This window comes from Triturus cristatus, chromosome 2_2 (genome assembly GCF_964204655.1).
Source record: "Triturus cristatus chromosome 2_2, aTriCri1.1, whole genome shotgun sequence".
Classification (NCBI taxonomy): domain Eukaryota; kingdom Metazoa; phylum Chordata; class Amphibia; order Caudata; family Salamandridae; genus Triturus; species Triturus cristatus.
The window spans coordinates 889,564,435-889,636,523 of NC_140582.1; positions in this window are offsets into that span (position 1 = coordinate 889,564,435).

Sequence of the window (72,089 nt, forward strand, 5' to 3'; positions counted from 1 at the left end):
GCCAGGTCCTCCCTGGATGTAATGAGGCACAGGGTCAAGACTGATTTGCATATGGTTGGGTCTAAACTGGGGTGGAATGGTGAGCCAAAAAACGATGGATTAAACCAGATCTCTTGACTGGGGCGAATGTTTGATTTGATCTGCATTCCATCCATCATGTGTGTGTCTTTTGCCATCATAATACTGATGGCGGAGCTGAGGCTGACTCCGCTGTCATTATGGTATTATGTTGGCTTCCGACACTCCTTGAGGCCGTCAGAAGGGCAGCGAAATCCCCCTGCAGGTTTCCCTCTGACTGCCATCATCATAATACGGCAGTCGGGTGGAATCAACGATGTCGGGTGGAAAGCCTCCAATGGCTGGTCGGAGGCCTTCCGTCCGACATCGTAATCAGGCCCTATATCCCCAAAGGTATTCCACATTCCAAAAATTGTGCAGTACTGGTTAGATGTTATCGCGCACTACAGTTATACAAGGGTCGCGAGTTTTCCCCCTGTCAGTACTGAGTAACTCAAAATGAGGGCCCATGGATTTCAGCAGTTTAAGAATTCAGGTATTAATTGAGGGACGTGAGTACCCACCTCAAGTAATAATTACAGTCGTTGTTAGGGTGAACCATCAAAGACACTAAATTAATCGGAGATCAACCTCCTGTTAGCTATGGCACAGAATCGACAAGCTTAACTTGGAGATAATATGTAAAGTATTTATTCAGTACCAAAACAGTAATAAAGTAAGAACACAACACAATAACATTCCCAAACAATTTTTTTTAAATCAGCAAATTTTAATATTTAAACAGACACCAAATAACATAAATCCAATAATGGGAACCACAGTTATGAGTTTTTAAAGTTGAAGGTTGGAAATAGCTCCAAAAAGTGTTAAGCGCCAACTCCAGTCATCTGGTAGCGCTTGAGCAGTGCCTAGACGCGAGTTAAGGACAATTGCTATGGAGCACAGGTCAGATACAGTTATCAGTGTTTGGACAAAATATTGAGTTGCGAAAATCGGGAGACAGAAATATCGGAAATAAAATATTGTGATACAAATGTATTGTGATGCAAGAATCAAATTGTTAAGAATACAGTTTCTTTAGATAAGTAATATTGTTTTTAGGAACATAATTGTTTTGATTTAATTTTCAGTAATTTAGTTGGAAAAAATATTGTTTTTTTAGTTACTTAATGTGTTTTAGTTAATTTATAATTTTTTGAAGTGGTTCTTTTGTTTGTATAATTGTTATTAATTTTTATTAAACATGGTTTGCAATTTTAAATGATTTGGAATTGTTATAATAATTGTTATAATAATTTGCAGTATTGTTACATGTTGTTGAGTTTGTAGGGGATAGGGTGTGAACAAAATTAAGTAACAATTGGTTAACAATTCATTATTGCTTTAGAATTAATTATTGAATTGATTATTAATTATGTAAATTGGGTAATACTTATATATTTTAGTTATATTTTGATTGTGGGTTGTTAGGTTTGTAGGGGTGTATGGTGGGTAGTTGAGTAATAAGTAATTAGTAATCAATTAAGAAGTGCTAATTTTTTGAATTGATTATTATTTATGTAAATTGCATAATTGTTATATATTTTAGTTGTGTATTACTGGGGTTGTAAGGGTGGGAGGTTAATTAAGTAATAATTACCTAACATATTTTTTAATTGACAATAATTATTTAATTGATTATTAATTTAAAAATTGTGTGATAGATTTGTATTTATTAAATAAACATATGTATATATTTTTTATTTAATGAATAACTTTTTCTAAATTAATTGGTTATTCAAATATGTAATGTGTTTGAAGTTAAGTTCCTTTTTTTCTAATGTTGCTTAGACTGGAGTGGGAATAATAAATGTAACCCCCATTAAAAATATAACGCTTTCCCTACTCTTGCTTAGACTTGAGTGGGAATAGTAAATGTAACCACTCCGAAGACGCTTTCCCCACTATTGCGTGGACTGGAGTGTGAATAGTAAATGTAACCCCTCAGACGTCCAACACTTTCCCTGCTGTTGCACTGTTCGAAGTGGGAATAGTAAATGGGACCATCTCTGAAGTCCTACACTTTCCCTATCTTTGGGATGATGCACCCCTCCCAAAGCCAACGGTGGCTTCCATGGACTCCCTCCCCCGGGCCAAAACATACATATTAAGATGAGGGGGCATGCAACTCCCTTACCCAACCTTTAATAGGCCCTGTGTAACCCATACACTGGGGCCAAATTCCATTAAAAAAAGGAAGGGCCAGCACAGCCCCATCCCTGAGCCTTATTGAGCCCTGGGGTCCCCATCCTCCGAGGAGGCATGTCCTTAAATAGGGGAGGCGGACCCCTCCCCAAGCCAATTGTGGCCCTGGGGACCCCAGCCTCATCTGTAAATAATAGGTTAGTGCCCCATGCTCACCTGGGGCACCAACCAGTCACCACGTTGGGGCCCAAGAGGGAACCTCAGGGCATTGCTCCCTCCCGAAGGGACCAGCTTTCTTTGCATACTTCCTTCAGGCGGGAGCAAATATATGTTTCAGAAACAGAAGTCTGCTCCCACCCAATCAGAGCATGTTTAAATCTCCCACTGTCCACACTGCTGCAGGCAAGGAAGGCATGTTTGCTACCTTCTGGCGGGAGATTAAAATATTGTTCTGCCAAGCCGGAGTAAACATGTTTCCCTGAATGCGCTGGTGGTGGCAGGAAAATTCCTCTGTCCTTGAGCTGGGCTCCCAGGGACAGAGTACTTGAGCCGGCTGGAGAATGAGGTACCCAGGGCCTTTAAAGGCTCAAAGAGGGGGGGTGTGTAGCCTCTTTTAAGTTATTTTAGAGCCCAGGGGTTTGAGGTCTCAAGAGCCCTTTTAGGTTAAAGAAGGGAGGCCCATTGGACCCTCTCCCATTCTTTTTATGCATTTCAGCCCCGGAGGATGTGGCCCTTGGGGCCTAACCATGACTCACAGAGGGGGACATCCCTGGGGTTGAAAGACTCTTAACAATTCAGATCAGTAGGTACCTAAAGGAACTAAAAGCATAAAGCGCCACTCAAGGTTATCTGGTCATGTGAGATCGGATGAAAGTTACAAGTTCAGACTGCCCATGATGGAGTGCAGGTCAGATGTAGTGTGAAGAGCAGGCAGGGTGTTGCAGACAGGTGGTGCTGTAGTGCGAAAGATTCTGTCAGGTGTCATAGACAGTAGTTTTTGGAGCTTCACATTGGCGGTCACCGAGATAAGTTGATGATGTAGTGCCGAGTGGAGATCTCGCGCTGCCAGGCATCATTGGTTCACCTTCACTCCACATTGAAGGTGTGCACAGGCTGCACGATCTTGGTGCGACCTGGCATGTTCTCATTCGAGAAGAGCCTAAACTTCATGATTCCTGTTGTTGTTTCTAGAAGAGCTCAACTGAGTCCATGCCAGGGGTATAAGATCTGAGGAGCACCACTTGGGTTCATAAACTCACTTCAGCAGAGGCCAGCAGGGCTAAGGGCAGGTTCAGTTGAAGGTCCAGTTGCATGGTCAGGCAGCAGGTCAGCAGGGTAGTTCCAGGGAGCCTCCAGAGCTTGTTATGTCACAGTACCTCAAATAAAGACATCAGTCAATTGATCCTTGTAGAAACTCCAGCCTGGGATGAAGGGTGCAGGTCCAGTCTTCTTTCACAGATTGCAGGGCAGCAGACAAAAGAGTAGCAGAGAAGGAAGTCAACAGAGCAGCAGTCCTTCTTCTGTAGCATCCACAGGTACAATAGTATACTGAAGAGTGGGTCTTACTGTCCTATTTTGTATACCTGGTGCCTTCTTTAAAGTAGGAGATGTTTCTAAAGAGTCCACTTTAAAGTCCTTGAAGTTTCTTTCCTCCCCTTCCCTGCCTCCAAGTTGACTGCATTAACAATTCCGTTGTGACAAGTCCTTTGTGTGAAGGCTGACCACAGCCTATTCACAGTTGCAAGTGGAGCTGCACCCAGCTCTGCCCCTCATCCATGCACTCCTAATTCCTCTATTGTGGGACAGTCTGGGAGTAATATCCAAAGTCTGATTGCTAACTACACCCATTCATGTGACACATGAGAGGCTTCAGGGACAAAATAGTTTAGAGAAGGAAAATGCCAACTTTATAAAAGTGCAATTTAAAACAATGTAACTTAAAATCAGACTTTGCCACTAAAGAGGATTTTTATTAACTTTTCCCAGACACTGAACATGAAAGGCTTACCTGTTCTCAATCAAATGTTAGCACTTATTAAATATATTAAGGCATCCCAAAGTTATCCTAAGTGAGAGGGAGGCCTTGCAGTAGTGATAAACGGATTTCAGAGTAAAACTTAAAAGTAAATGTCCAACTTTTTATACACTGCACCCTGCCCTATGGGCTGTTAAGGGCCTACCCTAGAGGTAACCTATATGTGTTAAAAAGAAAGATTTATACCTGGCACATTTTTTTTGACAGGTTGAACTAGCAGTTTAAAACTGCACACACTGGCTGCAATGGCAGGCCTGAGACATGTTTAAAAGCCTACTTAAGTGGTTGACACAATCAGTGCTGCAGGCCCACCAGTAGCATTTAGTCTATGGGCCCTGGGTACATGTAGCACCATTTTACTAGGAACTTGAAAGTAAAATCAATGTGCCAGTTTGGTGTAAACCAGTTATACCACATTTAGAGGAGAGAGCACAAGCTCTTTAGCACTGATTAGCAATGATTAAGTGCCCAGGCTCCTAAAAGGCAATAAAAACGGGTTCAGGAAACAGGAGGTTGAAGACAAAATGTTTGGGGATGACCCGGAAGAAGGGCCAAATCCAGCAATGGGTATGTTGAAAATTGACATCAATATGTGTGGATTGACAAAAATAGGTAATTATTGTGAAATGCAAATGTTGTGGAAGAACTACCATGCAGTGAGTAACAAGAAATCATATAGAATTTCAAAACTGCAATAAACAATAAAAAGACGACTTAAATACGAAGAGATTAAATTGAAAAACAACCTACGTTTCGAAGAAAAAACAGGATTATTTGTATGGTAGTGCTAACATTCATAGAACAATTTGATAAGTGACTCATGAGGAATATAATGGTTAAACCACACAAGTACTGGAATTCTAGTAATAGAATCAAGTGTAGACCTTAGCTGTGATGAAGAGGGGTCAGTGAGAAGTGAATCTGAAACAGCAACTTGATTGCCCACAAAAGGGAGTATTTTTGGATAATTTTCATCTGCTACAACATACACAGAAACCACAGCAGCCGGTAGGATGAGGACTAAAAACTGACATTAGGAGCAATAATAGAGAAAGACCATATGGGGCTGCAAAAGCTGCAGTTTCTAAAGAAGACATAGACCAACACAACCTACACAGAAAGAAGAAGTGTGAAAGAAGGAAACTACTTATATGAACTGAATAATGGGACTCTACGTTTCTCACTGATTCTAAGCTATGCCTCATAGTTTTGGGATTATCATTTTGCCCAGAATAAGAATTAATTTTGTTAGGATGAAAAATTAATGTAGTTCAATGATTTTGCAAGTAGAAAGTGCTGATCGCCCATAAACTGTTCAGGAATGGGAGAAATAATAAAACAACAGGGGTTTGTCTGAAAACCTCTGAGTATTATTGAAGTTCTTTGTACACTACATGATTTAAGAGATATTATGAAAGATGAAGGCCAAATATAACCTGAATAATATGCAATAGATTTCACAAGGGCTAGTACTAAGTGTGGTTTTGGGTATGAGTTGTTTCAAATGTAAGCGCACATATATTTCTTTAATTCAACATAATTCCAATGACACTTTAGAAGAGCTAATTCTTCTTGGTCAGTAAGTAAGGGCCCGATTCACAGAACTAATTTAAGACAAAATCCTAAACTTACTACCATTTTCGTATTCACAGAAGGCACTTACTTATTTTGATATTCACAGAAGACACTTACTCACTTCGGTGTTCACAGAAGTTAGGAGTCCTAACTTTAGGACTCCTAAATGCCTTCTGTGAATACCGAAAGTCTTAAAATTAAGATTTTTCTAAGTTTAGGAGTCCTAAAGTTAGGACTCCTAACTTTACTAATACTAAACTGAGAAAAATCCTAATTTTAAGGCTTTCGGTATTCACAGAAGGCATTTAGGAGTCCTAAAGTTAGGAGTCCTAACTTTACTACTACTAAATTGAGAAAAATCCTAATTTTAGGATTCTAGGTATTCACAGAAGGCATTTAGGAGTCCTAAAGTTAGGACTCCTAACTTCTGTGAATACCGAAATGAGTAAGTGCCTTCTGTGAATACCAAAATAAGTAAGTGCCTTCTGTGAATACCAAAATGGTAGTAAGTTTAGGATTTTGTCTTAAGTTAGTTCTGTGAATCGGGCCCTAAGAGCTTAGATGACATATCTGTAATCATATTTATCATTGTCACATTGGAAGGCATGAAACAATCTGCAGGCCAATTAATCGATTACCATCAAACCTTCAGATAAATACAGGAATGCGATGGTAATGTCTAAAGAAATGTACATATATAAATAATCACCAAACACGAATGTATGTTGACAGCAAGTTAAAATTATGATTTATTGAATGATTAGACAAACACTGTAATTGATTCATTCTTCTTATACCTGAAAAACACCATCCACTCAGTCCTACTCTTTGTACGCAGATGACGTAGTTCTGCTCAGTTATACTCTTGTCGGTCTTCAACGTCTACTGATGGAAATGCAGAAATACGCCACAGAAAACAACCTAAAAATAAACCTGAGCAAGACAAGGACAAAGTCAATAAATAACAAAAAGAACCCACAGAGGAACTGGTTCCTCAGCGGCATTAAAATTGACCCAGCTTGTGAGTACAAGTACTTAGGAGTTACATTCGACAACTAAGGGTCGTTTTGGCGCCAGAAAGAGGAAATAAGATGGAAAGGTCTACTGACCGCCATGACGATGAAAAACCTTGCAAATCAACTGATGGGACCAACTTCGACCCCGCTACTGAAGGTAGTTCAGGCCAAACTGCTCCCCTCGATCACTTACGGTAGTGAGGCAATGCGGGGAAGAGACGCTAAAGAGCTGGATAGCACACAGGTTAAAGCTTATAGAACTATGATCTGCCTCCCACTTTATACATCACCTGCTCAAATAAGGCTGGAGTTTGGCCTGCAAGAACAAGTCTTAGCAAGGTATGGCGCATATATCATCTGTTGGCACAAGATAACAAGTGCCACTACAAACACGCTAAACTATCTGCTGTGGCACGACATACAACACAGGGAGTTCTCTCAGGCAAGAAACCACCTCCAGTCAGCCTTGGAATCCACCAAACTCTCTATACATCACCTGCTCAAATAAGGCTGGAGTTTGGCCTGCAAGAACAAGTCTTAGCAAGGTATGGCGCATATATCATCTGTTGGCACAAGATAACAAGTGCCACTACAAACACGCTAAACTGTCTGCTGTGGCACAACATAGAACATAGGGAGTTCTCTCAGGCAAGAAACCGCCTCCAGTCAGCCTTGGAATCCACCAAACTCTCTGATCTTTGGGATGCACAATTCGGCCACCCTAACTTCAAAAAATTAAGTCTGAAAAAACATAAAATCAATCTCCTTATTGGAGGACAGGGCCAGCTTCTCAAAAAGAACTCACGCCTGGATGACCCTCAACTCCTACAAATCACTCATCCCACAACCATACTTTAACCAGGGCTATCCCAGAGCCATAAAAATGAACTTTCTAAGGTACAGACTGGGGATTCTTCCATGCACCCAGCCTCTACCACCATGGCTGAGGACAAATGGACAAAATACTTGCAAGCTGTGTAACATCAACAATGGCGACATCCTTCATGTAATCTGCCTATGCGATGAACTGCACCAAGCACAGCAACAGTTCCTTAAAGAACCATTTAAACAAAAAGGCATCCGCACCAGAAGGCAAGCGGTGCTGGCCTGCTTAAACCCAACAAATATCCAACTAAACTGCAGATTGGAAAAATTTCTGATGGTGGCTGAACGAAAAATGCCAAAAATATAGAAAAAATGCATTACAAAGCCCACCGCCTCAAGCTGACCAGCAGACGGGTGAAAGGACTTAGCGGAACCTTATTAAGGATACTTACCAGCAGCAGAGGGACAAATCTTGCAACAAGCAGAGTCAATTCGGAAGATGCGACAAATGGACAAGCTGGGCTTGAGTAAGAATCTGAGAGACGCACATTCCAGCATCCAGCAAAGCAATGACTTTCTCTAATTAGCACAACTGAATTATGATTTTAAACTGTAATGAATTTTCTCTCTTTGGCTTTTTATCTGTTTTAAACATGAATGTTTTAGGAATTTTGTTTTAGGTATATTAAACTTGAAACTTAAACTTGTTATCCAGCTTGACCTATTGCATCCTCTAATGAACGACTATTGGAGGCTACATCTATTTATATAGATCATTACCGCTGCTCGCTTTTAGCGTAGACAGTAGATATTTCATTAGGAAAATTAATTATATGAACTAGAAGAAGGCTTATATTATTATGACTCTACAGTGGTCTCTACTCAAGTGACATATATGAGTACAGCTTGATGACAAAAAAGAGGTGCAGTGATGTGCATGTGTTTACCCCAAGCTACACAAATGTAGTTGTGGTCTGGTGGTCTGGTCATTTGACTGCAAGAATAAGATAGATAAGATTGTACAATGGTTAAGCTACTTTAATGATCTCTTTGTAATTTGGAGAGACGATACAATTTTCACAGGAATGTTTGTATGTTTGGTAGCAATCACATAATTTTCAGTAATTTTACATCAAAAGAACAAAGCAGAATTACTGAAATTTCTTTGAATACTCTAGTGTAATTAAAACGTCAACCACGCCTAGTTTTGTGTGACTAGGGAAGTGGGTGAGGAAAGGATATGATCTTGGATTAGTTCATAAGGGGGAGACTTTCAATTGAAAAAAATCTTGTCAAAGTTATCCTATTGACAGACATTTTCTACAGTATCATCACATTAACAGTGATTTAGATCAATTCTATAGATTGATCATGTCACCAGCCAATCTAATGAAGGAAATAGGATATTGTCATTAAGGAGTTTAAAACTCCAATGAATTATTCATCTACAAATTAAATCCTAGGGTAGTGTGAATTTAGATATACAATTACCTGTTTCTTATTGCTGTCTCAATTTGGATGAGAAATGTGTAGCATTCTTATTATTGTACCAATGTTTTCACACTTCAGATTTTGATTGCTGTTTCTGTTTGCTATATTAACATAATATATCCACATATGTGCCTGGTTATACAATGTTCCTTGCTTTGATGTGTATTATTTATATCATCTATTTTATTGCAGGAAGATTTCTATTATAACAGGGATTTTGATAAACCTATAATTGAATTAGAATAATGCATTTATGGAGGAAATGAAACACAGGTATTTGCCCATTTGATAAGAATAGTGACCCAGTTCTCTGCTGCAATATGATTTGCCTACTTTTGCTAAACTAATTTGCTGATTTTGACAGACATGTGAATAACAATGATTAGAACTTTCAGTACTGACAAAATGAGGACAATGTTTTGAACTGACAATGGATTGCCAAGGTACGTTTTCTATTTCTATTGATGAGGTCTTTGAGAAACATGAGCATTTTGCATTTACACTGTTTGCAATAAAGTCAACGAGAGACCTGTCTCTTTAATGTATTGTATATCTGAATTGAGAGGAGTAGAGAGGAGTTGGGTACAGTGGAATAGCCTTCAGTGGAGTGGTGTACAGGGGCGTGGCGTAGAGTGGAGTATGGCATAGAGCATTGATGTACAGTGGCATACAGTGGAGTGGTGTACATTGGAATATGATACAGTGGAGTGGTGTACATTGTAATAGCTTTGAGAATAGTGTCGCACACTGGAGTTCTGTACAGTGGACTAGTGTACAATGGAGTAGGATATATTGTAGTGTCCCACAGTGATGTGGTATAGAATAGAGTGGCTCAGAATGGAGAGGCATAGAGTAGAATAGCGTAGAGTCTAATGATGTAGAGTAGAGTGGCCTAAAGTAAAGTGTCATTTAGTGGAGTGACTTGCACTGCAATAGCATAAAGTGGAGTGGTGTATAGTGGAGTGGCCTATAGAGGAGCGGCATAACAGGTAATAGCGTAGAGTGGAGTGGTGTACAGTAGAGCTGTTTACAGTGGAATGAAGGTGAATGGAGAGGGGTGGAGTGGAGTGGCACACAATGGAGTGGTGTAGCCTGGAGTGGCAAAGCCTGGAGTGCATGGAGTGAATTGACATAGAGTGGAGTAGAGTGCTGTGTTGTAAAGTGGAGTGGGGTAAAATGTAGTTACATACAGTCTAATAGTGTAGCTTGGAGCACTTAGAGTGGAAAAGCATAGAGTCTAGTGTTGCAGAGTGAAGTGCTATATGGTAGAGCAACTTACAGTCGAGAAGGGTAGAGTGGAGTGGTGTAGAGTGGAGGACTGTTCAGTGTAGTGGTATGCAGTAGAGTGCCATAGGGTGGAGTGGCATACAGTGGAGCAGCGTTGAGTAGAGTGCTGCCTTTCATTTTTCCACATCCTGTTTATATTCTTATAAGAGTATACCACTTAGTTATAGAGTTATACCTCTATAACTATCTTGACCATTGGGGGGATGCTTCTATGACCTATATTGTCCACAACAACCTAGATAAACTACAGTAGCACTTAGTTACTTACCTACGAACTTAAATAGTCACTTCACTCCATAGTTGTCTTACCTGAATATGAATGAAGCAATAACAGAGAAGGCGTCACAACTTGACAAGCAAGGTCCCACTTCCACCAATGTGAGCTCCAACTGTAGGATTCATCAGTAGGTTTATCCATTGCAGGAAACTAAATGGAAATAAATAAACTGAGTTAGTTGGTTATACGATATCAAAATTTTACAAAGAATTGAGACCACACTACTACTTGATGACGCAATAAGAATACCTGACAGTGATAAATTAACAAAAAATAGCTTTAGTAGTTACATGAGCAATGGGGAGCTACTAGTAACAGTAATGGGCAAGCCTAGGTTACGCGTTTACACTTACGTAACACAAGGCCTGCATGTTGATGCTCACCACTGATGTTTTTCGTTCAATATCTAAGATATGGATCACTTTTATGCACGGATGGATAAATGGGGCCAGTGTGGGCTATTGGTTAGAAGATCCTGCAGTGAGTTGGTGTTGTTTTCATCACATCTGCCCCACCAAGTATATGAACCATTGATGGTGTAGATGATGGCACACCTCATAAAATCACACAACCTGGGGGAAGAGGCTTAGGGGTTTGATGAATGGATGGGAAAGGGGATTTGGGGAAAGGTTTGACTAGGATAAACACCACATAAGGACAACATTCATCTGGACAATGAGCAGTACATCTTTTGTAATCAGTCTGTTGTGGGAGGAAATGAAGGAATGTGTATGACACATTACAGTTAAATGCATTGCAAACGGTCCTTATGCCCCGAGACCCAAGGTATCAGATATCTAAATGTTATGTCTTCTAGGTTGGGAGTGAATCCACCCACCCACCCAGTTCTCCAAATATTATGGGTGAAAGAAAAATGATACTGTATTGCAATATTAGGTGGTGCATCTATATTTTCCTTGGTAATGTTCATCACTTTTGGCTTCCTGTCCACACTGTTCCAGTAGGTAAGCAGGAGTGTTGAGCTCAGATTTCACCTTTCATTCATTATGCAGGAGACTAGAAGGACTGTGGATTGTGAAACAGAAACTGTATTTAAGAGGCAAGGAGAAGGACAGAAGGAAGGTAAGGTTCATGAGGAGGGTATCAAGAAGAATTAGAGGCACAGCAGAAAATCAAGAGTGGGCTCACCGTTTCACGTTTGTCACCAGTGCAACACATAAACACACACAGAGCAGCATTTCACAAATCAACACCCCTCTGTGCATTCCATATTGTCCCATGGCTCCCACCCTGAGTTCTTCCATCCTCCTCCTGAATTCAAGTAACTCCGTCCCAGACCACTCATGGCCTGAGCAAGAGAGACGTGAAGTGCACTGCTGTTGAAGAACAAGTAGACCAACAGAATTGCAGTATTTTGTTTATTTATTAAAGTGACTGTTCTGGTCTCTGACACTAGGTGAGCGGGACGAGGGTCCCATGATGAAGCAAGCCATGGGTAGTACCTGTAGAACCTAAAATATATCCAATAAGGGCATAGTGATTTTCACCGATTTGCCTAAGTGAACAATCCCACACCTGAGTGAGACAATGGCAATGCAACATTCTGTCTTGTGGATAGTAAAAGGGTCCAAAAAATAAGGTAACCCTCCTCAAGTATTGTTGTTGAGGGTCTCTGAAGAACCAGAACAAATGAGAGAACCCTGCAAGCAAATCACCTCCAGGAAAAAATGATCACCTGTCATTTAGGACCCAAACATTGCAAGTCATCTTAAGCAAGTTCCCAAGTTACTTTTCAACACCCTCCCTCGCTGTCTGCCACCACATGAATCATCGATCGTCACTCACTCACCCTTGCAATAGTTGTAGTTATCTCTTCCAATCCAAACTCAGGTAGGATACGAAGTTGGTATTCATCTTTGGCACAGGCAACACATTGGAATTTGGTATTGGCACTGTTGTAAATCAACCATCTCCTGGGGCAGCCCAGCTAGTGCTGAGTGATGCAAAAAAAGAATAGGCATGCTGGGGGGGCACATATTGTCTCCAGTGTCATGAAGGAATTGTAGAGGCTTCTTCAATGCACATTACTCCATCTGCAATCTGGCAATCTATGTGACAAAAAAATGGTATGGTAGAATAAATAATAATGTTCCACTAGCTGCTTCTTTGTTTTCAAAGACAGAATAAAGAAGTTCAATGAGAAATAATTATAAAGTTCTATGGGGGCACTGGCATACTCAGTCCGGGAAGTAGAGTTTGTCCTCAAACTCAGGTGGTTCATCCAAAACTTGATCCGCTAACACACTTGATTCTGACCAATCATCCTCCTACTCTGCTGTAATTGTGTGGTATGAGATGTTGGTTAATTTTGATTATAGACAATTTCTCCATGCTTTTAGGCAAGAGACTGGTCCTTTTCACTGTAAGAACCACACCAGCTGCAGTGACTTTGCGCTCAGCATACAGATAAGCCAAATACTTTATTGCCAGTCTGCTGAGCTCTGCCCTTTTGTGCTCCTTATATCAATATATTAATGGGTTTTGATCCACATAGACCTCTTTTGGAGCATCCACATACTCCTAGAACATCCTGTGGATGGTCATTGGTGCTGCCACTTGCTCAACCTGTTTTGTCATCACCTCTGCACTGGATTTAAGCCCTGCCAATTGAAACCAGTACAGTGCAGAAGTTGGGTCTGGCCCTTTTATTGCTGTTCTTGCTGGTGTTCTGGTTGATGGTGTTGTTGGCTACTGTAAGACAAGACTGCCCTCTCTGGAAGTTGAAGTCAGCATCCCAGAGCTTCAGGTGGCATTCTAAGTTCCAGCTGTTCTTCTTCTAGGTCTCTGGCTTGCTCAACAATCCGCCTCTTGTATTTTGAACCATCCCCTTCAGAAAAAGGAAAGTGAGCAGAGGTTTTCGTACAGTGGCTCAAGTAGTGTGACACAAATTTACTGTTTGTAATAAATGATGTCCTGCTGCAGCCTTGTATTACAAGCTAAGCGATAAATTAAGCTCTCTACCCAGGCTAGCGCTTCTGTGTTTTCATTCACACCTGAGGCGGTGAACCTTTACAGGCACCTCCTTAACCTGGTCCTGTGGCAGATGCAACAGCGGGATAGCTTGGCCCATCATACTATCCTCCTTGCTAACTTCCATCGTGAAAACCTTAAATGGGAGCAGCTTCTGTGTCAGGCATTTGACTAGGCCCCATTTGTCCATATCCTCAGTCATAGCTTTCTCAACTGCATCCCTGCCTCTTTGAATGACATATTCATTGAGCTGTTTGTACTACTCAAACAGATTTTGCAACATGTAGTAGGTCGAGTTCCAATGCGTTGGCACCTTCTGTATCAAGGCTTTAACTGGTACTCTATTAGCAAGCTGAATAATCCACAATTGCTTCCAGGATTTAAAAGAATGATTGAAATGAGTGCAGATTCTTCTGCAGGTGGTCAGTATGCATAGTTGCTTACTATGTCTTCTTTTATTAGAAAGTCTTGTACCACCAGGTTGATGCAATGGCCCAAACACAGGACCCTGAAATAGTCTCCGTCTGACATGGCCTTGACTATGTTACTGCCATTGTCTGTGGCAACAAATCCAGTTCTGAGACCTTTGGATCAGATCCACTCATACATCTTGCTGTTAAACTTCTCCTAGATATTTACAGCTGTATGTGATTTCTCGATGGCAAACAAGGCCACTGTCGCATGCCACCGAACACTCCTAAAGCTTTCTTTAGGGCCAAGACCTGTAGATAGTTTTTGCTTTACTCCCACAAAGGAGTTCCAGTGTGCAGTGATGCACAAGTATTCAGTAACCTGACAATGGATCCACATGACTGTCATCAGGTGGATATTATGGACAACACTTTTTTGAAAAGCTTGTCCAACCAACTGCAGCACATTATGATGCAATGCTGGAAGAGCAGCTCTGGCAAAACAGGTTCTACTTGGAACTTTCCATTTCGGGCCGACGGCTGCCATAAGCTCTAAGATGGGAGGAGGTCCAGCGCTAACATTTTTCTCAGCAACTCATTGCATAAACGTGCAGTTGAGTTGTTGTGCTTATAGGGCCCCTCCTGCCTTAAACATGCCATTATAGTTGCCTGGATTTTCTTCATTTCTGGGGCCACTGACACAGATGACTTTCTGAGAAGTAGGTGGAGTCAAAGTGCATCTTGGTGAAGCAGTCACTGTATGCCGTGTTGTCTCCATCTAACTCTGAGTCTTGTGCCATTGTGAAGTCACTGAGGTGGGTGATTCTGCTGGTCCACTGCTGGCGACAGGGCTCCTTTGTGTGCAGATGTCAGCCTCTTCTTCCTCATCATCACCTCCTACCATGATTGGACTTGTAGCTGATGTTCCCCAGCTATCCTCACCACCACAAACACGTTCAGGATATTTTTATAGGGGCTCCTTCCACTTGATTGTGTGGTGTTTTTTGATTAGGGACTGTTGGCCTTCAGTACCATAATATTTACCAAGTTTACCTCTACAAGCGTTTGTGTGGCAAATGCTGCGTACTGTAATGTGCTCACCCTCTCTTCTAACTATAAATAAAAGTCCCAAACTGGGGACAACCACTTCTTTGCTCTGCCACTGCCAATGCCTGGATAAGAACTGGAGGTAGATGGGTGTGTTGTTCATTGCCTCTCTGCTTCTCCTAAAGTAGAGGTTGGTGCATATCTCAGCTGGGGCTTGGCAAATATGGGATGTGGCGGTGCCACATCCTTTGGCGCTGATTGAATAGCAATGCCAGACTCCTCTGGGTCACTTACCACAATGACTCCCTCGTCGTCGTCATCCACTTCAATAAGTCTAAGTCTTTCAGGAACTTATTTTCCCTTGCCTCTCCTGTTGTCTCTTTGACTCTGCCAGGTTCCTCATTATGATCAGAAGTGATTCTTGGAGAAGATGGTGGAAGAGTGCCCTTCCTTTTCCTTGCTGGGAGCTCATGACTGTAAAAGAAGAGGTTCTCGCTCGTAAGTAAGCTTATATACTTAAACTATAGTATTACAGTTTGTGGCTGCTGTCCACTTCACTCTGTTCCCTGAAATTATTCTGTACCACTTTGTGCAAATCGTCAAAGTCACTACTCATCAGCGTCGCCATAATTGCAGTGACTGTCTCACTGATAGTCCTGGGCTTAGGTTGGGGTGATGCTGTTGATGCAGAGTGCTGCTCTAAGCTTGCTCCCCAGAGGCCAGTTCAGCCGGCACACAAGGTGATGGTCTAAAAAAGGTTTGATTTGACATGACACTCACAAGAGGCATCTTTCTTTGGGGCTATCTTAAAGCTTTCAGTTGGCAGTGGTACTAAGCTGTACAAGTGGAAGAGATTGGAGGACTGACATGTAACTGCACAGGCCTTCTGTTTGGCACTACTGAGGATGATGTCTCTTCTCTTGAGCACCTAAAAGCAAACAAGCAAGAAAAAAATTTAGTGCCTCTTTACGATGTCAAGAGGATGTTACCGTTGCAGTCTTAGGACCGACCGACCTCTGGTCGGTGGTCCTGACACTACTATTACAATGAGACCACACATGGTTCGGTCGCATACTCCCATTTCGCTATGGGAGCTTGTGCTGTGGCCGGAAACTGGCCGCAGCACAAGCTCCGGTAGAGAAATGGGAGTTTCTGTTAATCCCTGTACCGCGTGGCAGGGATTAACTTTGGCCCCCAACCGGAGGCCGCAGGGAGAATGGGGCCCTGCTATGGGCCCCCAATGTCACCTTGCGAAAGGCTTTCCATGTCAGTAAACCCGACATGGAAAGCCTGTAGGAAACCAACATCAATAGAGGAAATGTCGTCTTTAAGAAATTATGTGCCAGTTCTGAGTGGCTCCTTGAGCCTGATGGAAGCCAGCCAGAATGACCTGCCGGATTCACTTCCGACTGCCGTCATTGTAATATAGCCGTCAAAAGAGAAACCAATGATATCGGTCAGAAAGCCTCCTACCACAGATCGGATGCTTACTGACCAACACCATACTAGGGCCCTATGTGTAAAACGTGGCACCATTTGCAGTTTGAATTAGTACAGACAAAGGCAATATTAGTGTGGTTGTTTTTTTATTTACTTAGGTAACCACTTTAAAGTCAAATCACACCACCATACGTACCAGAATTCTCCATAAGAATAACACAATATACAGAATGATAGAGCTCTTTCCTTTATGTTCATATATTCTAAAGGACACACCCGTGGCACTCAGGAAATGGAATGGGTAAATGGAATAGTAATCTTTTAAAAAATGCAGGCTAATGTGCTCTTTTGGCATACAATGTGGCTCAGATGGAATGGAATAATCATCATCATTACACAACGGAATTATGCTAATATGTCTACTCTAAAGTGCATTGCAGCCAGGTGTCCAGGAGGAAATGGAACTATATACATTAAAAACTGAATGTTGCTGCCTGCCTATGGTGGATGGATGAATGGATGATGGATTGACAGAAACAAATAATTTAAAATAAAAAGAATTGGATTTTTTTTTACAAAACAATTGGCAAAAATTAAAATAAAATAAAAACATATTTTAAAAATGTGGAATTACAATTAAAAAATTGAAATAAAAACAATTAAAATAAAAAATGAATTAAATCATTTTAATAAATACAAATTTTAAATAAGTGAAATCCTCCTCAAGCATATTATTAAACTGATATTTCATCCACCCTTGCAAGTCTATGGCAAAGGCACACTGGCAGGATTAGGGGTGGGCGGAATTTGCGAAATTAACTTTCGCAAATTATCGCGAAAATGCTAAAAATCTCCGCAAACACGCCGGAAATATCGCGAAGACGCAGAATTTTTTTCCCGCCTGTTCGTGGTATTTTTTGCGTGATCGTGGGTTGCCAACTTACCCATGCGGTTGCTTACGGGCGCGGCCATCTTGTTTTCACTTGTCCCGCCCTCTCGCGATGCTTACTTCCTGTTCCGGGTCGCGCAATGCATGTTCGCGCCCGTTCGCGGTAGATATTTCCTGTTAGTGACCGCTTTTACTTGATCGCGTTGCTTTTTGCTTGCTCGGGGAGAAAATATCGCGCAAACTTGCGCACGTGGTCGCTCTTTCTTATTTATTATTTCTCTTACTATTTTCCAGCTTCTATATTTTTGGTTTTTGTCTCCTTTTTTTTTGTTTTTTAGCTACTTTTTCTCTTTCTATTGCCTGTTATTATTTATTTCCTTTACTTCTTTAATTGTATTACCTTTCCTACCCCAGAACCACGTCTAAGGGTAGGGCTGGTCGCCGTCGCAGCCAGAGCCGTGACCGCCTTCCTTGCGGAAGGCGGCGCCCACAAGGGGTGCAGGCACGGGCCTTATTTGGGGAGGTGGAGTTGGCTGCACTCATTTTCTTTGTGCAGCGCCACCTCCCCTCAACCCTGGCAGCAGGTGGCAGGCCTGGGTCTGGGTACGGCCTCCGGGGGCAGCGGTGGGGGAAGGTGCGCCGGGCAGTGTCGTGCTTCTCTGGGGTCCGGCGCACCCAGGCACAGCTGATGTACCGGTGGTCCGACATCCTGGACCGTGAGCAGGACCTGCTGGACCTGCTAGGAGTGGAGGTCCCGGGGCTTGGTGAGTACCTATTTAATTATTACTACTTTGTGTCTGTTCTTCTGCTCTGTGTTATATATTGCGAATATCTTTTTTTTCTTCCAACCAGCTAGAATGTTGCTGCTTACATTCCAGGTTAATTACGTTTAAAAGTCTTCTGTGATTTTTTATGACACAGGTGCTCTTCTGAGCTACTACTAATCTTACTTGTTTGCAACTTTGCATTTGCGCTCACTTAGCGTGATTCTGTACGAGTTTATTTTAGAGAAATTAAGTTAAGCAATGCTACAGTGACTCTAGTCCACTCCTTACTTTGTCCTGTCACTAATAGATAGGGGCGGATTGATACTTAGGTTTAGGTACTGTGTAAGTATGAGTTTCTAATTTGTTAGTGGTATGCGTGATGCCCCCTCAGTTACGTGACGTGCTGCTAGTACGGCAGTGTTTATTAGAACCTTTTCTAGTTTGTTCAATGAGTGGTGGTAATTGGCTTAGCACTAGCAGAACATCAGCATCAATCAATCAACCCAAAATTTGGTGTATACAAAAAATGTAGTCCTGTGTCCTCCATTTGACCATATGCATTGTTGAGGAATAAAAGAAGTGGAAATGCATACTTAATGTACAATTGGCATGCCTGGAATAGGTGGGCTAGGTTGGGTGGTACGTCATACTTAGCCTTAGTTGTAACTTAGTATTCTGGAATCAGGATGGAAGACTGGATTACTGTTGATAAATAGTAACTTAAGTAGTCGATCCGCGAATCCCCCAATACTACTTGTTGACCAGATGAGATCGGTCAATTTAGTTATTGCAATTGTTGTTTACATAAGTGTTTTTTGACCGTTGTTGAAAAATATTGTATTTGTTTGACACCATCCATCAATGTTTGTCTCTTTCTTATATCTTTCCTGTTCAGCACCCAGGGGCAGACAGACAGGGAGTGGGGGTTCGGCGGGACAACAGTCCGAACAGCACCAGGAGGACACCAATGAGGGCTCCTCTGCTGGCCCCAGTAAGTCTTCTTGTTTTTAATAATATTTCTTATTCCATAACTTTTACTGCACCATATTTTTCACAAACTATTGTTTCAGTTTCCAAATGCTATTTTTTTACCAACAATTATCCTTCGATCTGTACGGTTTCAAAAATCTTATCCCTGCCTCTGCTATGAGGACTCTCAGTACTACTACTACTAATACTATCAGTCTGTCTGTACTGTAGTAGCTAGTCTTGCCCATTTGGCCAGTGCCACTCTTTATGTGAAAGGTTGTAATATAAAACTCATATTCACCAGTAGCTCTAGCCATTGAGTTCAATCCTTTGGGTCGTCGTCTTGTACTACTTCTAGTCTTATTGATCTTGAGGCTTTGAAAATTCACAGCAACAAAAGCCCAACCAGATTTATTACTATTTTGATATGATAGCCTATAGGACATACTACTACTGTTGTAGGGATCTTGCACATACACAGACCTTTGCACAAGAAAATAGGATGTTGGTGATGGTAGGTTGGACCTTCCTCACACACCTCAACCAGAAATTCAGCACCCACCACATTTCCACTGCTCGACTATAGTACTGTCCTGTCATAAATATTAGGTCTCTGAACCCTCCCCCCAAGATACCCAACAAGTAGACAACCCAGAACATAACACACCCAGCTTCTCAGTAGTGAAAGCAATGCACATGCACACCCTTACTTTAATTTGCTCACTCGTGTAAGTTAGTCCACACCAAATACCACCAAGTCTATGTAAGTTCAAAATGTTTATTTTGAATTGAGAAGCTCTGTACATTGTTTTATTATAAAATGCAGCACCAACCGGAAAACCAATAACATTAAAACAATAAACATTGTTACACTTATACAGTTGGGAATTAAATCATGATAACTGAACAGTGGTGGAAGGCAGCACCACCATCCCCTAGGAATTTAGTTTATATACATTTATAAATGAAGATGTGAGTGAAGGGACGCCTCACCTTAGGAGAACCTAGTACTGGTAGTTGTTGCATCATTCAGAAGCTCTGCAAAGCTCTAGTTCGTAGAAGGGAATCTTCCGTCTGTAATGCGAAAAATGAAATGGTGTGCGTTAGTATATTGCAACTTGCAAGCATTTCTCAGCCGTGCCAAAAAGTGTAGCATTTATGGATAAGCAATATGGACTAACAGTACACCAGTACTTCCTAAAAAAGTGGCTTGTTAATGTTTTTGTTGACCGCTTGCACGCAGCGCGTAGACTAGACAGTAGCAGTGTGAGGCAGGTCATGTGGGCTCAAAGGTGTCTTATACAAGAAGCTGCAAGGTAACGTCACATGTGCAAAAATAAAAGACACAAAGGTAAATTGGTAGCATGGCTCGGGCTAATTAAGCAAAGGCTACAATGACCATATATAACTATTAGTGCCTACTCTACTACTACCTGATTTGTACTAGTGATGTATGTTAGTATTAACTCATTTTTCAACCTTGCTACTGATCAATAGGGGGGAGGTGTATATGACGCCTAATAAATGTGTAATGTTTTCTAGGCGCACTACCAACCACCATTGCCGGGGCCAGCGAAGGCGACGCGGAGGGCGAGGATGCGGCAGTTGCTGCAGATAGCAACGGAGCGGTAGGGGGAGTGGCAGCACCAGTGGCGGGCGGTGGTAAGTTAGATTCATAATCCTTAACTATTGTTGAACTTGACAGTACACTCACTGCAAGGGTGTACTGTATGTATATGTATACTGTACTGTTGAGACTTAGGGCCCCATTAGGATGGCGGGCGTATTGCCCCTGCTGGGCCGGCGGTATTCACCACCGACACCACAGGGGCAAACCTCCCGCCATCCCTGTAGAAAAGAGTCAGAGCCCCCATATGTCGACCAGGCGGAAAAGGGTTCAATATGGCAGTGGTGTCTCTCTGAACACACCGCCAGCCATATAATCTGCATTTTGGAATGCCTTTGCGTGGCGGCATTGCCGTCCGCCACGGAAAGGCATGCAGACATTGCAGAGTATGCTTGGGAGCCCCCATGGTGGGTACCTACCTATGCTATGGTACCCCCCCTGCCTTTCAAAGCAAAACGTGACAGGCTCCGTGCGGGGCCCATCATGTTGTGCTTGGAAAAGCAGCACAACATGTATTTTTAGCATTGCTTTCGGCACCGCCAACCAGAATGTAAAAAAAAGAGGATGCGCCCGCCACTGTGCTGGGCGCATCATCCTAATTAATTGTCCCCACGGGACCCCCACCCTTTTGAGCATGGCGGGCAGACAAAGTTCGCTCGCCATCCGATGTCATAAGTAAGTATGAGTTGTTGGGGTCGTTTGAAGTGTTAACTAGAAGACTAGAATCCCTTTAATTTGCATAGGAGCGGGAGTATTGAGTAACCAATGGCCTCATCTATCTGATTTGAACACCGCTTTGAAACTTTTTTGGAGAAGAGCACCTGGTGCACTGTTCAACTAAAAAGTGAAAGACGGGTGGAAGTAAGAAGGACGGGCGAGATTTAAAATGTTATCTACTACTGTGCTTTATAGTGCTACTCTACCATGCCACTATGTGTATAAATAATTAACTTGTCTTACTGTTTTTCTAAGAGTATATTTTACAATTGTCTTGTATTTTTCTTTTTGATACACAGCTACTCCTCAACTAAACCGCAAGGAGTTGGCCACCATGGCACGGTGCCGGAAGCTGGAGGCAATCCAGCGGGAATACCGGCGGCTGGTGGTCTTAGCCGAGGAGGAGGAGACTGTGGCAGCAATTCAAGCCTCCTCCAGTGCCCCGGGCCCCAGCCACCGCCCTCCAGCGGTACGGCGCCACCGTCTGGCGGCTGCCCGCCACCACGTAGTGCCATCTCCGGTCCCCCCCCACTGTGGCTGCAACTGCCGCGCCCTCAGATGCCGCGTCGCCCGTCTAGAGCACCAGATGCGTGTCCTCCTTGAGTCCCGCCCCACACCTTAGTCCCTGTCATTAAGTTCTGCCCCTTTTTTAATTCTTGTTTGGGTGGGTGGGAACTTGTTTGGGTGTTGGGTTTGGGATTTTTTCTTTACGGACTTTTTCTCCTATGGACAATTGGACATTGGTTGGGGTTAGGGAGGGGGGTGGGTCAGCTTTTGTGGGTTTAGTTTATTTTTGTTAGGGTAAATTAAATATATTTTTCTATGTTACATGCAATGTTGTTAATGTTTTGTAGGTGGGGTAACTGTTTTACATCACACTGTTTCCTTGCTGGTGCATGGCCGCTCATAGCCTGTGTTTGATTTAAATAATTGGCTGACTGTGTAAGACACAAACAGATAGATGCGACACACCTCACGGATTGACTTGTCCTTCTAGAACTTTCAGTCTGTCCTCTAGTCTATGCATTCTTTATCTGGACTGGTGTGTGAAAATGAAATCATTGACAACATGTCCATTATTAATTCTGCCTCCTCCAAACTTCTCTCTTGCCTGTGCTTGATGTTTATGTCCAACTGTGGCACAGCAATGGCTGCATGGTGAAGATGGTTTCCTTTTTCTAACATGCCATGATTGGGGTGGTGGTGGTGGTGGTAGTATAGTAGTAGTAGTAGACACTGGCAGGGCGGCAGCATTTGCATAAAAAGAAAAGGAGACAGTCAATCGCCTTTGAGAGACTGTTAGAGGAGTAGTAGAATGAAGTAATGTACAGAACTTACCGAGCAACAATAATATGCTCAAATATTAGACAACAAAACATTATGGTGGTTGGGATAGCCTACTAGACAGAGTTACAAACTATAGTTGTGTCGAGTCACTTGACTAGGCCTACAGCCTAACAGTTAGTGCTGTATATGAGGAATGACAACAAACAAATCCAATCAATGCCGGCAATTCATGCTGAGGTATATGTTACTTTGTTAAATAAAATAACCTAAAATATCCTACTCATGGGTGGGCAAGCAGAAGAAGATCATCGCTCTGCCTTGAAATTGAAATTACTGTTGCTTTCACCACATCCACCTCAGCAAGTGTGTGATTAAGTATTGGTGTACATTTCATTTAGTCACACCTCAACAATAAGTCACACAGCCCGGGGAAGGAGGGTTAGGGTTTGTTGAATGGATGGGAAGGGGGTTTTTGGGAAAGGTTTGACATAGAAAAACAGTATGCATGGACAAACAAACGACAATCATTGAAGACTACCATATCCGTATGTTAAGGGAGAAAAAGGAAATGCATGCATGATGATGAGAGACCCGGATTACATACACTTCTAGTTCTTGTTCTGTTGTTCCGGCATTAATACTTTTACAGATAGCAAATAGAAATTTTAAATATTGGTAGGGAAGAATCGTAAACAGAGAGCAAACCTAATGATGATAATAATAACTCCAAGAACACACTGTTGTAAAGATTGTATACAAAATATTAATCAAATTATTTAAAAGAAGATAAAAGTGGCTACTGTTACTGTGTTATCCTGGTAAAAAATGTGGACTGGATTTGCATCTCGGCATTCCTCTTGGTCCCCCTCTCGTCCATCAATCTTGGGTGTGTCGCCTCGCCACTCGCCACTGCCCGGCTGGAAACAAAAATGTCGATTTATTGGTAAGGTAAGTGTGCATTGTAATGTCTTCCAAAGTATAGGGGAAGGCCCGGCCTGTAATTGTAGATGGAAAACCAAAGGGGATATTAAGAAACAAAGTTGAAACAAATGCACAAGTTATGGTGTAGTGCAACAAGAACACTTTCCGAGGTGGCATGTATGTATGCATTATCTCTACTCTAGTCTGTTTCCAGCATTGACCTTCAACAGTAACAGGAGAGAGCAGGCCCACAGTGCTTAGCAGTAGCACATCCTACGTTAAGACTTTAGAGTACTTGTTTTTTTTTTTTTAAAGAGTTGAACAAAGGCAAAGCACATTATCCATTCCAAACATAGCATTTTACAGTTTAGTTTAGTAAATCAATGCACCACAGTCATCCCACCGCTACACTATATTTCACTTCTACAGACATTTGGGTCTGCTGTGGTTGTTGTTGACGTGTTTACCTTTAGGCTTTTAAGTTTATGCCACTCATGAAACGTCCTCCTGACTTCATCATCATCTCTGATACTTTTACTGACTGACTGTGAAGATGGGCCTGCAGTAGAAGTAAAATTGTTATTACACAACAAGAGTAGAAATATTATTGACTTGAGTCAGTCTTTAGTGTGTACAGAAAGATAGATTACTAGTACACTTTGACTTCACTTTGTGCACAACAAACAAACAACGAAAACACGAAGACCAATCAATCAGAGTCAGGTGTCCAATGCATGCCATTAATTGTCATTACCTGTTCCTTCTCATCTTAAGTTAACGGGCCGTCTATTTCGCCATCATCATGATCGGCGGTGCTGTTGTGTCATCATACTCATTGCGCAGATATAGTGAGTCCCCTTCCTGTATTGAATTAAAAGCAATTTCTTATTTGCAAGAAGGGGAAAATTGAATTCACCTTGAGTTAAGTTTAGTGTGTTCTGTATAAAGTTGATTAGTGGCAGTGCACAATTACATAAATTCATGCACAACAAACACAGCAAAATCATTCAGTCTGCGACTCTGCATCCAATGCATGGCATCAATCATTACCTGTTTCATCTTATTTTCAGTTAATGGCCAGTCTCTCTCGGCTCTTAAAAGGAGGAAAGCTATAGTAGTCATCTGATTCATGCTCCACTTCTTTTGGCGGGACTAGGAAAGTTTGATTTTTTTCTTGTAGTATTTTACCATCATCCAATCATCATTCATGAGGGCAATGGATTTGGGCGGGAGATTCAGTATGATGGAGCGGAGGAGCTGGATTCGGAGGACTGTACTGTCAAATTGCAGACACCTGAAAATTGTATATTAAATAAGAAGAGTAGAAGACGGTGGTAATGGATTTGTTGTGATTCACAAGTTTGTAACCGACAGACACACAAATAACGGTGGGAAAAAAGGGAGGAAAACAGTAAGTGCAAGCCTAATTGTCAGGGAAGTATAGCTCGTCCTCAAACTCTGGGGGTCAGCCAGTAGTAGGTAATCATCATGTGACACACTACTTCCGTCACCTGAGCCGCTGTCCTCATCTTCCTCCATTGCTTCATGTATTGTGTAATTCAGGTGGTATGAAGTGCTGATTCATTTTGATCATTGTTAACCTCTCCACATTTTTGGGCGAGAGACTGGTCCTTCTCAATGTTGCAATGGAACCTGCAGCACGGAAAACACGTTCGGAAGAGACACTTGTGACAGGGCAAGCCAGATAGCTTATCACCAGCCTGCTGAGCTGTGTCCATTCAGACCTTTTCCTATACCAATACTGCAATGGGTTTTGATCAATGTACACCTCTGTTGGGTCGTCCAGATAGGCCTGGACCATCCGCTCAATGTTCAGGGTTGCTGCTGGTAAGCTTTTGTGCTGTTTTTTCTGTGCATCAGCACTGTGCTTATTAATGCCTAACTTTACATACCAATCGTGTAATGATTGTACTCGGCCTAATGATCCAGTTATTGTTTCTGTGGTCGATAGTGATGGTGAGTGTTTTGATCCAAACGCCCTGCCCTCAGCTGACGAAGTTGCACTTGATCCTGCATGGCCTGCTTCAGTACTTCTTGTGGGTTGATCTTGCGGGCTTTTAATTAGCAGCCGTTCGGTTTCCAACTTACTGGCTGCTTCAGCTATAAAACTTTTGTGGCGGGCAACATCAATCTCGGAAAAAGCAAAGGATGTCTTCAGTCCAAATTTTGCACGTGGATCCAGAATTGTGGCACAAATGTAATGTTCTTGTGACAAAATTTTATTTTGAATCCTTACATTTTCAGCTAAGTGCCGGGATAAGCTCTCCACCAAGTCATGGGCTTGCCTTTTGTCCTCTACACCTTTGTATGATTCAGACACATTATTCAGCTGATGCTCTAGCATTTGCAATAATGGGATAGCTTGGCCCATTGTACAGTCCTCCTTGCTGACTTCACGTGTGAATACCTCAAAAGGACACAGCATCTCAGTCAGGCATTTAATTAGGCTCTATTGCTCCATCTCAAGGTTCATGCCTTTAACAGTAGCATCCCCACTTCTGTTCCAGTCATATTCATGGAGTGACCTGTACTGCTCATACAGACGATCAAGCATGTAATATGTTGAGCTCCAACGTGTTGCCAACTCCTGGATGAGTGCCTTGACTGGCATCCTATGTTCACGTTGGATGATCCTCTGCTGCTTCTGAGCTTTAAAAGAATGGCAGAAATGAGAGCATATTCTTCGGCAGATGGCCAGTAAATTGCTGACTATGGGTTCTTTTTTCAGAAAGTCTTGAACTATAATGTTTATGCAGTGCGCCAAACACGAAACCCTGAAATAGGAACCAAGTTCCATGGCCTTAAGTACATTACTGCCATTGTCTGTGGCAACAAATCCAATACCAAGCCCTCTTGGCCGCAGCCATTCCAAAACCTTGCAGCGAAACTCGTGTAAAATGTTTTCAGCCGTATGAGATTTCACCATGGCGAACATGGCTACAGTTGCATGTTTCCGAGTACCTTCAAAAATCGCAGCTGTGTCAAAAGCACCTCGAGCAGCTAGCTTATCTCTAACCCCCACAAAAGAGATCCAGTGTACAGTGATGCACATGTAATCTGTGGCTTGGCAACTGGTCCACATGTCTGTTGTCAGGTGGATATTGTGCACAGCACTCTGCTGCAAAGCTTGTCCAACCAATTCCAGCACATCATGATGTAGTGCCGGAACAGCAATTCTTGCGAAATAGGTCCGGCTGGGAACCTTCCATTTAGGGCAGATGGCAGACACAAATTCAAGGAAACCCACCCCTTCCACAAATGAAAAAGGAAGAAGGTCCAGTGCTAACATTTTAGCCAGCTTCACATTGTACAATCGTGCTGTTGGGTGGTTGCGTTGGAACTGCCCCTCCAACCTAAACATGCTCTCAATGGTAGGCTGGATTACTTTCCTTTGTGGTGCTGTTTTCATTAACCCACTAAGGCTCAACGACACAGATTGTCTCATTGGGGTACTTGGTCTCCTTGGTGTCTCACTCTCAGCCTGACTATGGCTCTTACTGCGGTGCCACTCTGATGTTACTGAGGAGGATGTGGGCGTTACTGCACTACTGGGGACAGGGCTAGAAATGCCTCCCTCTTCTTCACCTGCCACCGCAATAATATCGCTCCCTGATTCATCCTGACCAACTTCAATGGGTTGAGTTTTTCTACTTTCTTTTAACTTAAGTATGTGATCCTCCCACACGATGGTGTGGTATATTCTGAGATGACTTGCTTTTCCTCCGGTACCATAGTTTGTACCAAGCTTACCACGCCGAACACCTTGCCGACAAATTGAGCATATAGCAACGCTCTCCTCCTTGGCGCTAACAGAAAAGAAGTCCCAAACTGGGGAGGAGAACTTTCTGGCACTGCTGGATGTGCTACTTTCAATACCAGATGAACTGGAGAGTGTGCTTGAAATGTGACCCTGTGCACCTAGACTGTGACTTTTACTACCACTACCTACTGAGATGGTTGAGCTGGATGTAGGTCCCTGCCGGGCCTTGGAAAATATGGCAGCTGGAGGTAGTGGTGGTGTAACCTGTGTTGGTGATATCCATGCTACCTCCCGCTCAGCAGCAGCCTTTCTGGATAGGGTGAGAATGTTGGTCTCCAATACATCATCACCGCCCTCTTCTACATCTCCCTCCATAACTCTAAGTTTTTCTGGGACCTTCCTTTTCAGAAGCATTGTCTTGTGGCGTATATCACTCTCAGACTGAGCTGGTGGGAGCCAAGTGGCATCACGATCATCAGAAGCGGGGCTTGAAGAAGAAGATGATGGACTAAGCCTCCTTTTCCTTGCTGGTGGTCTGGAAGACAATAGCTCTTCTGAAACAGTGGTTTGACTTTGCTCCACTTTGTCTGCAGGAAGCTCAATTTCCTGAAATGCCCCTACGTCAGGAGCAACAACTACTATGGTGGGCTGTTGCGGCCGCTGCTGTTCTTGTTGCGGCTGCTGCTGTTCTTGTTGCGGCTGCTGCTGTTCTTGTTGCGGCTGCTGCTGTTCTTGTTGCAGCTGCTACTGTTCTTGTTGAGGCTGCACACTGATCTGCTGAGTTTGCGCCTGCGTTGAACTTGATTGTGTACTACTTTGCGGTAATGACATTTCTTCAACATCGCTGCTCGTTAGTAGACTGGCTACCTCTACGACACTAAAGCCCTTGGGCCTAGGTTGGTGGGGTTGGACCGCTGTGCTGCTCCCAGCTTGGTTCCCGGACAACGCTGCTGCAGGCGTAACTTTTTTGGTGCCAAAAAAAACATTGGCCGGCACACCACCAGTCGTGGTTAATGGCACTTCCTTTTTCTGTTCCTTCTTCTCACCGGCAACTTTCTTGGTACTGGACCTGGTACCTTTCTTTGGGGCCATCTTCTTCAGATGTCAGGCAGGATGCAGATGCACAACAAGTTCTGGTCACACGTGGACGTGATGCGCAGCAGGACTTCTGTCTGGCTGGCAGTACAACGGGTAGCCGGGTGATGCTGATGACACCTCCTCCTCTGTCTTTTGTGCACCTAAAAGCAAATAAGCCAGGAGAAGAACATCAGTGAAATTTTGCATTTGTTGTTGTGGTTCAGTTACTTAGTACTGTACTAGTGCAAACAAAAATAGTCTAGCCATTTATGAAGGAGTAAAGTTAGACTTTTTCTGGAGACCTGTGTCAATTTCTCCGCCTGTGGTAGGTGGTTTATCCTTGAAGTAAACTTGTAGTTTTATTTTGCGCATGAACTCATTCAGTTCACAGCAAAGTTGGAATTTGTCCATGCTGGGCCTTTGCAACTAGGCAACTTTGCAACTAGACACACACCATGAGGAGCGTCATTGAATTGCAGTGATTTAAGAACCTGCCCTATTTAGGGCGGGATATTTATCCTTAACAAATGTTCTTTTCCTTTATTTCAGATGCAACATGACTTATAAGTGTTGTATGTATTGTTTAACTTATGCTTATTAGATAGCATTTGTGAATCACATTTTCACCTCACCTTGGAGTGGTACACACAGGGCTGGACCCTGCGTCATCCTTAAGAAGAGCATTGGGGAAGCTCAAAACATGTTGACCTCTACTAGGGACCCCTGACTCATTGAACCTAGGCACCCTAGAGACCCACCCCATTTTTTTTCATATCAACTAGGAGCAAGAATAAAGGTATTACGCCCACTAGTTAGATATTTTTAACTCACTCCACGCCAAATACACTACTGCACCACACATAGTTCCTCACAACAGTGCTCCTACGTATTTCACAAGTCGTAGCACGCCTCAACCCACAGCGGGTTGGGATGGCCCCTATGATGAAGCATGTCACTGTGGGGAAACCCTGGTGAGTAAGGGGACTCAAGAAAGGACATTTTTCCTTTTGTGCCAGATTTTCTGCCTCACACTGAGCGAAAATCAATTTCTACTGCTAGGTTGTCTATCCGAGATTTCGGCATATGATGCACACCAGAGGATCATGTGTTTCAAACAAAAGATGCTGTGTGGTTGTGGTGGGCCCCTAGTAGTGCAGTGCATTGTAGGCAATGGCTGAGCATGTTGAACTGCCACTGTGTCTGAAAAGGAAGACATTGCATAGTAAGGAGGCGAGAAGGGATATGTGTACTGCAAGACAGCCTGAGCAATACACATGCACTGCTGTGTCTGACAGTGTCACAATTGAGTCACAGCTAGGAAGGGATGACAAAGAAGAGCCCATTGGGATACTACATCCTACATGTGATGTGGCCCTCAGTGAAGACAGAGCACGTGGCAAAATGGAGTCTGAAGACAAATTGTCTCACCATGCCACATATGTTCTAATTCGGATGATGTGAAACAGGGATCTGTCAAGGTATAGGATGAACGAGTTTGCCATCACAAATGGCATGAGTCTGTGATGGTTACGGGGCTGCGATGGGTATGCCCAGTTGTTTGCAAACCTGGATGGGTACATGTCACCAATTCCAGCACTACTACCATGTGGGGAACAGCTTGACCCATAGACCTCAACAACAGCCAGACATGTCAGTTCATTGGATATGTTCACGCATATTGTTGGTGTTGTATACAAATAAGAGTCAATGTATGATCTGGGTTCTAACAGTATATGGTACTAAGTTGAGTCTCTGACCCAAAGTTCGGATTGGCAAAGGAGACATGTTCACGTACAGTGAGGGGCCTGAGTCAAACAATGTGTGATACTTTGCAGAAAATGAACTCTTATATTGATAAAATGAGGTGAGCGTCAGTGCTAGCAATCTACCTAGTTTGACTGGGCCTATCCCTTCAGAGTTGGTACACATTGCCCACTGTCCACAATTATGGAGCCAAATGTGTGCACATTAAATCTCATGAGTATGCACAAATAGGAAACCCATGGTAAGTTCAGGACCTCGACATTCCTGTAGTGTAGCAAGGTTGGAAGTTGTGTAGAGGCTTGCAGGATATGAATGAAAAACGGAACCCTTGGAAACATGAATACACAATGTGCATGCAAGAGAGCACAACAATGCAGAGTGCCGTGGTGAACTGTGTGAAATGCACACTGCAGTATCATAACTAATTCATGACCAAACCCACATACCTTCACAGGAGGTGTTGGCTGAGTACTGGTCACAGGGAATGTAGGCACTCTAGGGACTAGGTGCAATGTGCATGGTAGTGGTGTCAATACGCTCCTCTTGGGGAGAGGAGTTGACCTAACGGCTAGGGCGGTTGCCCTCGAATCTGTGAAACCGGTTTGAGTCTCGGCAATGACTCTAAACATTCTGTGACTCTGGGCAAATCACTTAATCTCCCTGTGCCTAACAAAAATTATGAAAGTGTCCTTATGTAACGTTACTGGTGCTATGTAAAGCATTCTGACTCAAGTTCGCGCTATATAAAACTCAGTAAAAAAAACAGTATCAGTATAGACATCATGAAACAGAAAGCAAATCACCAAGGCAGATATGGACCTTACCTCATATCAAACGTGCGGGAATGACAGGCCCAGCAAGCTGTGTAACTGTGTTGCAACATGTGGCATGACAGAACAAGTCAGCCATGTCACACAATGGTTGTGTGAACAATGCAGAGATACTGCAATCTGAAAGGCAACTACAGTGCAACGTGGCCTCAATATCTAGGAGTAACAGATGGCCTATACATCAATGTTGACCTGAAAATGAATTGAATTAGTACAAAAGTAGTAAGGTCAACCAGATTGCTCATGTCAACATTTCATGTTGTATCTTGCACTGACAACACCTCCTTACGGGAGGCACCACACACATCAGAGAATGAAGATATGGACCTCTCCTCTTTCCACTGAAAAATGGGGTGATAGCGTTTTTCTGTGCCACATGGTCAGTTTCTCTTTTGATGATTGTTTTGCTTATGACCTTGCCAGTGAACTTCTCAACTGGTACTTTCCTCTATTTGATTTTTCACCTGTTGACCTCACCCATTTGTGGACTGCTGATGTGGCCTATAGTCCCTAATAGCAATTTGGTCCTCTTTCTCACTGGAACACTCCTTCCTCTCCGCCACATGTCGCATAACATGTATCCCTCATGAACTCTGTTTGGACATCCAATAGCTCACAAACTATGTGGGGGTTATTGCTTCTAGAACTTTCACTTGCTCCTTGTTCCACATGTCAACAAGATCACTTACTGGAGCTGGCGTGTTGTTTGTCTGTTCATGATTGGACTAAGTAGACCATGGTGTACCCTAAGGACATACATACGATCTAAAGATAATTGTGTTTCATAGACCCATGGGTGAATATGCACAGGTCAAGGGAAGTAATTTATGTGATCCCTATGTGCATCTAATCTACTTATTAGTTACCCAAGGTTTTATACATGAAGTGTTACAATTAGCAATCAGTCAATTGTAAGACTGAATGAAGTCTCTGCCCAGGTGGTGGATAATTCCATACATACGAGCCAGTAAACAACAGTGATGTGACAACAAATAGTGCAAGGGAGAATGTGTAAATGACTGGCACCAGTGTGTGACCTAACACATCCTTGATTAGACACAATGGTTAGACATACTCATCCAATCAGAACATGTAGCATCACTTACACACAAAGGGCAACAGTAGGTGCATACCTGTCTTGGGCTGTGTCCATTAACAGGAAGAGTGTAACTTGCAGTGCACAATCACGTTTGAAGATCCCATAAGTAACTCCATTGCAAACTTGATATGATCTACTCCCTAGGTCCTCCTACCTAGTTACACATATATACAAACACTGCCAGGAAATACTACAGCATGTGGTTAACCCAGCCTAAGCAGATATGACAACTGCCACGCAGTAAATAAGTAAGCAGTTGTGAAAGCTCAAAAGAAAATGTATTTAAGACACCATAACATTCTTAAAATCCTATCTATACTATACCTAAAATAACCTATGCTAAATTACCTACACAAGCCTAGCTCAAAACTAACTTTCACTACTCAACCATAATTTATCACACTCTGCACATATACCACAACCGAAATGTTAAACATCAACCCCCACACTACTATATAGACGTTAGCACATGAGACCAACATAATGTACACCTATACACAAACTAACTAAACATTAAGACCTAAACAAATATATATTTGTTTGTATTTTTTTACATTGTATTTTTAATTTTATATACGTATACTAAACATTAACCTCCCACCCACCTAATAATCTACCCACCCATATCCCCACCTAATAACATATAAATATTACAATCTATCAAATCACAAAACTAAACTTACCTATCCCTATTCTAAAACCTTTCCCAACCTATGCTAAAATACTAATCCCTAAAAACAACAAATATAAACTTGGGAGTGGCAGAAAGTCAGAGGGAGGCCTAAAGTTGATCGGCAATTCTGTCCACTGACTGCTTTGATGTGCAAACCATTCACATGAGTGTAGCCACTGCTTTTCATAGTCTGATTGTTGTCCTGGGGTAGTAGGGACAGCCTGTGGTGGCACTGCCAGCTGTGATAAGGAAGGTTCCGGGACTGCCACTGGATTACCACCATGTGATCCCTCCATTCCTGCCTGGCACTTGCCCTGTCCAGCTCTTTTTGTCCCTGAGGCGACAACTTCACGGTCGCCGCTACCTTCCATTCCACGTGATTCGTTTCCATGCACCTTGGCAACGTACCTGAGGTGGTGGTACCCCTCCAAGCAAATTCAGTAGGCCTTCTACTATTCAGGGAACATGTTCTCAGTTGGAGAAGAAGGACATATGTATCAGACCAAGCTGAAGTTGCCATCAATTACATGCTTGAATTACTATTAGCAACTATTAGCAGCACAAGTGGCATGTCCAGCCATAACAAGCCATCTATGGAACCAATCATGAACAACTGTCATAGGAAGCATGCACTTCTCCCAAACTTACAATGCAAAAGTACTCAAGTCTTGACCTTGTAGGGAAATGAAATGTCTTGTCTTATAAATGCATACCCATGTGAATAGTAAGGCTGATTTGGAACAATGATGTTGTGTACATATGGAATGGTCCATCTAGGTTCTCCATGGGGATTGTCATGCAGTATACAAAAGGGTAGAATCTATGGTCAATCACCTATGTGAAATGAGAATTGTGTAGCAAGTACACGTATTGTGCCTCAGGAATGTTTAACTGTTATGGCACAGGCACATGGCAATACACATTACAGCATAGAACAACTCTGTGCCAGGTTGTTGAAACAGTGATGAACTGTAGCAAGCTAACTCCAAATCAACAAACCTTCTTCAATATTGACTCATGGACATAACAGAACCCTTTTACATAGATCATGCCATGAAATGTAATTAATAGTATGGGGTCCTTTACATATCTGTAAGTAAGTGTCTGTCCATATATTTCAGTATGGATTCTTACCTAGATGCACATCGACTCATACTTTATCCATTTGATGAGTGTGCATGCATGATCTAGATCTTATAGGTATCAGTATATTGAGCTGTATTGTGCAGGTAAAAGCCAGAAAAGGTTTAATGATGAAAATTCCTATGCAAGAGAGTATGGGCAATGGCAGTAGTAGGTGGACTGTGAAATGGCCTGTAAGCTGACAACACAATGCATACATGCCCGTGGTAGTAAACACATTAAACATATTCCTCACAAAACACTACAAAGGTATGAACAAGTGTCAATTATAGCTTATCAAGTATATGAAGGATGAGTCAGGCATGTAACTGAATTGGCATGTGTGGACTGGTGGCATGTGCCACATCAACTCATACCAATTCTGTCTGCACTGAGGTAGGATTCATCACAGCCTGCATATACCTGCCATACAAAATTGACCATACATTGCCAAGTGGGCACCTACACTAGCAATGTGCATCGGGCAGGCACAGTGGTATTTTGCCAATCGCTCCTCTGTCACTCTATCTCACATGTCACCGATATGTAGTACTCTGAGGGATGTTCAGGCATCCATAATGATGTATGACAGTTGCCACATTTGATGATAAATGTGGGTTAAGGGGTGAACCCAGTAAATAACTGGTAGGGACAATGGACTCACAGCAACAGATGGGGAAATATAACTTGCCAACTTGTTTTGCTATCACGATCGATACATTTCAACTATGCCCCCTCACAAATACGTATGCAACATCTAAACTAGGAAGGAATCCTACTGGGTGACCTGCTCACATGTCACCCAGGTTCATTGGAGTCCAAACTTTGGCTTGAAGCTGATGTGTGACCCCTTGGGCCCGATTCACAAAAGTAATCTGAGACAAAATCCTAAAGTTACTACTTTTGGTATTCACAAAAAGCATTTAGTAGTAGTAAAGTTAGGATTCCTAACTTTACTACTACTAAACTGAGACAAAATCCTAACTTCATGACTTTTGATATTCACAAAAGGGATCTAGTAGTAGTAAAGTTAGGATTCCTAACTTTACTATTACTAAATCCCTTTTGTGAATGTATACAGTGACTGTTAAATGAACGTGCTTACACAAAGAAAGTGTTCATTAATATACTGACATTTTTTAAAACTCTTTCAAATAAAAATTACATTTATGGCCATCAAACTGATTCAAGCTTCATTGAAAAAGTTTTGGACAATGGTGTTCCTTTGCTAAGTCTCAGCAATTGTGCCTACATTTCCCTCTTTGTCCTCATCTTCATCATCATCCTCATCCATTTCTTCCTGTTCCTCATGACACTGATCCCATGGGATATTTTTCTACACACAGATGTGTGCAATTTACACAAACAGGATAATTTTGCAAAACGTGGGGAGGGGGGAGTTGAGGAACTTCGATTTCTGATCGCGATCGAAGCGACCCGCCATTTTGTGCTCGCCGCCATTTTGTGTTGCCATCACTCAGGCAGCACGGCGAACAAAGTCTATTCTGCTTTTTCTGCAGCCTCGTGTCGAAATACGCCTTCTGCCTCTATTTGCAAAACTGGTGTTAGACCTAGCCGAGTACACTAATCCCTGTCTGGCTTTTCTAATCCCCGTCTCAACTATCTGTTGGTTCACACTATTCTTTCCTAACCTTATCTTATCGACTGGCCTTCACTGTCTTCTGCTGGCATTCTCTCGTTTCACAACTGTCCTCTAACACACACAAACGTATCTCGCCACCTGCAAGTTAGTTATGAGTCTGTTAATAAATTAGATTGAGGGTGGGGTGACAAACATAGTTGGAGGAGAGGTCTCTTCGAGTCATCCGACACTTCTGTTTTCAAACCTTTCCTATTGGTTCTGCCTTGTTTTCCAACTTTCCTTATTGGCTCTTTCTTGTATACTCTGGGAGTACATTTAATTAATGATTATGAACATTGTATGGTAATTAACCCTGTGCGCCACAGAGTGAAGTGGCAGTCTCCTGAGAACCTACTTTGTGTACTTCTAGGATAACTGTACTAGCTGCAGCTAAATAAATCTGATCTTCTAACGCCGACAGAGTGTCCCGTGTCTCTGTGTAGCTAAGCAGGTGAACTCCGGAGACTTGGGCGTACCCTGCGCCGCCAGACCCAAAAGGTTCTGGTTCTTCAACTGGCGCCCAACGTGGGGCGGCTCCAGTGGTACCGGTTCTGCTCGAAGGTCGTGAGGGACCCCTCAAGAAAATTCCGGAGGGTTCGCGAGCCACATTAAGTGACCCCTGTATGTCGAAAGTGGTCCGAAGGTCTTTTGCAGCGCGGTTACTCCTTCCTGACGGCTACTGACGACCGCTGCCCTGACTGCCGCCCTGCTTTGGCCCTTCCTTTGATGATGTATGGTAAGGCGAGACGATAGACGGGCCTCTGTTGGTGGAAGAAAACGTCCTTAGTTAAGTATTTTCGTGGGTCGCGCCCACAATTTTGGTTCTTTAATTGATTTCTTTGGGTACTTAGATTTATCCATTGCAATAGATAAAGCCGAGGGTAAGTGCATTTGTGCTGCGTAAACTGAGTTTTACTCCCTTGAAGTTTGTGAACAGACAGGAAAAATCGTGAGATGCCTGGTCTGACTAAGTTTGGAAGAATTTGTTGTCTTGGTTGTAATAGGGATTCCCGACTTGAGGACTCTTGTCCGATTCCTTCGGTTGGAACTCCCACATATGAGCTCTATTCAAAACATGGTATCGGCCCCATTGCCTTTAACGAGACATGGACCCGATACACCAAGAAAGATGGTGTTCTTAAATGGCCAGAAAATGGTAGCTTTGATCCTGATGTGTTAGATAATTTGGAAGCCGTTTTATTTAAAAGAAAAGTCCGGCCGGCAATGTTTGACTCTTTCCGCCTTTGGCGTAAGGAAGCCAAACAGAAAGAAATTAAACAAGCAAAACGAGATAGGAAAGCACAGGGTATGACAATTATACAGGCTGCCCAACAGTTCAAAGACGATGAATTTGATAATGCGACTGAAATCGCAGTAAGACAACATCGTATGGCGATAGAGAAATGCTATCCGATGTTGCCTGTTTCTCCTTCTGATAATAAGAAAGATATAGAAGAAGATCCCCTAATGTCCCACTTATTAAGGTTGCCTCCGCCCTATGCACAAAGTGCCAATGCATCTCAGCCTTTACAGCCTGTTCAGCCGCCAGCGGTACCTCCGCCTGTTCCAGCTCTTCTGCATTTGCCTCCTCCAGTATTACCGCCCTTGCCGGTTTTACCGTTAGTCTCAACTTCTTTGCCCTCATCTCCTGATCTTAGATCTCCTTTGCCTTCTGCTCCTCCTGCAATTATCGATTTTTCTCCTGTCAGTTCCCCTAATGCTCTGTCTCCAATTCTTATGTCTAATTCTCCGTCTGTGCGTAAGCGTCTCACAGACACTGTATTCTATCTCCTTTTGAAGCTTTAAATGTGTCTCCGGATTTTGTTCGAAGACAATCTCGTAGTCAGTTCCCAGATTTTGAGGAACGAGAGAGGTTGGACTCTCTTGAACGAAGATGGATCAAGAAGGGTCCACAATACAGTGTGCTTGATATTATGCCTACCTTTTCGCAATGGAATGCGCCTACGCAAAGATATGTTTTTAATGTAATGTGCGACACTCTCATTAAAGAATGGGAAGATGTGAGTTTGAGTCCGATCCCACAGGATCTGTTAAATGTTCAGACTGATTTTGTAAAAGGACTTATTGTGGGTTCTAAGGTTGAGGAAGCTGTAAGGACGCTTATCTCTTATAGATCCTTATTGTTTTCTCAGATTTTCCTTGATTCCGATCCGTCGGTTAGACTGACGTTGAAAAATTATCCTATGAGAGAGGTTCCTCCAGTATGGAAGGAAGAGGTTGCGGCAGTAGGTGCTAATGCAGCTATTCCTGCTCATTTCCAACGTATATGGGTACATGTCCCTTGGAAGAGATCTGAAGTTTTGGCCCTTAAGCAGACTCTACCAGATCCTCGTAAGAACCCTGCAGGTGATTACAAAGAATTATCACAGACAGTTGATGCTTGTATTATGAACCTAGCAGATATTGACATGCTAATGGGAAATGTAGTCCCACTGACAATATGGGCTAAGATTCGTAGAGAGGATCACACGCAGGAACTAGGTGCTACTTGGGATGTTATAACTAATACAGATAGAGACCAAGTGGGTGGCGCAAAGCCTGACGCTCTGATCTCGGAACTCCCTGGTAGAATCATTACGTTAATGAAAACTATGATGCCTGCATTGAGAGTTAATTGGGATAAACTAGCAGCATGCAAACAAAAGAAAGATGAAAGTGTCTCTGACTTCTTTACTCGTTTCGAGGAGACATTTATCGACCACAGTGGTCAAGATATGGCTAAAGAGGGTGGACAGCGATTGTTTGTGGACAAATTTGTATTCAATTTGCTTCCCGAGCTGTCACACAAATTAAAAGATTCAGAAAGTTCATGGGCTGTTTCTTCGTCTGCCCAGATATTGGCTACTGCGCAATATTAAGAGAATAGGTCCTAATCAATGTGCCTATTGTAGAGAGGAAGGTCATTTTAAGAATAGTTGTCCGGTTTTATTGCAGCGCAATGGAGCATTATCTGCTTCACGAGGTCGTGCTGGCCTCCAGTCAGCAAACAGAGGTAGAGGTCGGGGTGTGTTGACTCAAGAACAACGTGCACTTCCTTCTCCCAATTCCATGAACTACTTTGATCAGCAAAATGTGAGGTCTACTCAGTATTACAATGAAGACCATTATGTTGAAGGCAAGAATGAAAGTCTTCATGCTAACTAGGACAGCCATGGACAAAGTAAGGGAGTTGTGTCGATTCCAGTAGATCAAAATGGACCTTATGTTAACGTCACTACAATGGGTGTTTCAGAGCCATTTCTTATGGATACTGGGGCAATGAGAAGTTCTATCATTCATTCTAAACTCCTTGGGGCACCTTTGTCTGGCTTAACGAATGTTTCTGTAGGATTTTCTGGCGCCCCTGTTCGCAACCCAGTTTCTTGCCCTTTGCCTTTTTCAATTGGACCTTATGATTTGGAAGCTCCACTTCTGTTGACAAATGGTTGCGGTAAGAATCTGTTGGGTCTAGACCTATTGAAAAGAATGAATGCTAACATATATTGTTCTCCTTCTGGCGTACATCTTACTTTAGGACAGAAATTGGCCTCCCCAATGTATTTGTCCAAAGATCAGTTTCCACCTGAATTACTTTCTCTTCCAACAGCACTTTGGGACACAGGTCCGAACGATGTGGGTTATCTTGAGATTTCACCTTATATTGTCACTCTCAAGCCCAATGTTGATTTACCGCGCATCCCACAATATAGAATTTCTGCTGAAGGTGAGAAAGCGCTTTTGGGAATCCTTCATGACTTGATTCAGAAGGGTGTGGTTGAAGAAACAAGAGGTAACACATGAAATAGTCCTATTCTTTCTGTTCTTAAACGCACTGATCCTTCTCAGCCTCCTGTGTATCGTTTCGTAATTGATCTGCGGGAGGTAAACAAAATTGTTGTCCCACAATTTCCTGTTGTTCCAGATATCACTGCTCTGTTGACGATGATACCTTCCACAGCGACTTGGTTCTCTGTTATTGATCTAAAGAATGCCTTGTTTAGTGTTCCCATTGCAGAAGAGAGTAGGGACATTTTTGGTTTCTCCCTTGGAGGCCGAAGCTTCCGGTTTAAGCGCGCACCTCAAGGCTATTGTGAAAGTCCCTCTATTTACAGCCAAGCTTTAAAATGTCATCTTGATACTTTTCATTTGCCGTCTGGTGCTGCTCTTATCCAGTATATGGATGACTTATTAGTCGCTGCCGATTCAAAAGATATCTGGAAAGATGTCACTATTGCATTGTTACGCCACTTGTTTAAACTGAATCACAAGGTTTCACCTTCCAAACTACAATATGTTTGTCGAGAGGTTACCTATTTGGGTCATCTCCTATCAAAGGCGGGACGACGATTGACAGCAGAACGAATTCAGGCGATTATGCGAATGTCTGTACCATCCACACTACGGGAAGTACGTGCCTTTCTGGGTATTACTTCTTATTGTAGACAGTGGATCCCTAACTTCTCTCTAATTGCCAAACCTTTGTTGGCACTCACTTTAAAAGATACGCCTCAGCCCCTTCCTTGGTCTGATGAGTGCCAAAAGAGTTTCACTGACTTACGTACCGCTCTGTGTTCTGCTCCTGTACTAGGCACTCCAGATTACACTAAGCCTTTTACGCTCTATGTTCATGAGAGAGAAGGTTGTGCATTGTCAGTTTTAGCACAACAATTTGGAGACAAACGGCGGCCATGTGCCTATTTTTCGGCTACGTTAGATCCTGTAGCGAAAGCATTGCCTAGTTGTCTCAAAGCGACAGCAGCAGCAGCAATTTCTATTCGACAGTCTGCTGGAGTGGTGTTGGATAACACTCTCATTGTCATGGTGCCACATGCAGTGGATACTTTGCTAAACAGAACGAAAACGCAGCATCTTACGAGTGCTCATTTAACTGGTTACGAGCTGACGCTTTTGGCTAGTCACGTACACATCAAATGATGTAATACCCTGAATCCAGCTACTCTGTTGCCCCTTCCAAATGAGGAAAGTGTTGAGGATCAGCATGGTTGTTTCTTCCGTACTGAGGAAGAGACAAAAGGAAGAATTGACCTAAGAGATACACCGCTAGAGAATCCGGATGGAACTCTATGGGTAGACGGTTCTTCTTCTAAAATGCCTAATGGAGATACAGTTTCAGCCTATGCTGTAACTACTTTACATATGGTTGTGGAAACTGCACGCATTAGACACAATTCAGCGCAAGCAGCAGAATTGATAGCATTAACAAGAGCTTGTGTATTATCGAAAGGGAAAAGAGTGAACGTATACACTGACAGCCAATACGCTTTTGGTGTAGTGTTCAACTTTGGGCATCTCTGGAAGGAAAGGGGTTTTCTCACTTCACATGGCACCAAAATACAACAGGGTCAGTTAGTGACTGATCTCCTCGAATCACTTGCCTTACCCACCCAAGTAGCGATCGTAAAGTGTAGTGCACACAAAAAGATTACAGATGATGTTGGTCGGGGAAATGCGTTTGCAGATGAAATAGCAAAGAAGACAGCGAGAGATTCAACAAGTCGAATGTATGTGGCAGGTCCTGCGAATTGGGTTAGAGAGAGAGGAATGTATGAGAATACAGTGGAAAGTGTAAAAGCGATTCAGAAAGAGGCTTCAGAGAGGGAGATAAGCAAGTGGAAAGAAAGTACGGGAATGTCAGATGAGATGGGTTGTTGGGTGGAATTATCTGAACATCAACGTTGGCTGTTACCAGATGCCTATGTTCTCCCAGTGGTTACTATGGCACATGGTCCAGCCCACTTAAGTGCAAAAGGTATTTGTAAACTTCTGGCTCCAGTGTGGCAGAATGAAGGTATCCCAAAATGTGCAGACAATGTAGTAAAGCACTGTATTGTTTGTTTAATGTACAACCCGGGAAAGGGAACCCCAACTCCAGCGGGTCACTTTGCTCCCCCGACATATCCATTTGAGGTGTTGCAAATCGATTACATTCATATGGAGCGATGCAACAACCTCAAATATGTTCTGGTGGTAGTATGCGCCTTTTCAAGATGGATAGAAGCATACTCTCTAAAGGATAACACAGCCCTATCCACAGCTAAAATCCTTCTAAAAGGATTCTTTCCCAGGTTTGGTTTGCAGCGCATTGTCTGGAGTGACAATGGGAGCGAATTTGTTGGCCAAGTCATGCAAAAAGTTTGTGCAGGTCTTGGTATCAAGCAAAAGTTCCACGCGGCAAATCATCCACAGTCAGCGGGTTTAGTAGAATGTTATAACAGAACCTTGAAGTTAAAGTTAGCAAAGGTTCAAGCAAGTACAGGACTCAATTGGCCTGATGCTTTGCCGTTAGCTCTGCTATCCACCAGAACTGCAGTACACTCTCGTTTGGGACTTAGCCCATACGAAGTGGTGTTTGGTCGTCCGGCTAACGTATGGGGAATCCCTCGCCCTAAGAAATACTCAGACTTGCCATATCCAATGTTGATTGACTATCTGCATGATCTTACGACTAAATTGCGTGTTCTCCATCAACAGGTTCAGAGTGCTCTGCCGAAGGCTTCCACAGACCCAGGTCACTCCATCCGACCAGGTGACTGGATATGTGTGAAGAATTTCCAGAGGACCAGCAATTTGGAACCCAGATGGCGGGAGCCCCGAATGGTCCTTCTCACCACAAGGACAGCAGTTAAAGTCGAAGGAAAGAAAAATTGGATTCACGGTGTGCATTGTAAGAAACAACAACCACACTCTGAAGAGATCCTCAGAAGAATCTGATTTAACAACTTCATGACCTCAGAATTCTAGGGCATATCAATAAGTGTTAAAATCTTACGGATAGAGATTAATTTTGCCTGCAGTATTATTGAAGTAGGATCTCGTTTTAGAGATGGTTTGTTGGTTTTTAATGAAAAGTGATTTGTGGAGAATGTTTGTTAGTATGTAGGAGTGAATGAGAAGTGAGAATGTGGATGTGACGGTTTTTCTAAAAATCTTTTTTTCTTTTTGGGGTCTCTAAACAAAAAATTTTGTTTCCATACAAATACGTTGTCTAACTTTTGAGGAAACAAAGTGTATGTTTTACATGTGAATTAGATGTCCACTTGATAATTGTGAATATATTGTTATGTATACTTTTGTCTCTATTTTTATAAAAAAAGTAAATAAAATGACATATAAAGAAATTAAAATGGTTTTTGAGTAACTGTGCACATGTGGGGGTTTGTGTAGTATATAAGAGATTAACTTCCACAGGAACAAGACAGGTCAGATAAGAGGTCTTTCTTTATTCATTTGTTGCTCTCCCCTCCTCTTAGACCTAAAAGTACCCAGGGGTTACCTTCCTCTCATTTGTGCATTGTAAGAAAGTGCCTTTGCCTTTGCCATAAGATCAATGGGTACGCAGAGGTGTTGGTGAGTGTGAAAGTGAAAGAGTTCCACGATTCGTACCCTTCAGCGATGCACACCTGAATGGGACACTGTCTGAGAAAGAGGACGACGACATTTTACAGGAAGCAATTCCATCACATCGTCGCTTGGATACGACTAAACCACGAACATTGTTCCAAGACCAGAGTGTTCCGGGGAAGGAACGATATAATTTAAGACCTAGACCAAAGAACATTTAAGACTCTTCTCTCTTGTGTAGTATTCTGTCCCGGTTGCAGGGTCACGGTAGGAGTCTGAGTCATGACCTGAGTAGTGGCAATAGGCCTGCAGTCTCTTCAGTGTCATAGGACGGTAGACCATCGTGACTTAGCAATTGAGGAAGATTGCCGTGAGCATCCATTAGAAAGATGGAAACTACACTAGGCAAAAGAGAAAGAAAAGATGAAATGAAGAAAGCATCCTGTAAAATAATGTACAGTCATTTCAGCATAACTTTATGTGTTATTATATCATTGTGTATTGTTTTGGCCTTTATTAGTTGGATAATTTATGCTTTGCAGCCAAAAGATGCCTACCCTTCTTCCTCTTTGCCGTCTCCTACTATCTCTCCACACCTCTTTTATACTCTTCCTTCACATGAACTCGTTAGAAGATCCGAATATTATAACAATTCCTTTATCCAGCTATTACATCAGCACCAATTAGTGGTTAATACAACTGATTGTTGGGTGTGTGGTCTTATGCCACATACCACTGAGAAAGGAATGCCATATCTAGTTCTTCGTTTTTCTTATGAGGGTTCTGCTTGGGCTTACTTTGTCATTTTCTCCAATGCTTATCAAAGCAAATTCAGACGATCTGTTAGTTCACATGTTAATTATCCGGATTTTAGTCATAGTTCTTTGATTAAGGGTATGGTAGCTATGGCTGAAATCATGGAAAATAGTAAAATCTCCATTGACGAAAGAAAAGCGCACACTAACTGGAACGTCACTCAATATATGTCTAGTCTTAATGACAAAGTTAAGAAAGGAAAATCCTCACCGATTTGGACTATGCCACATCAGGGCAACTTCTGCTTACAGATAAATGATCGCTCTTCTGACACTACACAAAGGAATAACTGCTCCTACACGTACGTTTATTCCTCTCAGAACTCCCCTCCTCTAGTGCCGTCTCAAGGCAACTATTTCATCTGCTATAATAGAGCTTATACTTGGTTACCAACGGGTTTCTCTGGTACTTGTTATATAGCCTTTCTTCTTTCCCCTACTTACACCGCTTCCGCAAATCATCACCGAACCCGATACGGCAGAGGGATTATTGATTCAAAGGACACAGAAGGACAAGAGGGAGGAGATTTCCTTAAGGGATTTCTTCCCTTCTGGTGTCCAATGGCTAACAGCAGAAATATAAGGCAACTGGTCCGTGTCGTAGAGACTACAATAGACATCACTGTAGGAGCCTTAAGTAACATCAAGGCAGAACTACAGGCGGACCGTCTTATGACATTACAAAATTGAGTTGCCTTAGACTTTGTTCTTGCCTATCGTGGTGGTGTATGCAAATTGATCGGGTCAAGTTGCTGTATTTTCATACCTAATGAGGCTCCGACAGTATACCAAGCTATCTCCAAGTTGCAAATGATCTCTGAGTCTATTCATCAGGACGAAGGAGATTGGTCTTTTACGGAGTGGTTTTGGGGACTACTGTCTAAATGGGGTTGAAAAGCATTGACGTTTCTTGGTATAATCTTGACCATTATTTTCTCCTGTTGCCTTTGTATGCACTGTGGTCCCGCTATCTGTGATCTTTGTGCTACTATGTGCATCCCAAAACCCAAACCGCAAGTAACAGAAAACATAAGAATGATGTTACAGCAACAGCTCGATGACCTCATGGCTATTGACGTGGACTCAGATTAGCATGAGTCTATCTTGCCTGAGTTCTGGCAAAAGGAGGGTCTGAGGAACTTCGATTTCCGATCGCGATCGAAGCGACCCGCCATTTTGTGCTTGCCGCCATTTTGTGTTGCCATCACTCAGGCAGCTCGGCGAACAAAGTCTATTCTGCTTTTTCTGCAGCCTGGTGTCGAAATACGCCTTCTGCCTCTATTTGCAAAACTGGTGTTAGACCTAGCCGAGTACACTAATCCCTGTCTGGCTTTTCTAATCCCCGTCTCAACTATCTGTTGGTTCACACTATTCTTTCCTAACCTTATCTTATCGACTGGCCTTCACTGTCTTCTGCTAGCATTCTCTCGTTTCACAACTGTCCTCTAACACACACAAATGTATCTCGCCACCTGCAAGTTAGTTATGAGTCTGTTAATAAATTAGATTGAGGGTGGGGTGACAAACATAGTTGGAGGAGAGGTCTCTTCGAGTCATCCAACACTTCTGTTTTCAAACCTTTCCTATTGGTTCTGCCTTGTTTTCCAACTTTCCTTATTGGCTCTTTCTTGTATACTCTGGGAGTACATTTAATTAATGATTATGAACATTGTATGGTATTTAACCCTGTGCGCCACAGAGTCAAGTGGCAGTCTCCTGAGAACCTACTTTGTGTACTTCTAGGATAACTGTACTAGCTGCAGCTAAATAAATCTGATCTTCTAACGCCGACAGAGTGTCCCGTGTCTCTGTGTAGCTAAGCAGGTGAACTCCAGAGACTTGGGCGTACCCTGCGCCGCCAGACCCAAAAGGTTCTGGTTCTTCAACTGGCGCCCAACGTGGGGCGGCTTCAGTGGTACCGGTTCTGCTCGAAGGTCGTGAGGGACCCCTCAAGAAAATTCCGGAGGGTTCGCGAGCCACATTAAGTGACCCCTGTATGTCGAAAGTGGTCCGAAGGTCTTTTGCAGCGCGGTTAATCCTTCCTGACGGCTACTGACGACCGCTGCCCTGACTGCCGCCCTGCTTTGGCCCTTCTTTGATGATGTATGGTAAGGCGAGACGATAGACGGGCCTCTGTTGGTGGAAGAAAACGTCCTTAGTTAAGTATTTTCGTGGGTCGCGCCCACAATTTTGGTTCTTTAATTGATTTCTTTGGGTACTTAGATTTATCCATTGCAATAGATAAAGCCGAGGGTAAGTGCATTTGTGCTGCGTAAACTGAGTTTTACTCCCTTGAAGTTTGTGAACAGACAGGAAAATCGTGAGATGCCTGGTCTGACTAAGTTTGGAAGAATTTGTTGTCTTGGTTGTAATAGGGATTCCCGACTTGAGGACTCTTGTCCGATTCCTTCGGTTGGAACTCCCACATATGAGCTCTATTCAAAACATGGTATCGGCCCCATTGCCTTTAACGAGACATGGACCCGATACACGAAGAAAGATGGTGTTCTTAAATGGCCAGAAAATGGTAGCTTTGATCCTGATGTGTTAGATAATTTGGAAGCCGTTTTATTTAAAAGAAAAGTCCGGCCGGCAATGTTTGACTCTTTCCGCCTTTGGCGTAAGGAAGCCAAACAGAAAGAAATTAAACAAGCAAAACGAGATAGGAAAGCACAGGGTATGACAATTATACAGGCTGCCCAACAGTTCAAAGACGATGAATTTGATAATGCGACTGAAATCGCAGAAAGACAACATCGTATGGCGATAGATAAATGCTATCCGATGTTGCCTGTTTCTCCTTCTGATAATAAGAAAGATATAGAAGAAGATCCCCTAATGTCCCACTTATTAAGGTTGCCTCCGCCCTATGCACAAAGTGCCAATGCATCTCAGCCTTTACAGCCTGTTCAGCCGCCAGCGGTACCTCCGCCTGTTCCAGCTCTTCTGCATTTGCCTCCTCCAGTATTACCGCCCTTGCCGGTTTTACCGTTAGTCTCAACTTCTTTGCCCTCATCTCCTGGTCTTAGATCTCCTTTGCCTTCTGCTCCTCCTGCAATTATCGATTTTTCTCCTGTCAGTTCCCCTAATGCTCTGTCTCCAATTCTTATGTCTAATTCTCCGTCTGTGCGTAAGCGTCTCACAGACACTGTATTCTATCTCCTTTTGAAGCTTTAAATGTGTCTCCGGATTTTGTTCGAAGACAATCTCGTAGTCAGTTCCCAGATTTTGAGGAACGAGAGAGGTTGGACTCTCTTGCACGAAGATGGATCAAGAAGGGTCCACAAAACAGTGTGCTTGATATTATGCCTACCTTTTCGCAATGGAATGCGCCTACGCAAAGATATGTTTTTAATGTAATGTGCGACACTCTCATTAAAGAATGGGAAGATGTGAGTTCGAGTCCGATCCCACAGGATCTGTTAAATGTTCAGACTGATTTTGAAAAAGGACTTATTGTGGGTTCTAAGGTTGAGGAAGCTGTAAGGACGCTTATCTCTTATAGATCCTTATTGTTTTCTCAGATTTTCCTTGATTCCGATCCGTCGGTTAGACTGACGTTGAAAAATTATCCTATGAGAGAGGTTCCTCCAGTATGGAAGGAAGAGGTTGCGGCAGTAGGTGCTAATGCAGCTATTTCTGCTCATTTCCAACGTATATGGGTACATGTCCCTTGGAAGAGATCTGAAGTTTTGGCCCTTAAGCAGACTCTACCAGATCCTCGTAAGAACCCTGCAGGTGATTACAAAGAATTATCACAGACAGTTGATGCTTGTATTATGAACCTAGCAGATATTGACATGCTAATGGGAAATGTAGTCCCACAGACAATATGGGCTAAGATTCGTAGAGAGGATCACACGCAGGAACTAGGTGCTACTTGGGATGTTATAACTAATACAGATAGAGACCAAGTGGGTGGCGCAAAGCCTGACGCTCTGATCTCGGAACTCCCTGGTAGAATCATTACGTTAATGAAAACTATGATGCCTGCATTGAGAGTTAATTGGGATAAACTAGCAGCATGCAAACAAAAGAAAGATGAAAGTGTCTCTGACTTCTTTACTCGTTTCGAGGAGACATTTATCGACCACAGTGGTCAAGATATGGCTACAGAGGGTGGACAGCGATTGTTTGTGGACAAATTTGTATTCAATTTGCTTCCCGAGCTGTCACACAAATTAAAAGATTCAGAAAGTTCATGGGCTGTTTCTTCTTCTGCCCAGATATTGGCTACTGCGCAATATTAAGAGAATAGGGACAAAGAAGAAAAAGAAAAACAAGAGAAAAAGACGAAAGAATTAAAAACAAAGGTTCTCTTGCAACAAGCCTATCCGCCACGTTATGTTCAGCCTCAATTTCAACAGCCTCCGCAGTTTCAGAGGTTGTATCAAAAACCTGAGCCATACATTCCGCGACCTTTGTTAGGTCCTAATCAATGTGCCTATTGTAGAGAGGAAGGTCATTTTAAGAATAGTTGTCCGGTTTTATTGCAGCGCAATGGAGCATTATCTGCTTCACGAGGTCGTGCTGGCCTCCAGTCAGCAAACAGAGGTAGAGGTCGGGGTGTGTTGACTCAAGAACAACGTGCACTTCCTTCTCCCAATTCCATGAACTACTTTGATCAGCAAAATGTGAGGTCTACTCAGTATTACAATGAAGACCATTATGTTGAAGGCAAGAATGAAAGTCTTCATGCTAACTAGGACAGCCATGGACAAAGTAAGGGAGTTGTGTCGATTCCAGTAGATCAAAATGGACCTTATGTTAACGTCACTACAATGGGTGTTTCAGAGCCATTTCTTCTGGATACTGGAGCAATGAGAAGTTCTATCATTCATTCTAAACTCCTTGGGGCACCTTTGTCTGGCTTAACGAATGTTTCTGTAGGATTTTCTGGCGCCCCTGTTCGCAACCCAGTTTCTTGCCCTTTGCCTTTTTCAATTGGACCTTATGATTTGGAAGCTCCACTTCTGTTGACAAATGGTTGCGGTAAGAATCTGTTGGGTCTAGACCTATTGAAAAGAATGAATGCTAACATATATTGTTCTCCTTCTGGCGTACATCTTACTTTAGGACAGAAATTGGCCTCCCCAATGTATTTGTCCAAAGATCAGTTTCCACCTGAATTACTTTCTCTTCCAACAGCACTTTGGGACACAGGTCCGAACGATGTGGGTTATCTTGAGATTTCACCTTATATTGTCACTCTCAAGCCCAATGTTGATTTACCGCGCATCCCACAATATAGAATTTCTGCTGAAGGTGAGAAAGCGCTTTTGGGAATCCTTCATGACTTGATTCAGAAGGGTGTGGTTGAAGAAACAAGAGGTAACACATGAAATAGTCCTATTCTTTCTGTTCTTAAACGCACTGATCCTTCTCAGCCTCCTGTGTATCGTTTCGTAATTGATCTGCGGGAGGTAAACAAAATTGTTGTCCCACAATTTCCTGTTGTTCCAGATATCACTGCTCTGTTGACGATGATACCTTCCACAGCGACTTGGTTCTCTGTTATTGATCTAAAGAATGCCTTGTTTAGTATTCCCATTGCAGAAGAGAGTAGGGAAATTTTTGGTTTCTCCCTTGGAGGCCGAAGCTTCCGGTTTAAGCGCGCACCTCAAGGCTATTGTGAAAGTCCCTCTATTTACAGCCAAGCTTTAAAATGTCATCTTGATACTTTTCATTTGCCGTCTGGTGCTGCTCTTATCCAGTATATGGATGACTTATTAGTCGCCGCCGATTCAAAAGATATCTGCAAAGATGTCACTCTTGCATTGTTACGCCACTTGTTTAAACTGAATCACAAGGTTTCACCTTCCAAACTACAATATGTTTGTCGAGAGGTTACCTATTTGGGTCATCTCCTATCAAAGGCGGGACGACGATTGACACCAGAACGAATTCAGGCGATTATGCGAATGTCTGTACCATCCACACAAAGGGAAGTACGTGCCTTTCTGGGTATTACTTCTTATTGTAGACAGTGGATCCCTAACTTCTCTCTAATTGCCAAACCTTTGTTGGCACTCACTTTAAAAGATACGCCTCAGCCACTTCCTTGGTCTGATGAGTGCCAAAAGAGTTTCACTGACTTACGTACCGCTCTGTGTTCTGCTCCTGTACTAGGCACTCCAGATTACACTAAGCCTTTTACGCTCTATGTTCATGAGAGAGAAGGTTGTGCATTGTCAGTTTTAGCACAACAATTTGGAGACAAACGGCGGCCATGTGCCTATTTTTCGGCTACGTTAGATCCTGTAGCGAAAGCATTGCCTAGTTGTCTCAAAGCGACAGCAGCAGCAGCAATTTCTATTCGACAGTCTGCTGGAGTGGTGTTGGATAACACTCTCATTGTCATGGTGCCACATGCAGTGGATACTTTGCTAAACAGAACGAAAACGCAGCATCTTACGAGTGCTCGTTTAACTGGTTACGAGCTGACGCTTTTGGCTAGTCACGTACACATCAAACGATGTAATACCCTGAATCCAGCTACTCTGTTGCCCCTTCCAAATGAGGAAAGTGTTGAGGATCAGCATGGTTGTTTCTTCCGTACTGAGGAAGAGACAAAAGGAAGAATTGACCTAAGAGATACACCGCTAGAGAATCCGGATGGAACTCTATGGGTAGACGGTTCTTCTTCTAAAATGCCTAATGGAGATACAGTTTCAGCCTATGCTGTAACTACTTTACATATGGTTGTGGAAACTGCACGCATTAGACACAATTCAGCGCAAGCAGCAGAATTGATAGCATTAATAAGAGCTTGTGTATTATCGAAAGGGAAAAGAGTGAACGTATACACTGACAGCCAATACGCTTTTGGTGTAGTGTTCAACTTTGGGCATCTCTGGAAGGAAAGGGGTTTTCTCACTTCACATGGCACCAAAATACAACAGGGTCAGTTAGTGACTGATCTCCTCGAATCACTTGCCTTACCCACCCAAGTAGCGATCGTAAAGTGTAGTGCACACAAAAAGATTACAGATGATGTTGGTCGGGGAAATGCGTTTGCAGATGAAATAGCAAAGAAGACAGCGAGAGATTCAACAACTCGAATGTATGTGGCAGGTCCTGCGAATTGGGTTAGAGAGAGAGGAATGTATGAGAATACAGTGGAAAGTGTAAAAGCGATTCAGAAAGAGGCTTCGGAGAGGGAGATAAACAAGTGGAAAGAAAGTACGGGAATGTCAGATGAGATGGGTTGTTGGGTGGAATTATCTGAACATCAACGTTGGCTGTTACCAGATGCCTATGTTCTCCCAGTGGTTACTATGGCACATGGTCCAGCCCACTTAAGTGCAAAAGGTATTTGTAAACTTCTGGCTCCAGTGTGGCAGAATGAAGGTATCCCAAAATGTGCAGACAATGTAGTAAAGCACTGTATTGTTTGTTTAATGTACAACCCGGGAAAGGGAACCCCAACTCCAGCGGGTCACTTTGCTCCCCCGACATATCCATTTGAGGTGTTGCAAATCGATTACATTCATATGGAGCGATGCAACAACCTCAAATATGTTCTGGTGGTAGTATGCGCCTTTTCAAGATGGATAGAAGCATACCCTCTAAAGGATAACACAGCCCTATCCACAGCTAAAATCCTTCTAAAAGGATTCTTTCCTAGGTTTGGTTTGCAGCGCATTGTCTGGAGTGACAATGGGAGCGAATTTGTTGGCCAAGTCATGCAAAAAGTTTGTGCAGGTCTTGGTATCAAGCAAAAGTTCCACACGGCAAATCATCCACAGTCAGCGGGTTTAGTAGAATGTTATAACAGAACCTTGAAGTTAAAGTTAGCAAAGGTTCAAGCAAGTACAGGACTCAATTGGCCTGATGCTTTGCCGTTAGCTCTGCTATCCACCAGAACTGCAGTACACTCTCGTTTGGGACTTAGCCCATACGAAGTGGTGTTTGGTCGTCCGGCTAACGTATGGGGAATCCCTCGCCCTAAGAAATACTCAGACTTGCCATATCCAATGTTGATTGACTATCTGCATGATCTTACGACTAAATTGCGTGTTCTCCATCAACAGGTTCAGAGTGCTCTGCCGAAGGCTTCCACAGACCCAGGTCACTCCATCCGACCAGGTGACTGGATATGTGTGAAGAATTTCCAGAGGACCAGCAATTTGGAACCCAGATGGCGGGAGCCCCGAATGGTCCTTCTCACCACAAGGACAGCAGTTAAAGTCGAAGGAAAGAAAAATTGGATTCACGGTGTGCATTGTAAGAAAGTGCCTTTGCCTTTGCCATACGATCAATGGGTACGCAGAGGTGTTGGTGAGTGTGAAAGTGAAAGAGTTCCACGATTCGTACCCTTCAGCGATGCACACCTGAATGGGACACTGTCTGAGAAAGAGGACGACGACATTTTACAGGAAGCAATTCCATCACATCGTCGCTTGGATACGACTAAACCATGAACATTGTTCCAAGACCAGAGTGTTCCGGGGAAGGAACGATATAATTTAAGACCTAGACCAAAGAACATTTAAGACTCTTCTCTCTTGTGTAGTATTCTGTCCCGGTTGCAGGGTCACGGTAGGAGTCTGAGTCATGACCTGAGTAGTGGCAATAGGCCTGCAGTCTCTTCAGTGTCATAGGACGGTAGACCATCGTGACTTAGCAATTGAGGAAGATTGCCGTGAGCATCCATTAGAAAGATGGAAACTACACTAGGCAAAAGAGAAAGAAAAGATGAAATGAAGAAAGCATCCTGTAAAATAATGTACAGTCATTTCAGCATAACTTTATGTGTTATTATATCATTGTGTATTGTTTTGGACTTTATTAGTTGGATAATTTATGCTTTGCAGCCAAAAGATGCCTCCCCTTCTTCCTCTTTGCCATCTCCTACTATCTCTCCACACCTCTTTTATACTCTTCCTTCACATGAACTCGTTAGAAGAACCGAATATTATAACAATTCCTTTATCCAGCTATTACATCAGCACCAATTAGTGGTTAATACAACTGATTGTTGGGTGTGTGGTCTTATGCCACATACCACTGAGAAAGGAATGCCATATCTAGTTCTTCGTTTTTCTTATGAGGGTTCTGCTTGGGCTTACTTTGTCATTTTCTCCAATGCTTATCAAAGCAAATTCAGACGATCTGTTAGTTCACATGTTAATTATCTGGATTTTAGTCATAGTTCTTTGATTAAGGGTATGGTAGCTATGGCTAAAATCATGGAAAATAGTAAAATCTCCATTGACGAAAGAAAAGCGCACACTAACTGGAACGTCACTCAATATATGTCTAGTCTTAATGACAAAGTTAAGAAAGGAAAATCCTCACCGATTTGGACTATGCCACATCAGGGCAACTTCTGCTTACAGATAAATGATCGCTCTTCTGACACTACACAAAGGAATAACTGCTCCTACACGTACGTTTATTCCTCTCAGAACTCCCCTCCTCTAGTGCCGTCTCAAGGCAACTATTTCATCTGCTATAATAGAGCTTATACTTGGTTACCAACGGGTTTCTCTGGTACTTGTTATATAGCCTTTCTTCTTTCCCCTACTTACACCGCTTCCGCAAATCATCACCGAACCCGATACGGCAGAGGGATTATTGATTCAAAGGACACAGAAGGACAAGAGGGAGGAGATTTCCTTAAGGGATTTCTTCCCTTCTGGTGTCCAATGGCTAACAGCAGAAATATAAGGCAACTGGTCCGTGTCGTAGAGACTACAATAGACATCACTGTAGGAGCCTTAAGTAACATCACGGCAGAACTACAGGCGGACCGTCTTATGACATTACAAAATTGAGTTGCCTTAGACTTTGTTCTTGCCTATCGTGGTGGTGTATGCAAATTGATCGGGTCAAGTTGCTGTATTTTCATACCTAATGAGGCTCCGACAGTATACCAAGCTATCTCCAAGTTGCAAATAATCTCTGAGTCTATTCATCAGGACGAAGGAGATTGGTCTTTTACGGAGTGGTTTTGGGGACTACTGTCTAAATGGGGTTGAAAAGCATTGACGTTTCTTGGTATAATCTTGACCATTATTTTCTCCTGTTGCCTTTGTATGCACTGTGGTCCCGCTATCTGTGATCTTTGTGCTACTATGTGCATCCCAAAACCCAAACCGCAAGTAACAGAAAACATAAGAATGATGTTACAGCAACAGCTCGATGACCTCATGGCTATTGACGTGGACTCAGATTAGCATGAGTCTATCTTGCCTGAGTTCTGGCAAAAGGAGGGTCTGAGGAACTTCGATTTCCGATCGCGATCGAAGCGACCCGCCATTTTGTGCTTGCCGCCATTTTGTGTTGCCATCACTCAGGCAGCTCGGCGAACAAAGTCTATTCTGCTTTTTCTGCAGCCTGGTGTCGAAATACGCCTTCTGCCTCTATTTGCAAAACTGGTGTTAGACCTAGCCGAGTACACTAATCCCTGTCTGGCTTTTCTAATCCCCGTCTCAACTATCTGTTGGTTCACACTATTCTTTCCTAACCTTATCTTATCGACTGGCCTTCACTGTCTTCTGCTAGCATTCTCTCGCTTCACAACTGTCCTCTAACACACACAAATGTATCTCGCCACCTGCAAGTTAGTTATGAGTCTGTTAATAAATTAGATTGAGGGTGGGGTGACAAACATAGTTGGAGGAGAGGTCTCTTCGAGTCATCCAACACTTCTGTTTTCAAACCTTTCCTATTGGTTCTGCCTTGTTTTCCAACTTTCCTTATTGGCTCTTTCTTGTATACTCTGGGAGTACATTTAATTAATGATTATGAACATTGTATGGTATTTAACCCTGTGCGCCACAGAGTCAAGTGGCAGTCTCCTGAGAACCTACTTTGTGTACTACTAGGATAACTGTATTAGCTGCAGCTAAATAAATCTGATCTTCTAACGCTGACAGAGTGTCCCGTGTCTCTGTGTAGCTAAGCTGGTGAACTCCGGAGACTTGGGCGTACCCTGCACCGCCAGACCCAAAAGGTTCTGGTTCTTCAGAGTGTAGCAATCGCGCCCCCTAGCCATGTCCACGCAGTAGAATCGAGACTTCAGTACCCTGAAAGTCTGCTCCACAATAACCCTGGTCTTGCACAGTGCATTGCTGTAGGTGCTCTCTGGATCAGTCAATAGATGTTGAAGCTGGGTCATGGCCCATGGCTGCAGACCATATTCTTGGACAGCTGAAAAAACAAAGCGAGAACATTCATTCCATGCTCATGGTGATTGATCAACCCACATTCACGTACATCTCTATTTTGTGTACTGAATGACTCTTACACATATCTACTACTATTGTATGCAATTGATTGCTTTAATATTAGCATAATAAATTCTACATGTCTGTTCCTGGTCTCTGTGTTAGATTGAAACATGTGCATGGCCTGCTACTTTTGACAGTGACAGAATGGGACAAACACCTTTGGGCTGCGGATTAGTGTGATCACTGTAAATGAGAGTATGTTATCACAAATTGGGGTTTGTTGTCATCCATAGGTAGGCTGTACCAGTATGAACCTGTTTCACACGCACAAATACATGTGTCCCTATGAAACCATCAATGTCATTGCTGCCACCTAATGACAAATGCAGGTGGGTCTTGACCTTGCCTGGACACAATTAGGAACAGTAGATAACATGTCCAGATGTCTTGCATGTGGAGCATGGGATCACTTCATGTGTTGTATGTGCTATGTCCAGATTGGCTGAGTATTCTTAACTTCATATGGAATCTAACTTTATGGTGTTTTGGGAACATGCCCCTGTCCGGCCATGTGCATTTGATTGGGGCAAATCTCCCATGAACATTTTGGTGTTGCTGCCTATCTATGGGACAAATCTGGGTTGTTCCTGTTCGCACATTTGTCCTGCTGGTTCCATGCCAGCCTATCTGTAATCTGTCAATCAGTAGCCTCAGGCCTAGGGCACAGAGTCTGCCTAACCATGTATTTCTTACTTGGGTTTGATGGAGAGGTCATATTGGGTGATTTCAGCAACAGTGATTTGATTTTGTTTTTGTAAATACACATATCATTGCATACATTAACATCAATATTAACATTTCCCCCTCTAGTTCAATTTTGAACAACATCATTTACGCCATACTTCATGACAATTACATTGTTAGGGGCTTGTCATGATTCAGTTTTAACATTCCTACTTCCCTAGTTGTTTGCATTCTACCCAATTTGAGGGCTGCGTTTTTACTGTAGTAAACCCCCACTTGTATGAAACCACACAAAAACAGTACAAAAACAAGAATAGGCAGCAATGATGTGCACAGATCTCCTATCCACTGGGAAGCCAGGAAAATCTGCTGATGTACCAGTCCTGCTCAGGGGCACCTCCCTCCGTATGCATTTCAGATTGTAAGTGATACAGTGCTTGTGTGGTATAAGTCAGAGTCTCAATATTCATGACATTGACTGGGATTAACGTGCGGCAGGAAGCATCAATTTAGGCACTGCATCCATTGCAGCTATCAAGTCTCACATATACCGATGTTGCATCACCATGAGGCAGATGGCTCTTATTTATTCCTTGATGGCATTAAGGCTGAGCTTAGTACTGTTTATCATTTTCATCATCTACCATCTGGTTATTTGCAACCAACAAGAATTTGCTTTCGTCTGCACTAGGAAAAAGGATATGGACCCTCCCGCATTGAATTGTGTGTCAGCAAACAGTCTGAAGTCTTTTGGAATGTCCTTGATCTGAGAAATAAAGTAGAAACCTCTAAACCGGCCTATACACTTTTTATATTGATCTATTCAGATTCTACATTTCCCGATCACAATGTCAAAAATAAATTACATTACGTTTTCACCAAAATACTGTCAATCCATTTAGGTTTTTAGACAACATACAATTTTTATTGTTTCTTTTTGTTGTGTTTTATAAATTACACATAACTTGAGACAAAAAAGAAAGCATTTTTTCGTTTTACACTTGTGGATTTTGATACAAACAAATTATACATTTAATATAAAAAGGAGGAGAAAAGACATCCTAGACATCTGTAGTATACAAAAACATTTGATAATCACTCATACTTGCATTCATACATTAGAGAGTAAGAAAAGGAAATGCAAAAGAGAAAGAGAAATAGGACTCTGGGATTGGTCAGATTTTTTTGAAAAAACAGAGTGAAAAGAGTGTCAGTTTTCAATATCTCTGTATTGGAAGCGGTCAACGCGCGTTTCAGTGGGAGAACCACCTTCTTCAGGACCAACTGCAAAGTGTTAGAGAGTGAAATACACGTGAATGATGTCTGGGTGTCTGTAAAATAAACAAAGGAAATGACATTGTCAAATAGACGGGAATGTAAATACTTTCAAAGGAGATTACTTCCTATTAGTCTGAGAGCGTGCTCATCATGCTTCATAGATGTATGTGGGATAAAGCCCTAAAGTTCATGCGCTGTAGAGAAGGATATAAGACATCATCCAACTCATAACAAACCCTTGGTGTCGTAAGGGTGAGGTCTGAAAATAAACAAGTGCCATAGGGAGACTCCAGAGGTGGGGTGCCAAGTAAAAGCATGCAATCCCCAAGAGATACATATTATAGTAGCTACCTTATGGGTCATCAGGCAGCAGTCATGAGACCCACTATAAAAGACATCTCTGTCATAAAGTGCAACGATAAAAAGAGAAAAAGTCCGAGTTATAACTCCTAATCTAGTATGGAGTTATGAGTGGCTGTAACTAATATAAGTGCCACAATACCTTGGCGAGTTAAAATATGAAGATGCGTTTTCAGTCCGAAATTAATTATAATATCTCCAAGTTTAATGCAAAGCGACTGCGGCCATCCTGTAAGAACAAATAGACTAATTATTAAACCCTATCCAGTTAATAGATATGGGGGGGTCAGTAGGTGCCGGGTGTTTAAATACCTTTTCAGGACAAGTGTGCGTTCTAAGGAGTGGGACCAGGCAAACGGTCTTGTTTACGTGCCTCTCTGTATATATATGATTGATGCTGTTTATTTAGCTTTGGTAAATATATCAGGTCCCGGCAATTCTCTGTAGACAAAAGAGAGAAATATGTTTTGCATACCGGTCTATATGTACCCACTAAGGTGCGATGATGAGGTAGTGGTATACTGGGCTAGCTCGATTTCGCTGGTGTTATTAAATGACACATTGGCATGCTAACTTGGTGGCCTAAAGCCTCCGCAGCTTAGGAATATCCCCAATACTATGATATGCTATTTCTGCTGTGGGCGACACAAAATATAACAACCCTTCAAACTGCCGAATACAGCAAGCTGTGTGAAGAGGTGTATGCGCACATAATTTAGTGGTAGATCCTGGGTTGGTGGAGTAACTGCGAACAATTCTCATCGACAAGGTTATAAAGAGTAGAAAGAACCCCTAAGCGAGATTGGCCTGTAATTTAACTGGAAGCAATGCTAACAATGATGGAAGGGTCTAACGAAAACCGGGTTAGTTCTACAAAGGGACAGTTTAGTGCATACCTTTATCCGCCATGGAGTTTCTTTGCCGAGCAGTCGGAAAGCGGAAATGGAAGCTTGTCGTGCTTAAACGCACTGTTAGGCTCGCGAGATTACGGGCCTGTGCATATTGTTTAGAATGGCTCTGCATCTATTTGGGAGGCGCCATCTTAGAAGGGAGTCATAACTTACTATGCTTCATTGTGGTTGACAAGAGGGAGTGTGTCAGAAGTGCTTTATCGCTATTAAGAGATGCGCAATTCGTATTAATCTTGTATATGCGAAGAGTGGTTGTCGCATAGGTATATTTAGCACATACGGGCAACGCGCCCTAATGGAAGGTAGTGTCTAATGAATCTTGTGTGGAAGCTGATATGCTAAGTTAGAAATTGCAACTTAAATGATAAAATAGAAAAAGTATGTCGCAAAGTTAATATTTTGAAATAAGAAAGTGAGAATTGCCGTGGTATTGAAACCCGCGATATCTATGGCAGAATCATCGCCATATTGGAATGGTGTGTGAGTCCCTAGTTGTTGTCATGTAGGAACAATCATGGTCCTGGTTTCAAATCACAGGAGCCCGTGGGGTGTTAAAAAGAAAGTCTTTACACTGGTATTAGCTATAATTCTATAGTCAGCCATGTAGTGGGCATGCTCAGAGTATGTTATGTATTACTTGACTAATATGGAGGTAGCAGAGCAAGCATGTAATGAAGACTGCCATTAAATGTCATTATGTGACAATCCAAGTTATCTCCTCATTGAGGCCCCTATGGACTGTGTCGCAGTGGAAGATCCAGAAGGTCTCCCTCTTCTTCCGCAACTTATTCATGTGTTGTCCTAGTCTGGGATTTACTTTTCCTAGGATCAACCATTTTAGATCATGTTCTCCATGGTTATGTTCAAGAAAGTGTTTGACCATAGGTGCGTGTTCCTTTCGAGTGCTTATGGCCGATTTGTGCTCTGAGAGTCTAATACGGAATTCCCGGCCATTTTCACCGATATAGCCTAAGCCGCATGGGCAGAGGATGAGATAAATGACATTGTTGCTTCTGCAATTTGTGTGGCTTTTAAGCCTACCACCTCTGGTGCCATATGTCCAAGTCTCTGTTGTGATAGCTGTTGTACATGCGTGGCATGTACCACATCTATGGTTGCCTAGAATTTGAGGCAGTCCATCAATAGTTTTTTGTTCAGCTGAGGTGATGGTGTGACGCATTCTACTGTGGACTAACTTGTCCCGTAAGTTGGCATTTCTTCTGAAAGCCACTATAGGTTTTGCGAGGGATTTGCTGCTCTCATTCATGTTGAGAATTTTCCAGTTTTTGTTTAATATTTGCTGGACTTTCTGATTGTAGTTAGAATGATTAACCACACATACTAATCTTTCCATGGGATTTTTTTCCTTGCCTGAGATAAGACTGTCACGATTATAGTACTTTGCTCTTCTCATGGATTGTTTAATGAGACGTTTGGGATAGCCCCTAAGTAGGAGCCTTTCCTTAAGATCTTCGGCATGTGTGTTATAATCATGTATGTTGGTACAATTGCGTCTAATTCTCAGGAATTCCCCATAGGGGATTGAGTCCTTCTGGCAAGAAGGATGGAAGCTGGCATGTTGCAAAATGGTGTTCTTTGCTGTGGGCTTACGATACAGACTAACTTCAATGTTTCCATTGCCGCTTTTTATCCAGATATCCAAGAATTCCACCATTTCTGATGAATAATGTGCAGTGAATTTTAAATTATATCCACTGTGATTTAGCCATTCAATGAATTGTTTAAGCTCGTCTACAGTTCCTGTCCAAATAAAAAAAATATCGTCTATGAATCTATGCCAAGTGTTGATGTTTTCATAGAAAGGGGCCATTTCGTTGTAGATGTGTTTTAGCTCGAACTCCCCCATATATGTATTGGCTACGCTCGGTGCGCATGAAGCACCCATGCTCGTACCTTGTATTTGTTTATATAGCTTATCTTTGAATTCAAAGTAGTTGTGATGGAGTACTATGTCTAAACATTCCAAGATAAAAGTATTGGGTCTGTCGCCCTGTGTTCTATTGAGAAGAGCTGCCACCGCCTCTAGGGCGCGATCTTGAGGTATATTAGTATATAGAGATTCTATATCTAATGTTACCAGGAGTTGGCTTTCTTTGTTAAAGGGCATATGTTCCACAGTAGAAATCATATGACCTGTGTCCTTGATGTACGACCGGTATAATTTGGTAAGAGGACAGAGGAATGAGTCTACATATTGTGAAAGCGGTTCCGTGTGCGAGTTGATAGACGAAATGATCGGACGCAGTGGAGGGTCATGTGTGTCTTTATGGGTTTTTGGGACACCATATAGCGTAGAGATGACCGCGTTGTTTTTGTTTAGAAAAATCAGTTCTTTTTGACAAATGTTGCCGTCATTGAAGGCTTTTGATGTACTGGTTTCTATTCTGGTCTGAAGTTCTTTTAAGGCAGATCTACGGGCTGGCTGGTAATGTTCTGGGATACTGAGCATATTTTCCACTTTTTGTGAATAAGAGTCACTATCCAGAATGACAATTCCCCCTGCTTTGTCACTGGGTTGATTATAATAGAGTTATTTTTTCCTAGGTCTTTTAAGGCTGCAATTTCTGACTTTGTAAGGTTGGGATTTGGTTTACGTACAAATTTTGTAACTCTTTCTAGTTCTTTGATGACTATTTTTTCAAATATAGCGACTTCAGGTCCCACCATTTCCAAGGTGGGTGTGAAGCTCGATGGTGGTTTGCATCCTGAGTAGTTCTCTTCCTCTTCTATCGGAGTTAAGTCTGACATATATTTTTGTAGGCGAATTTTCCTAAAAAAGGAAAAGAGGTCTTTGTTCAAAGTAAAAATATCAGGGTGGGTACTCGGGACAAAGGAGAGGCCCTTACTAAGGAGCGTGCTTTCCGCAGTAGTTTGTTGGTGTCTTGAGAGATTGAAAATAGGTATACTTTCTCTCTCTCTAGAGTTATCTGTTATGACTTCCAATATTGTTGGTTTCTCGTTCTCATATATGGTTCCGGATGTGCTTGCTCTATTTGGGGAAAGTTGTTCCTGCCTCGTCTTTGAAATCTTGCTCGTCCCCTGCCCCTGCCCTGTTCTAAAAAAGAGGGGTGGCCATACTGTTGGTGATTGTGTATAGATCCCCTGCGATTTCTAGGGTTATATTCGTACTCATCATTTAAGAAAGGGCTATCATGGTCTGAGTCTGAGGAGTTAGTATCCGAGAAGGTGACTATTTTCTGTCTCTTGTTGGGATACGTATTCATCTGTCCTGCTTCCACTTCTTCCTGTTGGAAGAAGTTACTCTGAAGGTAGGGATAGATTTTTTCTTGAGAGAACCATCTTATATCTTTTTTTAGTTTTTCTGTTTTTTTCTTTAAAAGGTAGTCTTCAAACTCTTGAAGTTCTTGATTCATGTTTGTAAGCTTGTATTTTCCTTCTTCTACACTGGTGTTTGTTTTGAGTTTCTCTTCTAGTTCTATGATTTCTTGGTTAAGAACTATTATCATTTCCTTAACTGTTTCAATGATCAGTATCATCCAGTCCCTGGAGCAGCGGTTCGCGATGTGCGACCACCGCTCCAGGAACTGGCGTACTTGTACAAAGAGTGCAGGGATATTTCTTACTCTAAGGCCTGATGGTATTACTCCTGCTTTAAGATATTCCAACATATAGTGAGCAAGGGACTCCATTCTTTTGGCTTTTTTCTTCAGATTAGTAAGTTTGTTCCATTCACTATCGTCTTTGGCAAAACTGCCAGTATTCTCAGTAGTCCCTGTCAATTGTCCCACTAGAGCTGCAAAGTCAGCATCTGTGAACCCGAAGGTTTTGAGGCCTTCCATGGTATGAGAGGGTATGAGGTTAGTGTAAGATGATGGAAGGTAACCCAAGGTACTGTCTGTTAGAAGTAAGAAAGCCTGAGGTCACTCTATGTCCATGAGATCTGAGCGATGTCAGGGGAAAAGAGAGGGGAGAGAAACTCGTGCAGATAGTTAGCACAGTCTATGGCTATATGGAGATCTCAAAAGTAATTTTTGACATTGTGATCGGGAAATATAGAATCTGAATAGATCAATATAAAAAGTGTATAGGCCGGTTTAGAGGTTTCTACTTTATTTCTCTGTGTCCTCTCCCTCCTCTAGGGCCTCAATTGAATTAGGGAGACCTTTTGCCTAACCCATGTCCTTGATCTGAGCCCAGACAAAATAATCAGTAGTTCATTTTTCTTGAGCCTGATGCAATAGAGTTGTGTTCTTCTGTAGCAGAAGCTGGTGCAACTCTGACAGACCTTCTCCAGAAGTGGCCAGGGTAGGGGTGTGTCTGCTGAACAGGGAGCACAGACCTCCCCATCTGGAGATGAGCTGGGTATAGGCAAATTAACCATATTGCCAGTAGGTATCCATCAGGATGGATGTGCCCCTTTGCATGTCTGGTACATTCACTATTGCACCACAGTTCCCGTTAGTGGCAAGTGCAATCATTCCTTTACCTCTGAAACACAAGGAATATAGTGTAAGTTTCAGTACAATTAGGGGTTGCCCCTCACTTTCCAACCATGTGCACCTATCTATCTCATTTTCCTGTATTTCCTGACAGGGGTTATCTATTCTGGTATTTAATCCTCCCCTATGAGACTCAGTTCTCTTTGTATCGTCAAGGTGGATGAAGGCATTTTTTAGGGGGAGGCTATCTCTTGGGAAAAGTAAAGCCTGCCTGCACCTAGTGCATGTGGTATCTGTGAACATACATAGCATGACCTGGCTAATGTCTGACCACCCACGGTGGTCATTTGTTGATACCATGTGTTGTGTAAGAGTGCACTGTGGAGAAAGTATGTAACACTAGTGCTGTCTTCAGTATAATTATTGGTGGCATGGTAAAGGTGTCGATGCAAGTGCTGTACAAATCTCGGGTGGACTTCCCTTGACAAAGTAGGTCTTTGGCAACATATGGATGCGGCCACTCCCACAGTAAACAAAGGGTATACAATTCTACAACAATACATAACTTGTAGAACATTGCAGATCTTGAGGATGGATTCAGCAAAGATGTCTGTGGGGGTGGTCCTCTGGTGATTGGGAGATTTCTTTACTTTGGAGAATTTTGAAAGAGGTTTTGGGTAAAAGTTTGATAAACGTTTGAAGTCTTGGGCTTACATGCTTGAGTCTATGTTAGGATTATGGGAGTGGTTGCTGGAGAGATGGTGGGCTGCTGTAAGGGTGGTGCACTTGCATGGCTCGAATCCAGACCTGGCGGATAAGAGTTGTTGGTTGTAGCTTACGTTTCAGAAAACATTTACATCCTTATGTATCATTCTCAATTATTCTTGAGGATTCCTGTGCCTTTTTTTTTTAGTGGAGTGCTTTTACATTCATGTGTCTTATTTTTGGTAGGGCACCTGAAGGTTGCCCTGATCATCGGGTATTTATTCATGGGTCACCTTAATTCTTGCTTATGCATCGTAGGATATATTTTGTTAAGGGATGTTTTTCGTGAGTCTGTGGATGGGCTGGGTTCTTTAACTAATATTTTAGAGGTGTTGCTAGGTGTCTAATATCCTGCCTTCCCTAGTGAGGGAGTGCAGGCATGCCTTTTGACCTACACATGTGCAGAGTGATGTGCAAAGAGGGGTGTGCTGTAATTAGGTGTTGTGGCCAATTGCAGCATGCTCTGCTGTCATATGTATACCCCTCTAGTCCCTGCACATGGTGTGCAGTAGGACCCTCCCTAATGGCACCAAATGTCTTGACTATGACCTTTTTCAAGAGGGTTTTTTGGGGCTAGAATTTGGCTTCTTTTTGTTGTCATCTTGGGCTTTTACATAGGTTCTCATGTGATTTGGTTATTTCCATTATTATTTAGCTGAGGGGGTCGGAGAGCTGTCCCCCGGCCCCCATTTGTTTCTGATGTGAGGGTGTCCGAGATTGGGCTGAATTGCTCTCCTAGACAGCATGTGTATGGCCTCGTGTGTTGTCAGCTTGGTCACTAGGCTGGATACGGTGGTGAGCCTATTTCTGAGTACTTCCCATGGAACTATGATGGATTTTTATTGACTTTCCTATTTCCGGTGCCCCCTTTCCCTTTGACTAGTTCCTAGCCAAGATTTTGTTGGTTCTGGTGTCCCCAGCTGTGGCCAAAGACTTCCAACCTGTGACATGCTACCTTTGATGTTTTGGAGGGACATGGCCAAATGAGCAGACTTTGGGAGTTTAGAGAACTTTGAGGGAAAGGAGGAGGCAGAATGTTGCTCAATGGAGAGTCAAGGGCGAGGCCTGAACTTGTTGAATTTTGCCCGATGCGGGTAATGGACTGGGATGGTTGATTGTTCTGGTGAGCTCCCTACTGATTCAGCACCAAGCAGCGTTTTTTGACCGCCAAGCAGAATTTTATGATTGCTAGGGACATTATGGGATCTTCATCATCTGAGGTGTGCGGGAAACCTGTCTTCTGACAGTAGAACATTGCCTCATTTTGGAAGTGAAAAGGGGACTCAATTGTCCTGATGTCTGTTGGCTGCGGTTGGGACCACAAGGCAAGAAGGCGGCCCGAGAGTGGGGTCCATTTGATCAGGTTATTGGAACATGTCCCAATTGGACTTGGGTGAGGGGAATGTGGGTGTCTGCTTTTATGCATTGAATGGGGAGTTGCCCTGCCCCTCATCACACTACCCTCCACTCGGGGCATGTCAAGCCAATCCCACCCTGGGGGACCAGCAGCAGAGGGGATTCCCAAACACAACATGCTCAACCCTGAGTTTCTTGAGCACAAGTAAAGACTTGGAATTCCTAATGTTGTCTTACTGGTCTTTATTTTTATATTGAAATGTGTATTGAGATGTGCGTGAAGTTGCAATGGTACAGACATTTATATATTGTGAGATCATGTATTGACCATTGACTTCATGTTGCTTTAATTACATTTATGAGCACGGTTTCATCTTGTCTCTGTCTGACCCTGCCTTACAGCTGCGCACACAGGCAGGTCCAGGTTACTTGCGCATTAATAGATAGCTTATGTTTTTCACTTAACTGAGTGAGGGAGAGATAAGAACAGACAGTGTGGGATGCATGGGGTGTCAAAGGATGAGAATGTGAAGAATTCTGTCTCAGCTCCCATCAGAGCTCGGCAAGCTCTGTTGGGTGACCTCAATGCAGAAAGTGCAGCCTGCACCTACAGTGCAGATGAAGGGAGGGGAAGCTTCTCGAAGTCTCTCTCCATGTTAGTTAAGATTAGAAAGACGGAGACCTAGTGGCGCTTTGACAGGAACTCTCCTGTGAGTGGACACACTGCTCAGGGCTTTTAGTGCCCAGTTGAGACCTCCATACTTGAGGCGGTCAACGGGTTTCCCAGTCATGCTGGCAAAGATGATGAAGCTTAACAGACAGACAGTGAATTATTCAATGTTCTAATTATTCATTCTTGTGTACATGTAGTTATCTTTCTATGCATGTATTCTTGTGTATATACATTCAATATATGTATTTATTTTACATGTGCATTATTGCTACTTGATACATGGGAACTTGCTGCAATAAATAATATATAAATATGTACTTGGCCAATGAGTGTGTGCTCTGTTTATGTTGTATTATGGTATTCTAAAGGGTGTGGATTCCTATTTTGAAAATTGTTCATGTTGGGCCCGATTCACAGAACTAACTTAAGACAAAATCCTAAACTTACTACCATTTTGGTATTCACAGAAGGCACTTACTCATTTTGGTATTCACAGAAGGCACTTACTCATTTTGGTATTCACAGAAGTTAGGAGTCCTAACTTTAGGAATCCTAAATGCCTTCTGTGAATACCGAAAGTCTTAAAGTTAGGATTTTTCTCAGTTTAGGAGTAGTAAAGTTAGGACTCCTGACTTTAGGACTCCTAAATGCCTTCTGTGAATACCGAAAATCTTAAAGTTAGAATTTTTCTCTGTTTAGGAGTCCTAAAGTTAGGAGTCCTAACTTTATTACTCCTAAACTGAGATTTAAAAGGGGGAGAATATGGTTTTATCCATAAATATGGAGACCCGCGCTATTTCAAAAAGATACGTCTGAAAACCCTACAGGGCTACGCAACGACATGATATAAAGTCAGGAGAGAACTAAAAATCAATTATTTTGGTGGAATGGCTCCGATTTTTGACTCTCCGGGATCTCCAGAGTGGTCTAAGGACTGTTTGGCTTGTCCACTAAAAGACGCAGGAATAACCCCCTGGAGCCAATTGATGAAGAATGGAGCTTTAATATCTTGGAAAGAGGGTCAAGAATTGGTTAACGGTCGATTATTAAGATTCAAGTATCTTGAAATAATGAGTTGGAGTCTCACGGATGGTCTTGGAGCGGGACTGCCTAATAAACTGGAAACAAGCTTGGCATCTGCTGTAACTCAGAAAAAAGAGGTGGCAAACTGGTACTGGCTGTTAATGGAGATAGCAGATGGCGATTTCAGCTTGCCAACGGTGCTGTGGGAGAAGAACTTGCCAGGAGAACAGATCGAAGACTTATGGCAAGTATCTTGTGACATGGTATACTCCACAGTACGACCCGCAAATTTAAGGCGGAACCACCTCTTTTGTCTCCACAGGGTCTATTGGACGCCATACAAACTATCTAAACTGGGGAATGGAGTTGTGCCATGATGCCCCAAATGTTGCAAAGAGAAAGGTGATGACATCCATATGTTTGTAGAATGCCCAGCGATTCAAGGTTTCTGGCTGGATGTGAGTAACTCAATTCTTTTAATACTTGGAGAAACACTCCAGGTAAGCACATCTTTGGTTTTCTTTGGGCTTCCCGATAATTATGAATCTTTGATAAAAAATACCAAAAAATTGATATTGTATTTAATATTACTCGCTCGTAGGGAAATATGCAAAAATTGGGTCAAATCAACTTCTCCTAATAAAATAGAATGGTGGGCGTCAATAAAATACACCAATAGGTTAGATAGAGTACGTAAATGTAAGCAGAATGATTTCTGGCTCCCTTATGAGAACTGGGAACAATCATTTATATAATAGTCAAATGATTAGGCCTCTGTACTATATTGCTTAAATACTCTGGCGGTGGATTACAGACGATTGGGTGAAACAGTCACCGATGGTTGAATAAAGAAGGCAAGGTGTAGAGTGTACCATCCTGGTAAATGAAAGATCACTGGTTTTTGCCATCTCGGAGGTAATCAAGTATACCTGGGAAATGAAGACAAAAAAAAAAAAGAAGGAGCAGCGCCTTCATAAGCACTTAAGTCGTTAACATACAACAACACTCAAGACAGGATGTGCGATTGCAACAATTTACCAGCACCACAACATCGAGAATGTAGCAATTAATAACCAGAATGAAGAAAGAGAGAAGGGAAAAAACTGACAGAGAAAGAATTATGACTTTGTCAAAAGAAAACCTTAGCCCACTCCTTAGCGCATGCTACCCGATGACCAGGGGAGGCTTTGGGGGGAGATGGGACTAAGTGAGCCCAATAGTCTGTCAATATTGGATCCAAGACAAAGAGAACAACAATTTACCTTCTTGGCCAATGCACAAGCTACACCTAATCTCCAAATTGTACCCTATATCACACCCAGGGGTCATATATCTCATCTGTATCACGCCCAGGGATACAAGAAAATAATACCTCTCACTTCTTTCAGATAACAGCAGTGTCAAGAAACCAATAGCACAGGGAAAACCCTTTAGACTGAAAAATGAGATCAAGATGCTGACCTAACATCACGCCCAGGGCCTATGCGTACCAACTGTATCACACCCAGCGGTCCAAGCGGTAAGGGCTCACTCCCTGTATCACACCTAGGGGACAAGCACACCGACTATTATGCCCAGCGGTCCAAGTAACAAACAACCTTCACCTTTCCTAGTGTGCTGGCTATCAGAAAAAGATGAACTCCTTGGGATCGCTTCTGAGGCTGCCTTGTGACTACTCAGTTCAGACACATTAAGTGGGGAGCGATCCTCGACCCTGTTCACAGGCCAGGTCGCTCCCCCACCACGTCAGCGTCCCCCTTGCTGCCTCTGTGATTCCTGCCTTTTCCCGCCATTTTTTGCGCTTTCCTGCTCCTGCCGCTGCCTCCCCTGCAGCTCCACCGCCGCGCCTGATTCGCCACCTGCTCTCCCTCCCAGCTGCTCCTCCCTCCATCGCCCCCTTCTTAAACGAGGCCGCTGCGCACTAAGGGAGCGACCCTCGACCCTGTTCACAGGCCAGGTCGCTCCCACCGCGTCAGCGTCCCCCTTGCTACCTCTGTGATTCCTGCCTTTTCCCGCCGTTTTTCATGCTTTCCCGCTCCTGCCACTGCCTCCCCTGCAGCCCCGCCCCCCCGCGCCTGATTCGCCACCCGCTCCCCCTCCCACCTGCTCCTCCCTCCCTCGCACCCTTCTTAATGGAGGCCGCTGCACGGACGCGCCGCTGGCACGCCGAAGGCGTGCCTAAGGCAAGCCCGTCTGCGCCCGCCCGCGCCTGGACCATGCCCAGTGCCAGAACCCCTGGACCCCACGCTCACCACGACGCCAGACGCAGATACGACGCCGACTCCCTCCACTTACTCAACGCCGGCCGACACTACACCTGCTTCCTGGCCGCCCCGAAACGGACCCACGGAGCATTCTCCTGCCGCACCTGCAGCTTCACCTGCGACAGACTCACCAAACCTCCTAGAACTGGACCCAGCAACCTCTGCTGCATTCTGCTCAACACCCGCTCTGCACACAAACACGCCGTCGAGTTCTGGGACCTGCTCGACACCCTCGCCCCAGACGTGGCCTTCCTCACCGAGACCTGGTGGAACGACTCCTCGGCACCCGACATCGCCATAGCCATCCCGGATGGCTACAAGATCACCCACAGGGACCGCGCCAATGAAATCGGTGTAGGAATAGCCATCGTCAATAAGTCCACCCTCAAGGTCACCACCCATGCTGACGACACCCTCAACACCGCCGAACACCTGCACTTCCGGATCCACACCGACATCCAACACCACCCTCATAGGAACACTCATCTACAGACCCCCCGGACCCCGGGCTCAGTTCAGCGACTCCATCGCCGACCTCGCCAGCACCCACGCACTCGCCTCCACGGACTACATCCTCCTCGGGGACCTGAATTTCCACCTCGAGAACAACAACGACGCCAACTCCGCCACTCTGATCGAAAACCTCGCCAACCTCGGCCTCAGACAACTCGTCACCGCACCCACCCACGCCGCAGGCCACATGCTGGACGCCGTCTTCTCCACAAGCACCCACATCGCCTTCGACCATACCTCCGAATCCCACTGGACTGACCACCGCTGTATCCACTTCACCTTCAAAAAACCAACCTTGCACCATCGCACCCAACAGCTGCCGCGCCGCTGCTGGAACAAAGTCACCGAAGACCAGCTGACCACCACCCTCGCCCAGAACCCACCTACCAACCCCACCTGCCCTGACGCCGCAACCTCAGACAGTGGATCGACGACTGCACCAACACCCTCGCCCCACTCAAGAGACCATCCAACAGCCACATCAGCAGGAGAGCCACCTGGTTCACCGACGAGCTCCTGACCTCCAAACGCGCCTGCCGTAAGCTGAAGAAGAAATGGCTCCACAAACGAACACCAGAAAACCACGCAGCCCACAAGGACGCCGCCCGCAGACATCACCACCTCATCAGACTAGCCAAGAGATCCTCCTTCAAAGACCGCCTGGAGAACAACACACACGACAGCAAAGAGCGCATCCGCATCATGAAAGAACTCTCCAATCCCGACGCCAGCGCCAACAACATCCCGCCCTCACAAGAACTGTGCGACTCACTGGCCATCTTCTTCCACCGCAAGATCACTGACATCCACGACAGCTTCAACTCCACGACCGCTCAAACGATGCACGACTCCACCCCCCCCGCTATCACCAACAGCGCCAACCGCCTGACCTCCTGGGCCAACACCAACGACAACGAGACACGCAAGATCATGAACTCCATCCACTCAGGATCTCCGTCAGACCCATGCCCACACCACGTATTCAACAAAACAGACACGGCCATCGCACCCCAACTACGGAAGGTCATCAACATCTCCTTCGAAAAAGCGACATTTCCGGAAAGCTGGAAGCATGCTGAAATCAACGCCCTCCTCAAAAAGTACAAGGCGGACCCCAAGGACCTCAAGAACTTCCGACTCATCTCCCTGCTCCTGTTCCCGGCAAAGGTCATCGAGAAAATCGTCAACATGCAACTGACCCGCCACCTCGAAGACAACAACATCCTGGACCCGTCCCAATCCGGATTCAGACGAAACCACAGCACTGAGACAGCCCTCATCACCGCCACAGACGACATCAGACGCCAACTGGACAATGGCGAAACATCAGCCCTCATCCTCCTGGACCTGTTAGCCACATTCGACACGGTCTGCCACCGCACCCTAAAGACACGCCTCCAAGAAGCCGGAATCCAAGAGAAGACCCTTGACTGGACCACATCCATCCTCTCCGGCAGAACCCAGAGCGTCCGCCTCCCACCTTTCCGGTCAGAAGCCACCGACATCATCTGCGGCGTCCCCCAGGGCTCATCCCTCAGCCCGACGCTGTTCAACATCTACATGGCCCCCCTCGCACAAGTGGCCCGCCACCACAACCTCAACATCATCTCCTACGCCGACGACACCCAGCTCATCCTCTCCCTCACCAAGGACCCCCACACCGCCAAAACCAACATTCACGAGGGCATGAAGCCCATCGCCAACTGGATGAGGAGCAGCCGTCTGAAACTGAACTCGGACAAGACGGAGGTCCTCATCCTCGGACCCACCCCCTCAGACTGGGACGACTCCTGGTGGCCGACCACTCTAGGGACAGCACCGACACCAACCGACCACGCACGCAACCTAGGATTCATCCTCGACTCCTCCCTCTCCATGTCCAAGCAAGTCAACGCCATCTCCTCCTCCTGCTACCACACCCTATGCTTGCTCCGCCGGATCTACAAATGGATCCCAATCGAAACAAGAAGAACAGTGACACAGGCCCTCGTCAGCAGCAGACTGGACTACGGCAACGCACTCTACGCAGGAATCCCAGCCAAACACCAATGGTGGCTACAATGCATCCAAAACCCCTCCGCCCAACTGATCGTCAACGCCACCCGCCGCAGCCACATCAACCCCCTCCTGAGAGACCTGCACTGGCTCCCCATCAACAAGACAATAACCTTCAAGCTTCTCACCCACGCACACAAAGCACTCCACAACGCCGGACCAGCCTACCTGAACAGCAGACTCAGCTTCTACACCCCCACCCGCCAGCTTCGCTCCGCCAGCCTCGCCCTCGCAGATGTCCCCCGCATCCAACGTATGACCGCCGGCGGCAGATCCTTCACTTACCTCGCCGCCAAAACCTGGAACACCCTCCCAACCCACCTACAACAGACCCAAGACCTACTCGCCTTCAGAAGACTCCTTACGACCTGGCTCTTCGAGCAGTAGCGGCACCCCCCCACCCCTCAGTGCCTTGAGACCCTCACGGGTAAGTAGTGCGCTTTACAAGTACATTGATTGATTGATTGATTGATAAAGTGGATAATATGTCAGAGTTCTGTCAGTGGCAGGGCACTCTTGTTAAGGTTTTGCACTTCTTCCTAGTTTTCCAGACGCTTAATGCTAGGTCTAAGGTTAAGATGCAGTCTCTTACCCAGTTGACAGTGGCTTCA